The sequence below is a fragment of the Pinus tabuliformis genome, chromosome X (genome assembly GCF_031772625.1).
Source record: "Pinus tabuliformis cultivar Carrire ecotype Pingquan chromosome X, CPIR1, whole genome shotgun sequence".
NCBI lineage: Eukaryota > Viridiplantae > Streptophyta > Pinopsida > Pinales > Pinaceae > Pinus > Pinus tabuliformis.
Genome location: NC_142308.1, coordinates 963,658,991 through 963,731,079, shown reverse-complemented (window position 1 = coordinate 963,731,079; position 72,089 = coordinate 963,658,991).

The window sequence follows — 72,089 nt, the reverse complement described above, 5'->3', positions numbered from 1 at the left end:
TTTATTATAAATTGCATAAACAAAACCATTATTTATTATAAATTGCATAAACAAAACTATACAAAGTACTTCACATTGCATGCTATGGGAAATGGTGTATACACAGTTTAATATGAAGCAATTAAAAATATAGAAAACGGAAAGACTCACACGAAGCACTTAAAATTCACTTATAAGATTCTAAACAAATCTTAACCAGAGTAAAAACAATGTTTCTTGAAAAAAAAAAAAAAAAAAAAACCAAAAATACGATTATTGGGTTGAATCATCTAAATTCAATTAATTTTAACAATTAAATTCTGGCCGACCATATTTGCACAACTGCATTTTTAGCTGTTTCACTTACTAGTTTATATGTTTTCAAAACATTATTACTTTGGAGGACCAAAAGATAATGAAAAAACGGCCATGGATAAGGATAGCAGGATGTGAAATGCAGATAATTCAACTACGCAGTAGGCCAGTATGTCTACAACACCAAAGCAGAGATAAAATAGGCTCTGATACCAAATGAGAGCATAATAACGATTATTCTATAACAATCGAAAATTTTAACAATGTTAAATCTGAACTTTAATGTGAAATAAACTTTTATGCCTAAGAAAACTTAATGTGAAATAAACTTTTATGCCTAAGAAAACTTACCTCCAGCCATCGATGTTACTTTTGCTCACACTCCGATTCTAGGCTTTGATATTGTAAATACCGGTAATAATTCTAGATTCTGGGAGCCTCCACCAGCAGATGAGTTTGCAGGGATCAATTTTTCCGTTGAAGGCAATTGCTCTATACAACAAAAAATGCACATAATCGAATGCTGCGGGAAGACTCAAACACAAATAAGTTGTTGTCGTCAATGGGCCCTCTGTAATAGACGAACCCGTCACCGTAAACGTACAAGCACCAGCGGGATCCCTGAAAATAACTTGTAATTTATAGGCTCATGGCAACATTAAAACGATAGAACGGAAAAGAACGGAATTCTAAAAAATCTGAAGGCATTTCCAAGCTCTGCTCTCTTAATTTGATGGTGTAAAACTAAAGGGGATTGAGATGGTGAGCTTGGGGACCAAACAGAAGTATATATAGCCAAGCTTCCATCAAGCTTCTATTGGCTATGTGTCAAGTGTTCCACAGATCATGGTAGAGAACTCCAGAAGGAGTAATGGACCACTCGAGAAGCTCCCAACAAAAAATTAATTAACTGCAATTGATTTCCGTAATTTTAGAAAATGACTACAATTGGTTTCCCAAAACATAAAAATGATGAGCAATTTGTTTTCCGTAATTGACGACGGCTTTTGGGAACCGTAAAGAGAGCTTAACATCTCTAATTTTAACTAACTCAATATACCGTAATAATAATTACCATTTCTAACAATAATGGTGTGATCACTCGTATTATGTGTTAATTACAATATAATATTAATATATCCAATAATCTAGTAAAGCTAATAATAGATCTACAATTACAATATAACTGCAATTACGGCTCTTTTTCTTGGAACATGACGAGAACGCCAGGTGTTTTCCCGTCAAAGCGGCTTCCTCCTATGTTATCCTGGCCGAGAAGCCATGCAACATCGTGTTATAAACATGAAGCAACAAATTATCTGAAGATTTTAAACTATTAGCGTTATCTTTTATTCCATCCCTAAATGCAATAAGTTTCAAAATACCGGCAATGGATTGTGCGATGAGTTACAAAGTGACCACAGTTTTCGCTTACGACTTATTTCCAACCCTCACCATACTTAGCCAGAAAATCGATAGGCCCCAAACAACACCATGCTGCCAACAATATAAAAATGTAATAATTATTTGTATGTTTATGATGTCTCATTGAAAATATCTTTAAGAACTTTAGATAGGATTTAGTATGTTTTGTATACTTTAATCCTAAAAGCAGGAAGGGGTTTTATTTATAATGTAAAAATAGCGTTACTTTTATGTGTTGTAATTAAGGATAATTTTTGTTCTAAAAAATGATAGATTTATGTTTTAAATTTAATGTTAAAAAACTATTCAAAATATATTTAATTTCTCATTATAAATATTTTTTTATTTAAATACATTTCATTTTGAATTGAGGCTTCTGTGATCCATATCAAGTTTACCATAGATTTTTCGGCATAAATCACATGGTATTCCATTTGTTTACGCGTTTTGAACCAAGCAGTGTGGTTCATCGTCAGGGCAAATTGAGGAGCGGATCAAGCTATGCATGTTAAATAGACAGAGCAAACCTCCAACAGCTATAATTCAAGATCAACTAGGACCAAGGGATAAAAATAAGTTAATTTAATTTATCAAATTAAAAGTTATATTATCATAAAAAGTCAAAGGGGCATATGAATTATATATATATATATATATATATATATATATATATATATATAAAGTGATGATTATTAAGTTATTAGTTAGTTATAAAAGGTATTAAATAAATATATAAAATATAAAAGTCAGGTGTTAGGATCGTATTTTAATAAAAATAATTATTTATCTAATTAACCTAGAGGTTGACCTATTCAATCAATTATCGAGATTTAATCCAATGTTTATATGAATTTACATAAAGGTTTTAACTACTTTACAATGAAATTGTATTCAGATAATAGTTGTTCTAAAAAGAATTGAAAATAATATTTCAAATATCCAGAAATAATTAATGGTATATCTAAATGTTAAATTAACTTATTATTATATAACGGTACAGGTAATAAAAACCATCTATTAGTTAAAATTATTAGGATACGATAAAATAAGAACCAGCCAAAAAATGAGGGAGGGAAGAAAAAAAAAGGACTAAGACAAGAACGCTGACACCAGCAACTACTAATTTTCCATGTCTCAATATGAAACATTTCGTTTTCTTAAAGTTGTCAGGGTAGCTCGATTGGCGGTGATATTAAGTTTTTGTAAAATGTAGGGAGATACCGTGGTGGGGGAAGGCATGGATCCACGTACCGATATAGTGATAGTTATAGGAATTTAACGCTTAATTTTGTGATTTAATTGTATTCGATTTCTGAAAAGATATCTCAAAAGAAATTATTACGAAGTATAATTAATTTTAATTAAAAAAAATTAATAAAATAAATTAAATTTAAAAACAAAAGCAATACTCAAATATATTTATATATGTATGAGATGAATCAACGAATATCTCTAAAAAAGAAAATTATGCATAATATGATATTGTAAAATATTTTATGTAAAAATTTTAATCTAAAATAATTTTTTAAAGGATGGGAAAATTTATTATATTTTAGTTGTCAAACTAGCAGTGAGGACAGTTATTTTTGATTGCTTATTCAGAATACAAGCTGATTCATCATTGATATTTAATAAAGACCACTCTAATGGGTTATCTCTTGGTGGTCCTTAAAGGGCAGGTTTTCACTCTTGCTGGATGCCTTGATGGTCCGTAAAAGAGCAGGTTTTCACTCCTGCCAGATGCCCCTGTTTCTTTAATTCCAAAAAATACCTGCTTTTAACCGAACAAAATTTATTTTTCACCCTATTCTACACCCAACCTAAAATATTATAACCAAAATAAGTTATTTTCCTTTCAATTTCTATGGAGTTAACCACCAAAAAACTAATATTAATGGGACAACTCATGAGAGAGCGAGAGGAATGACAGGTAAAGCAGCCGAACCTCACGTCAGTAGAGTGTACTGGATTCTACTGACCAACATATTCCTTCAAACGCAAACTCCAGGCTCTTTATGAGGCCACGATTCCTCTGGCTTCCTCGACGGCGAACAGCAGACGACACATGCTCCTTTATCGACAGCTAAAGTTCACTTTTTTTGTTCACAAATTGAAGTGTGAAGAACACAGATCAACACACTCCACGGTGTGGAGGGAGAACGAAGGAACGTGGGGCAAATGGGATGCCTCTCTCTCTGTTTTGGTGTGAATTTTGATTGTTCTTACCTTTAGAAGAGTTATTCTCATAGCCGACTGCTTACTTTTGTGTGCTTAAGCTAAGCTGATTGAGTCAGATAGATTAGCAATCTAGAGTCAAGATGCTGAAGTTCAGGAGGAACAGCGGCACCCTAGTGATCATGACTCACAGTTTTTATAATACAATGCGTGGTGATTGGTTGAAAAAGCATGGTGATGACGACGATTCTCCTCCACCTGATTACACCCCCGCTGCTTCTCACGCTCCTTTACAGTCTCATCATTCGACTCCTGATCATAATGACTTCGAGAATGACTTCAAGCTTCGTCTACCTACAGCAGTTACCATGCACTACAAACTCTAGGCGTTTATAGAATTCTTTGGTGTTCAATGTGCAAGTAACTAGTTGATCGAAATAATGGGTTGGTTTATCATCGACATTATCTATTCTAGCATTACAGGGCACAACGCACAATGAGATGTAACGGCAGCTTAGTGTCTCTGATATGAGTAATATGTATTTTATATTAACCTAATGGTATTTATTAGCATTCAGATGATGGCGCATCTATATTTTTTCGAGACACTACTCATCTAGTTTATATTATTCTCTGGAGGACCGCCAATCTGTTCCCCTCATCTTTGCTCGTTTCGGTTCTCTTGCCCTAAAACGACTGACTACTTTCGCTTTGTCGTCTAATTATTAATTAGATCTTCATTTGCGTTGCATCTGCAATAGTTAATGTTACAGTCACGGAAAATTGAAGTTAAGCTAAATCGCTAAGGTCATCTTTAAGTTGATTGCAGATTCCCCTGGAATTTACTCTGGTCAATTTTTTTGACCACTTCTATATTCATCCCATTTCCAAATATTCAAAAAAATCTGCAATTGACTTAAACTCACGAAATAATCATTATGTTTCTTTACTCTTTGGCGAGTTTATTCATTATTAACTCCCTACCATCCATACCAGTCCATAATGGATACAACATACCAGTCCATAATGGATACAAATGTTGCAGAGCAAAGGATAATTTAAAGAATTTAAGATTTAATGGTTTTTCAAAATCAAAGTGTTAATCTCGATCCATTTAATTCTCCATTTATTATGCCCAACAAAAATTAGATTCCTAAAGTCGAATATTTTTCTTTAAAATATTAATTCAAAAATATTAAATCTAATAATATTAATATTAATATTATAATAATAAATTTAATAATAAATATTTATATTTTTAAAAAATTTAATATATTCATATTTAATTAAAAAAATATTAAAAGATTTTGGAACCCGATTTTTAGGATTTTGTGTTGAATTGTTTTGTACCTTTCTTCATCTATTTGGTTATTTTCGTTTTTTTTGGAAGGACATAAATTGCTATTATTATTATTATTTTATTGGAGACCTAACATACTTACACACCCCCTCATACTAGATTGTAGTATGTTAAATATTTATCAATAACAGTGGATTTCCATGATGTTAATTTTATTTATCGCTATTAGTGAAACTAAATTTGTAGATTTAAGCTTGAAAAATGGCTTTAAATAATGACTTAATTTATGAATATTATTAAGATACAATAGTTAAGAAATCTCCCAGGAATTAGAAGATGGGTTTATTTCTTAAAGTATGGATGCCACCTCGGTTTCAATTTAGTGTAGAGGAGGTGACTACCTCAAAGAAACCTAACATGTATATGTCAAGAAACCTGGTGAGGAGGACAACCTTGAAAGGAACTAGATTCATGATATATGACATATGGGGTGTTAGGTGAAATTCCAATGGAATGCATATTAAAAGTTGTATATATTTATTTTGGATTGATGCAGGGCCATTAGGACTAACTAGAAATCCTAAACAGAATATGATAGAGGAGAATATGGTCCTAAAGGTTTCCAAAATAGACTTGGGAAGGAGTATTTGCTCCAAAAAGACTACTAATACTCCAAGAAAAATGGATTTGATTAAGAAACCCTGTGGGGTTGAAGTTTGAGTAGAGGTGACCATCTCAAAGAATCCTAACAAGGCCAAGGTGGGAGGAAGGGATTAGATTTATGATATATCACGTATACGGTGGGAGATCAAATTCAGAAGGAATGCAAATCAAAATTTGTATATGTTTGTTTTGGATTGGTGAGGGCCGAAACAATTAACTAGAAATCCTAAAGAGAATATGGTCAAAGAACTAAGATTTCTCATAAAGGACGTGTCAAGGAGGGCTTGCTCCAAAAAAGACTTGGGAGTGAAGGCATACTCCAAGAAAAGTAGATTTGAGTTAGAGGCCATGTGGAGTAGTGTTAACATGTAATCTCACTTTTTTTACCACGACCAAATGAGTGATTAGGTGACTAGTTAGTTTGGTTTTCTGGCATTAATTGTTAGTAGGGATTTGTTAGAATTTATTTGGAATGTTTGACCACATCAAACCTTTTGTTAGCCTCTATTTTGTCGCTTTACCTCTAAGTCTAGCCCCAAATATTTTGTCTTCTTCACTTGCATACCTATCTCTACCTATAGTTTGACATGGTATAGGAGCATGGCCATAAAATCCTCTTCACAAAGTGGAGAGAAAATAAATTATATTGGTGAAAAAATCTTGAGGTGAAATAGTCAACTACATTTTGATATTAGATATACATTCCATTAGAAGGAAACATCTAATTGTTTGTGAATAAATTGCCAACAACAATAGTGGTCTTAATATTTGTGGGGTTTTGTAGATGAGAATTATGGTTTTTGGTGTATAAAATGAATTTCTTTGACAATATTTGTGGGTTTTGGTGGAGAATGGTTATAGCAAACTCGTTGATAGTCAAGATATTGTAGGTTGGAGCTAATTCCAAAAATAATATTTGAGGTAAATGAGAAAAGGAATTCAAAAACTTTTTTCTTCATCCAACAAGCATCTCAAGGAACATATAAGGAGCTTTTCCTTCCAGTTTATATTCAGTTCATTATTATGGTGTTGGTTATTAGGTATAGTTTCTAATGATTTACTTGCATACCTATGAGTAATATATGTATATATTTATATTCGTGTCGGATTAGTGAGTGGGTTTTGGCCCTTTTTTCGGAACTCCCGACTTCATCCCTTGTGGCAGCTAAAATATATTATCTATAGGAGCTTGGATTGTTCTCGTATGGACCCCGGTTTGTTACAGGGAACCAACCACCTCCACCTGTTCCTCTTCTAACTTTTATTATGGTGATACAATTACTTAATGTGTTTTGTATATCCTGCAACCTTACAATTTCTCTCTCGAGTAATAAAACAAATAGTTAATATTTTTTTTTTATAAGAACCTTTACTACACAATCAGGGTAGTCTTTTCTTTACATGTACAGACCAAAGTCTTAAAATTCTCTACAGAGAATTAATATCAGGGTATTCCACATTTTGGAATCTTAGTTTTAATATTATTTTTTCTATCTTTCCTACAAAAAGGACAGAAGAACAAAGACTCATTGTTTCCACATAAATAAACAATACTTTTGTATCTTTATCATTTTTATTTATGGTTCGTTTCTGTAAAGTAAATGTTCCATATCCAATTGCAAAGACACTACTAGTTTGGGAAAACAAATATACTTATCTGCATATATTCAAACATCCAAGGAATTCGACCAGGAAGAAGATCCTTCCTCCCAACCAACGTGAATGAAAATCACGTCCAATTCTCCCCCTGATCCTTTTCAATTCCAGAACAAAAGAATGGATGATGACCTATCAAGGTTGGTTCTCATGCATCAAGACTACCTAGTCCAGTCTAGAACTCGTAGACTCCCAAGTGGGCTTCCACTGGTTCTCAGTCTAGCTCAAGAATACCCTATTTGTCAGCGTCATATTCAAGGTTTTCAATTTCTTCTCTCTTCCTTCAAGATGCCTCCAGCTTTTCTCTCTTGTCTTCCTTGGCTTCTTTTCCCACTGAGATGTTTTATCTCTAGGGAGAGAGGAAGTAACTATCCTCTAACTATCTTGTAAATGAAAATTTTCATCTAGGGTCTTTTCCCATGAATTCCATGACCTGACATAACCTATTTTATATAAAATTAAAACAAACATTAAATATTAAAGTTTCCCACTAGGCTTTCCACATAGCCCATGATTTATTAAGTCTTTGTGGTAAAAGTAAATTAAATGTTTACTTTCCACAAAGGGGTGTTAAAGTTTTATTCATCCAACTCAAGACAACTTTAAAATCTCCCATATTTTGAAGCATTTGATAACTTGATTCAATGATAAATTATGAAAATTATTTGTTTTATTCATCCAATTCAAGACAACTTTAAATCTCCCACAATTTGAAGCAGTTTACTTTTTGAAGACAACTTTAGAATCTCCCACAATTTGAAGCAGTTTTTACTTATTTTTCAAACCTACATGCAATGAATTCCAAAGGGAAGAGACATTTCTTTCGTATTTGATTCCTAACTGCAACCATACCTCAAAGAGAGAACATTACATGTAATTTTCTAATTATTAATTTTATTATTTTACAATATGATGATTTTAGAGATTGTAAATAAATATGTTTTTAGAGATATCATAACCATATCTACTTTTCTTTTCAATGACTAGATTCTTTTAATAAGTAGAGTTATTAGTAAATTATTAAAATTGCTTGTTCCATTTATTTAATCCAAACAATTTTAAAATTCTCTCACAATTTGGATCCTCGTTATTTGTTGTTCCACCCCTAAATGCAACGAGTTCCAAATAGACCATAATTTTGTCATATTATTTGTTTCCAATCCCAAAAATACCTCAACATGAAAATTGTTTGACAAGAAAAAATACCATTTCCCGATGGGTGTGAGATCAAGCACATAAGTTAAAGCGTGTTGGAATGTGTGTTGGTTTTGGCAAGTGTTTATACGAAGGTGATACATGGAAGCATGGCATAATGAGAATGGAATTTCATTCTTTGGTGGTGTTTCCTCCTCAATATGCGACGATAATGGGAGAGGGATATCACCACTTGTTGGTTTTGCTTATTACATTTGCTCTAGATCATACATGTTTTGGTAGGCTTTCCATAATTGTTTTGACAAGCTCCACCATGGGAGCAAAGGATGCATGTTTTCATCTCATTAATGGCTCCTCAAAGATTAGAAGGAAGGTTTTCCTTAAGGAGTGTGTCACACTAAACACTTGTCTTGTTTTCTTCCTTCACTGGCAGAGTAGCAGAATCTCAGCCTTATGTTATTTTCCCTCCTTTGTTCATTATAAATGGGTCGGATTATGTACACGTTAGAGATTGTATGTAGTATTTTGCAGCAAATTTTGTACGATGGTTTGTTATCTAATTTCAGTCTATCATGACATGTTTGGCACAACGTGTTGCATGCGTTCTGAGTCATTTATTCATACTCACCCAGAGGGAATTGGGGCTATAAGGTCCTTCTATTACAAATGGTTTTGAAGTTAATTTTTTTCATCCTTTTCTTACATAACATGGCCTCAGGGCATGTCTTCAAATTGGTGGTCATGCTTCCCTCGTTGGAACTCGAGTGTAACACCACCTCCCACATTTACTCACTTTCACTAGCCTTTCGAGGTAAACATGAGAGGAGAGTTACCATGACATGACTCAACTCCCTTAGTACAGTTAAGGAAGTAGAATTGACCAACCGAAACTTTATTGGCCTTCCTCTAGAGCTAGAGGACCCACAGGAGCTAAACAACCACTCCAGGTGCCCAAACCTTGAGTTAACTTATTTTTTGAGTGATCTAGACTCCTAGTCACTTACATAACAAAGCAATATAAGGACCGTAACTCTCTAGTCGCATGGATAACCCTACCTCCCAGCGACTGTAGTCTCGAATTCCCAGTTCTGTGCATGCGACCCCGGAATCTGAGCCACTTTTTCAAGGCTAGGATCCAAACCTCTGTCGAGAACTTGTTAGAACTTTCAGAAATTATAAATGACATAAGGAAAAATCATTTAACACAAAATTTAGACAAGGGCTTGACTTATCCAGGTCTAACCATGGCAGTCATTTCATCAAACACATAGTGAACATGCAATCTACATGTCATGAATGCATATTTGAACATAGAGATCTGAAACTTATTTGAGAATCACCAAGAAGGTCTAATGCCCTCTCACATTAGCTACAATAACATCTATTAGGTCATGCATTCAATAATCATTCATTTACCAATCAAACATGATAAGAGCCATAACTTGAGTCTGTCATAAAACCATGCTTATAACCAAAATAATAACAATGATAGAACATCCATTAAAGCCACATCTTAATAAGTACATTTAATCTTAAAATACACAAGGAAATTCGCTCTTATTAACATATGCAAAATCCAACCAAGTCAGAGACTTCCACATACCACCCAACCATAGATTAGGTTGAACCAAATATTTTTTTCAACTAATCACCCATGTTCCATATTCTAAGCATAAATGTGGGATCTCATGGGATAGTCAATCCATAAACAACCAAGGGAATCTAGAGGTTAAACCACCTCCACCTTCACACTATTGTGATCTCACCTAAACTGGTTATGAGATCACAAAACCAAATTGAGTTTGGATTCCTCAGAATTCCTTCACCATCCCTTGAGGAATTTTCGAATCTCCACCCACCTGTTGAGGGCTTCCCAGATAAAACCATCTCCACCCCCAACCCTTGGGATTTTCCTTAGACCACCTCACCCGGATCCAAAACCTTCCAGCAATCCAAAGCTCAACCAAGAATGAATCCCATGATGGCATGGCTATCCAGAAATGGAAAGGCAAGGATGAAACCACTTTCAAACCCGACAAAACCCATGCCAATGACAGCAAATGAACCAAATTCACACATGCATGTATCATGCATGCCAAAACCAACTAAGAAATCATACATGCAACATGTTACCTGCAAGTATTCCTTCTGAAGTCGTTTGATCCAACTCTTCCTTTCTTGATCCTTGATTTCCTTTGCTTTCTTTTCCTTCCTTTACTTTCCTTATCCTTCCTTTGCTTGCTTGCTTGATTTCTCCTCTTGGTGCTCTTCTCCTCTTTGAAACCAATTCCAAAACTAAACTGACAAAATGTGCCAAATTAATGCTATGATACCCTTTTATTATTGATGCCTCTAATTTATTCGTTTTCCTCTATTTTCTTTCAATTTTCTCCTCACATGCAACCTGTGACCTTTCACCTCCCTTTTCTCCTAATTTCCTTTATTTTCATAAATAAAATGCCAACAATTCATTTTTTCCTTTTCAAAGCCTTTTCCAATTTCCCCTTAGCCATAATAAAAAATAAGTGATGCCCAGTAGGATGTTTTTCCCAACATTAAGGTTGGAATATGTGTCCCATGACCATGGTCTTTTGTTGTCTTTATTAACTTTATTACATTAAATTTTAACCTGGGGCTATTACAAATCACTCCCCCTTAGGGGAACACCGTCCTTGGTGTTTTATGACACCTACAACCAGCAAACTGCTAAAAGCAAAACATACTTCCCATGGAGCTTTATAACCCAGCTCGTTGTAGTATTTACAATGAATAACCTACTCAAAATAAAAACCATCATGACAACCATACTACTTATCGGAGCTTTATAACATAGCTCATTGCAGTACTTACAGTAACAACCATACCTAAATATGTATGTATACCAAAATCTCATTTTCCTCCATTGGAAAATATTGAAGGATACATAGTCTGCATTTGATCAGCCATCTCCCATGTAGCTTCTTCGGGCCCAAAGTGCTTCCATTGCACTTTAACTTGCTCGATTGCTTAGTTCTGGAGCATGAGTTGTTTCCACTACAATATGCACTGAGGTTCCAACTAGAATTCTCCTTTTGGCTCCACCTGCAATACAAACCAATCAATAACATGATCAACATATTTCACATATCTTTTAAGCAATGAAACATGGAAAACATCATGGACTTTCACTGTCGGAGGCAATGCAAGTCTATAGGCCACTGGTCCAATCCTCTCAAGGATCTCAAAAGGCCCACAATACCGAAGTTCCAACTTGACAAATGATACAATCCTCAAGGAGCTCTTCTTAGGCTTGATGTGCAAGTACACATTCTCCCCAACCTGGAACTCCTTAAATGCCATGTGTTGATCTGCATAACTCTTCTATCTCTCCTATGTTTCCTTTAGATTATTCTTTATAGCCTACATTTCCTATTCCATGTCTGCCAACATGTTCAGTCCTATAAGTACCATGTTCATTGGATCACTCCAACTAATGGGAGTATTACAACTCCAGCCTTAAATTTCCTAAAATGGACGCATCCTCAATGAATCCTAATAATCATTATGGTAAGAAAACTCAACCAGTGGAAGATAATCGTCTCATCTCCTCTGTTGATGCATGACATACATCCTTAGCATATCATTTAGTATCATATTGACCCTCTTTTTTTCCCATTTGTATGTGATAATAAGTTGTATTGAATACCAACTCCAAGCCCAAACCTGCAAATAACTCCTTCCAATACCTAGAAGTGAACTTGGCATCTATGTCCGAAACAATATTCTTTGGAACACCATGCAACCTCACTATCTCCCTGATGAATACCTATGCTACCTCACTATCTGAATAAGTAATCTTCACTGCAATGAAGTGATCTACCTTGCTCATCTTGTCAACCACAACAATGATGGAATCATGTTGTTTCTATGTCCTCAACAAACCTGTAATGAAATCCATTGAAATGACCTCCCATTTCCACTCCGGAATCGAAATAGGCTATAACAAACCAGCTCGGTGCTTACACTCAAATTTCACCTACTGACAGTACAGGCATATAGCAACAAACTCTACAACTTCCTTCTTCATATTCGGCCAATAGTAGAACTTCTTCATAGCTATCAAAGTCTTTTGATATCCTGAGTGACTTGAATACGGATTGACATGAAATTCCCACAAGATAATCTTATTGAGCTCACTGTCACCCGACACATAGATATTTTCCCCAAATCTCACCAAACCATCTGTCGTGAGATGATAATCCATATCATGTTCACCTGTAACCTGCAGTAACCTATGCATAAACTCCTTGTACCTGTCATCCCGCTATCCTTCTTGTAAAATCTAATCTTGTAAATCTATCCCATAAGATCTCATAGCTACAACATGGTTTATCTACACTCTCCTACTGAGAGCATATGCAACCCTGTTCTCCTTTCCTTTAATGTATCTTATCTCAAAGTCAAACTCACGAAGGGTAGCCAACCATCTAGCTTACCTAGCACTTATATTAGTTTTAAATAAATATCTCAATCTGGTATGATCACTTGTCAATACAAAACTCCTGCCAAGAAGATAATGCTTCCAGTACAACTTCAAGGAATTAATGATCATTTCCAACTCAAGATCATGAGTCGCATAGTTCTACTCATGCTCATTCAATTTCCTCGACTCATAGCACACCACCTATCCCTCTTGCATTAGTACTCCACCAAGTCCTCTCTTGCAAGAATCTGTGCACACCACAAACTCTTTATCTAGACTTTCAATCTTTAACACTAGAGCATTTGTAAGCAACTACTTCAACTGCTCAACTTAGGGGAATTTTGAGGTCTAAAATGGGTCTCCTAAGAAAAATGTACAACCAAAATAAATTTTATAAGAACCAATAGGATTCAAGATGATGATGTCAACTAGTGGGGATGATTCACCATTTTTGGAGTAAAAATGTAAAAAGATCAAAAAATAATAAAATAATACTACTTTTTCAACTCATATTTTCAACTTATCTTCTCAAGGTTTTACTCAAATTTTGAGCGGGAGTACTCGTTGGATGCAAAATTTAATTCCTCCTATAAGGAGTACCCATGTTGCATACTTTCGATGGACCTTGCTACATGAAAAATAAAAAATACATGAAAAAATGTGATTACATTCACGTTTTTCATGTATTTCTTATTTTTTGTGTAGTAGGGTACATCGAAAGTATGCAACATGGGTACTCCTTGTATGAGGAATCAAATTTTGCGTCCAACTAGTGTTTTTCCTCAAAATTTGAGTAAACCCATAGGGAGATAAGTTGAAAAAATAGTTTTTATTCTTTTTTTCCCTCTAAAATTTGATGATGTAATCTAATATTATTTTATTATTTCCACTATTATTTTACAATTTCCTTAGGAGGCCCACTTTATACCTCAAAATTCCCCTAATGAAACTTGCTGCACATTCCTCTTTCCATTCAGATTTATTTCCTTTCCTCTACAATGACATAATAGGATATGCAATCCATGAGAAGTTCTTGATGAACCGCATGTAGTAACCTGCTAGCCCCATGAATGATCTAACCTCATCCACATTCCTAGGAGTTTCCCATTCCATAATAGCTCTTATCTTTTCTGGATCCATAGTTATTCCTTCCTTGGAGACAACATGTCCCAAGTAATGTACCTCTATCTAAAAGAATCTGCACTTACTAAGCTTGGAATACAATTGATGCTCTCTTAGAAATCTCAATATTGTTGCTAAGTGTTCTACCTAATCTTCCTCATTCTTAGAGTATATCAATATATCGTAAATGAATACAATCACAAACTTTTCTATATAAGGACGCAACACAATATTCATCAAGCACATGAAAGTAGCTAGAGCATTAGTCAAACCGAAAGGAACCACAAAAAACTCATAATGCCCATACCTAGTTTGGAAAGCAGTCTTGTAGATATCCTCTTATTTTATGTGTACATGATGGTATCCTAATCTCAAATCAATCTTCGATAACACTAATACTCTCGTCAACTGATCAAACAAATCATCAATCCTTGGCAATAGATACATGTTCTTGATTGTCACCTTGTTCAACTGCCTGTATCAATGCACAACCTGAGAGTACCATCATTCTTCTTTATGAAAATACCAGTGCACCCCAAGGTGATACACTTGGCCTAATGTATCCCTTGTCAAGAATTTCCTTCAACTGTAACTTCAATTCCACTAGCTCTGGAGTGCTCATCTTGTAAGGTGCCTTTGATGCTAGTGTTTCTCCTCGTACTAACTCAATAGAAAATTCCACTTCCCTATGGGGAGGAAACTCTGAAATATCTATTGGAAATGCATCTTGAAAATGTTGTAAGATAGGGTACTTATTGAGGAATTCCACATACTCAACATCATAACCCTTGTCACTGGAAATATGAACTGCAAATAGTACACACCCCTTCCTACGACTGTGCTTAGCCTACATAGTTGTAACCATCCTCACTGATGTAGGATTCTTCTTTCCCTACAAGATTTTCTTTTCCCCATTATCATCCAGGCACTCAATAGCCTTTTCATAAAAATCTACTTTGGTCTTGTGGAGGTACAACCAATCCATACCTAGAAGCATGATATATGATCCCCATCAAAGCACATTCAGATGCACTAATGTAGACATACCATTCAGCTCAAATGCACAAGCTCCTACCTAATGATGAACTCTCTTCTTAGTACCTGTAGCCAACTGCACCAACCAAGACTCTGCATGCACTTCTTTCCTCAAACCACACTTGTCCACCAGATTAGGATTAACATAACTATATTTCGATCTAGGGTCAATCAAAATGGAAATAACTCAATCATAGAGCTTACCTTCCATCTCAATAATGGATTTCTAGTGATCTTCCTGCTTGTTGTCCACAACTGCATAAATCCGAGGAATTTTATGACAACGTCCCCAGCTATTTGTGCCTCTTGAGCACTATAGATCTGAGGCCTTCCATCTTGGTACAATGGAAAATCCTTCTTATAATGATATTTGCCACAAATCTAGCGCTGCAACGGTCCCCTACCATCACCTCTATTATGCTTCTCTTCAGGCTGCGACCCTTGTCCCTTGTCAGTTGTATTAAACTTCTTGTAAGGCACCACATTCTCTTTCTCACCTGCATCCTGAAGTCTTCCTTGCTTTGGTGGCCACTTCCCTTTAACTTTCTCATTCCCCTTCAAATCACGCTTAGGTTCAGCTTTACGCTTTGATTGCTAATAACAATGCTTCAGTTTCCTGATGGATTCCTCCTATGACTGAGGCTTATCAAACTCAATCTGATCTTTATATGTTGCTCGCAACCCACTGATGAACCTATGAATCTTCACTTTCACATCCTTGAGTTAAGGCACATACCTCAACGGCTCCAGGAACCTACTAGTATACTCATCATCTATAATGGAACCCATCTGCAACTTACAAAACTCAGCTTTTTCATCATAGTATCTTTCAAATAGGTACTTCTTCTGGAAGAGTCTCTTGAAGTCATCCCAAATCAACTCTTAATATGCAATGCCTCTGACATTCTTCACATCTTCCCACTAGATATCTCCTTTCCCTTTAAGACTGAAGGTGGTTATTTTGGCTTTCATGTTCTCTGAATAGTTATGCAATCTGAGAATTTCTTCATCCCAATAAACCATGCCTCTGCATATTCTGACTTCTTCATCTCTCCATCAAATGTAGGAGCTTTGAATTTCTTGAACTGCTCTAGCAAGTACTCATTCCTCCTATAAGGATGATGGTGGTGATGATGATGATGATGTATCATGGATGAGGAACTAGAATGAAACCCATACATACTGGTCCTCCTATCAGGTGTACCCAATGATTTGCCACCAAGACTGTATGCCCTCTATCCAACTTGTATCATAACCGAGACCTGCTACCATATGCCCCATTAGCATTCTCTTCATGTTCTTGACTAAGCCTAAGTTGTCCCTGTCTCTACAAGTCTGACAAACTCTGAAGGATGACTGCATTGACCTCTGCCTACTTTTCTTGAGCCCTTACAAGTCTTTCTTGAGCCCCAACTACCCTATTATTGTCTTCCTTGCAACTTTTGATCTCTACCCTCAAGCTCCTCAATGTGTCTACTATATCAAGAGAATACTCATCTCCTTGTTGCCCAATTGATCTGTAGGGAGAGTCACATGAACTATAGTCCACCATTTTGCTTGTCATCTTTGATTATCTTCTTCTTGCAAGTATACCATGTCAGATAAACCAAATAGATACCATAACCAAAATCATACCTCAATGACGTTCAGGGGAGGCTTATCTCATCTGCAAAATCAATCCACATTAGCACGATACATGTATAATCATAATCACATCAATATGCCAACATCATGCATGAAAATACCAACTACATACCATGACCTCATGCATGACAACCATAACCATGACAATGCATGCATAACCACATGCATCTAGCCCATCTGGTCCAAGTGTTTGAACCATGCTATAATACTACTCTATAACACGACCTCCCACATTTACCCACTTTCACTGGCCTACAGAGGTAAACAAGAGTGGGAGGCTACTTGACATGACTCAACTTTCTAAGTATAGTTAAGGAAGTGGAATTGACCAACCAAAACTTTATTGACCTTCCTCGGGAGCTACAAGAGCCAAACAACCACTCCAAGTGCCCAAACCCTGAGCCAACTTATTTTTTGTGCATGCAACCCTAGAATTTGAACCACTTTTCCAGGGCTAGGATCCATACCTCTACCCAGGACTTGATAAAACTTCCAGAAATGATAAATGACACGAGGACAAATCCTTTAGCACAAAACTTAGACAAGGACTTAACCTATCTAGGTCTAATTCATTCCGTCAAACACATAGTGAACATGCAATATATAGGTCATGAATGCATATCTGAACATAGAGATTTGAAACTTATCTGATAATCATCAAGAAGGTCTAATGCCCTCTCATAGTAGTTGCAATAAAATTTATTAGTTCATGCATTCAATAACCATTCATTTACCAGTCAAACATGAAGAGAGCCATAACTAGAATTTGTCATAAAATCATGGTTATAATCGGCATATAACCATAATAATAAAAATGATAGAATAATCATTAAAGCCACATATTAACAAGTACATTTACTCTTAAAATACAAGGGGAAATTAGCTCTTATTAACATATGAAAAATGCAACCAAGTCAGGGAATTCCACGTACCACCCGACCATAGATTGGGCTGAACCAAATATTTCTTTCAGCCAATCACCCACGTGCCATATTCCAAGCAAGAATGTGGGATTTCATAGGATAACCAATCCATAAAAACCCAAGGGAGTCCAGAGGTTAAACCACCTCCACCCTCACACTACAATGATCTCACCAAAACCAGTCCCAAGATCAAAAACCAAACCGAGCTTGGATGCCTCTGAATTCCTTCACCATCCCTTGAGGAATTTTCTTGTCTCCACCCACTTGTTGAGGTCTTCCCAGATAAAACCATCTCCACACCCAATCTTTGGGATTTTCCTGAGACCACCTCACCTGGATCCAAAACTTTCTGGCAATCGAAAAATCAACCAAGAATGAAGCCCATCACACCATGGCTATCTAGAAATCATAAGCCAAGGATGAAACCATTGTCAAACCCATAAAAACCCATGCCAATGGCAGAAAACGAACTAAATACACACATGCATGTACCATGCATGCCAAAACTAGATAGGAAATCATACATGCAACTTGTTACCTGCAATTATTCTCATTGAAGTCACTTGATCCAACTCTTCCTTGCTTGATCCTTACTTTCCTTTGCTTTCTTGTCCTTCTTTTGCTTGCTTGTTTGCTTTCTCCTTTTGGTTCTCTTTTCCTCTCTCAAACCAATTCCAAAATTGAACTAACAAAAGGCACCAAATTGATGCTCTGATGCCTTTTTATTATTGATGTCTCTAATTTCTTCATTTTTCCTCTATTTTTCCTTCAATTTTCTACTCACATGCAACCTGTGACCTTTCACCTCCCTTTTCTCCTAATTTCTTTTATTTTCGTAAATAAAACGTTGGCAATGCCTTTTTTCCTTTTCAAAGTATTTGCCAATTTCCCCTTAGTCATAATAAACAACAAGTGATTCCCACAAGGATGTTTTTCCCAACATTCAGCTTGTAATATGTGTCCCATGACCTTGGAATTTTAACTCGGGGTTGTTACATCCAAGGGCTGGATTTTCCAAGTATCTCCTTCAACTGCCCACTTTTGGTATGTGGGGTTTGGTACCCAGGTAATTTTTTGATTTGGTTCTAATAACTTACTCTACTATGGCTCTCTGATGTTACTATGGGGAATTTTTTAGCTCATGGTGTTTAATTTTGGGTTGTATTGTCTCATTTTCATGTCTTGTAGGGAGTTTTGATTTACGTAGGATAATCCTTTGCCTTGTTATAATGTGGGTTGTGTTTTTCTATGAAATTGTCCCCACCCATTTTCTCTCTTTCAATATGATCACAAAATATGGTCTGTAGGCAATGCTACTCGGTTAGTGTCTTTTGTGCCAACTCTTCTTGTCTTTAAAGGTTGTTACAGGGTTAAAGCATATTGGTTTCATAACATCCTTAATTTGTATACTCTGAATTCCATTGTTGTTTCTCCCATTCCCTTCATGTCACAAGCACTTGTCACCTATCAAGGGTCACTACAATCCCAAGTCATTCTAGTTTTATATTTGGCGGAAATATTTACTCCATTTGATTTTATGTATCGAGAGTTTTTTAGTTGGGTTGGGTATTGTCCAGTACTATGCTCTGTGGGTTTTGGGGATGACATAGTTCTCTGTGGGAGTTCTTCACCTTTTCTCTGTATGAGTCTAGGTTTAGGTCCTCAAGGTAGTCTTGGAGTCAGTCTGCTATATGTTAGTCGTGCATTTCTTTGAGCGATTATGCCACCTCGATAGAGAATATAAAGTTGTAGGGGAGGTACAAGCCGTAGTTCTATCTCTCAGCAAAGGCGACTATTTGGATGGAATTCGATGGCAAGCTTGTTTGAATCAATCTCTCTAGAAATCAGAAAGGAGATATGATAACCTGCATCTCATAAATTTGGTGATAAAGCCTACTTATCAGGTTCCAAAGTGGGTAATCAGGAATTCAAATGGATTCCTGACCCTGGAAAATTCAGAAAAAAGGAAGTTGCATTTTTTACATTCAGTTGCAGGTCACCAAAAGTTGGAGACCTTATTTCGTTTGGTGATCCAGGAAAAACAAGTGGATGATTACAAAGTGTTTACATGTCAATAGGATATAAAACGCCTCCTTAGGGGCATTCAACAATGTTTGGATGATATTCTCACATGTTTGTAAAGGGTGGACAAGTATGTTCTGTCGGATTTTGATTCTGACTCTGAGAACATCACTGACATTCCTACAGTGATAGACATTCAAACAGTCAACATTGCTTCACCTCCTAACATCGCTCCACTAGCTAATGGAGCTCCCCTTTCTCTGATGGTCATCTCCAACTAAAGGTATTATCTTGGCAGCAGATGTCATTTTTTGGCAGCCCTTTTTAGTTCTGATTGCGCACTAGCAGTTTGGCAGATAACAAAACACCAACACTGTGAACTCATGGTTGGCTTTCCTTGGGATCTCGTCTTTATAGTTGGGATGGAACTTCCTTTGTAATTTTGTTACCCTTTGTAATTTTATCTTTTGTACTCAAAATTTCATCTTCTTCTTTGGAAACAATTTTAGTAACTATTTAGGCAATGTCTTATAAGCTAGTGGCAAAGGATGATTAAGGTAGAATTTTTTTTTTTTATATATATCTAAGGAGCCTTCATGATATTTACATGTATATTTGGTTAAAGGATTTTTGCACTCCCAAATCAATCCTTGTGATAACCGTGCACTCATTGTAAGATCTTTTGATTACTGAAAATTTTATACCAATTTCAAAAAAAAAAAAAAAAGAAGAAGAAAAAACAAGAAACAATACCATATTGTCAATCATAATAAAAATATTATTTTTATATATATTATGTCTCATTGAAAATATGTATAAAACTATGAATAGAATTTTAAAAATGTTTTGTATACCTTATTCTTAAAAATGTATTATAAGTAAGCAGAATTTGTATATTGATGTAACAGTTATACTACTTTTATATGGGTTGTAATTAAAAACAACTCTAGTTATACAGAAGAAAATGAATTAATATTTTAAACCTATGCCAATCAATATATATATAATATTTCATTATAAAATATTATTATAATTTTTTTACTTAAAATGTGTTTTATTTTTCAATAATAAAATATTTTATGAATTAAAAAATTAAAATCAAACACTTTCATTTTTCAATGTTTGTTTTCTTCATTCACTGAATTCTCAATATAAAATGTTGATATATAAAAATAAATTTCCTTAACTCTAAAATCAAAAACAACTTTGTTGTTTAATATAAAAGAATTTTTTTATGAAATGTGTCTGATTTCTCGCACATCATTTACTAATGTAAAAGATTATGTTGATTTAAATATATTTATTAAATATATCTAGAAAATATAGATATAGAATTTTTTTAAGTTTACAAATTAAAAGACCTAAAACAAACACTAGTTGGTTTCACAATATAAAAGAGAGATTTTGAATTTCCCAATACAAACTACTACTACAAAGAATTGTGTTTTCCCTCTACGAAGTACAACCAAAAACTAATTCTAATAGGATAACTGATGAAAAAGTTAAAGCAGCACAACCAGGGGTTAAATTTGACGGGTGACCTTACTCGTCAAGGAATTCTTTTATGACGTTTTTATTTTTAAACTGCCCATCATATGATTTTTAAAATTTATTTGTACAAGTTTCATCTAATTTCAAATTGTACTCATAATTGTTCAAATTTTACCTTCTTTGTTGTACCATTCAGTTCAAGTCTCATTGCTACACTTTGTTTTGAGACCTGTTGATCAAACTTTTCTACAAATTTTCCAATTACCCGAGATTTTCTGCAGAACAGGTTGTTCTGCTCGCAGTGAAGAATAGATTTCTCACTGCAACACCTCACGGACAGCTCAAAGGGGGGTGCAGAATACAAAGGCGCCGGTTCTATTCCCAACATTCATTTACTGTCTCGTCCCGTCTGACTATTTCAAGATGCCCTTTTAAAGCCATCATGCAAAGGATATACAAGGAGGATATGTTGACCAGAAAGGTCTTTGGCCTTTTCCTGAATCACTCGTCCCTCTGAATCTCTGATATAATTACCCATCCATGCAATCAGATGCCTCTACAAATTATTTAATTAAACTGAGAATGCAATAAATGCCACTCGGTGCCTTCGGGGGAATTGGGAATAATCCCTGTGTTGGTTTTGACAATTAATTCTGAATTTGCTAACTGAATACGGTTAATGATAATACATGATAACAAACACGTTGTGCTTCAATTATCATCAGTTAAGACTCGCATTCTTCCTAAAAAGCAGGGATTGTGGCTTCCAGTGGCGTGGAAGAATTGAATTTCCATATCTCGTTAGTTCTCATCGTTTTTAGTTGACAGATGGATAAATTCTACCCACCCAAACAATCCACCTCCTCGCATTAGTTATAAGATATTGCTTCAGCTATGTCGCATACCTACGCTATCAGTATATAATCTTTTAAAAGAAACATTGAGTCTTTGGAAACCACTTGGACTTCTGCCATTTAAGTGCCACTTACCTTCTTTAAACTATGAATGTAACTCAACTTTGTCTGCCGAGTCCATTAATTCCATCAAACTTATCATATCTTTTAGATTTTAACCAGAATCAGAACATATATACGTCATTGTGACTTTGGACGCTGGCCTCCTCAGGCAACCAATTGGCTCACGGACTTTTCCTTTTGTCATGTTTTTCACACTTTTCCTTTTATCATGAAATGGGCAGTACTGGTTTACTAGTAGAAAATGTTTTGCATAGTCTTCAAGTTTAATTCTTAGCAGTTTGACTGTTTTTAACTCTTGATGTTCCTCATGGGTAGACTAAGTGACAGTTTTGTGTTTAGATTTTGTGTTATATAATATTGTGTGTAATATGTGTGATTTTTATTTATTGTAAGTCCCATAGATTATGGCTATGTGTCAAAACTTTGCAGTGTAGGTGATCGGGCATGTATGAAGCTCAGAGCTTTGTGGTCTACGTGGTCGGGCTTGTATGAAGCTCAGGGCTGTCTGCCCTAGATGGCTAGACTTGTATGAATACAGGAATCTAGGTGGTAAACCTCCTTTGGTGAAAGTTGGTAAGTCTGGGCTTGTATTATTACAGAAATCCGCGTTCGGAACTCTTTGAAGAAGGCTGATGATGCCAAGTGCAAGTCATTTTGATGCCATAAAAAGACCCTGATTAAGCAGCAGTAGTTGACCTACTCCTTGGGATTTTATGAAAATTGATACAACCATGGGGAGAACAAGTAACCTCGCTTGCATCACCATGAGCACGATGTTATGTTTATTTGTTGTTAATGTCGTTGCCCAACCAGGTACTATCCAACATTTTAAAACAACTTAGGATAGTTTTACTAGCGATTTTTTTGTGTTTTCGGCAACTTTTAAGTGTTTTGAATGGTCATTGAAGCTTGTTTCCTGACTGCATATTGGGTATTTAGTGCTCATATTCTTTGATTGAAGAACTATTCTTTCATTAATCATTTGAATTTTCCTGATAGCAGGATTTCTGAGTATCGATTGTGGCGGGAAAATGAGTCACACTGATGAAAACTATATAACATGGGTCACTGATACTAACTATATAGACAACGGTCAAACAGACACTGGGAATGCAACATATCCGTCTTACTTGAGAAGACTACGCTTCTTCCCAAAGCCTCTCAACAGGTCATGTTATGGGTTGCCTGTAGCTCCCAATAAGACTTACCTTTTAACGCTATGGTTTGCCGTTGGAAATTACGATGAATTTGAAAACTCCTTTGCTTTCACTGTTGAGACACTTGGTATATTGGTTACGACTAACCTGACAATAAAAAACCAAGGTCCAGTTTATTATGACCAAATTTTGGTTAGTTCTGGCAAAATGCTGTATATTTGCTTGATCAGAACTCGGGAGACTGATGATCCCTTTATCAATGCTATTGGGTTGAGGACCCTTCGAGATGGAATGTATGGACAAGTTATGCCGACAACAATGTTGAATGGAGTATGGAGGGTTGATATTGGTGGAAATTCGACAGTCAGGTGAACATTTTCAAGTTCGTACATGTTTTATATGCGGAAATTATCACCTGTAAATTTAAATTATTTGAATATTTTTAAGAGTATATTCAATACGAGTGAAATGTGTATTTCTTCTGTGACTTCTTAGAAAAGTGGAAAAGGGCATGAGATTTAAGACATCCTTTCATATTGATACTAGATGTAAAGAATTTTGATGCGTAAAGGTCAATTCTGATGTACCAAAGTTACTCTGTTGCGCTATTTTTTCTTTCCATTAAGGACCGACTGCACTGAATAGCTTTGGATGGTGATTTGAGCAGGTATCTGCAAGACAAATTCGACTGCATCTGGGTAACAGGGCACATAAATCCTAATTATTCAAATGTTGTACGGTATGCAAGTTCTCAAGAGTCCGTTTCAACGAAAAACACCAAAAATATTCCTCCAACTAAGGTCATGCAAATGGCATGGGTTATGAACCTAGACTCCTATGGATTCACTCTAGGATCAGGCATTGGGTTCCGAAAAACCTTACTGGTGTTATATTTTGCTGAGATCGAGATGTTAAATGCGTCTAAATCGAGATCTTTTTATGTCGAGATAAAAGGGGAAAACGGTCTGAAATCATTACTATGGTATCAGATTACTCTGCGGCCGGCTTGACTCTGGTTTAGATTACTATTGTAAGTCCCATATATTATGGCTGTGTGTCCCCGCCACGTGGAAAATTCCATGAACAATAAGGTTTTACACACGACAATCGCTGCTCAAATAAAGACTCCAGCTGTCTATATATCAAAGCCGCGTGTCTAATGTATTGGGCTAGCAATGTTTTGTATATGAATGAAACTAAAAGCAATTTCTCTTTTTCGCGTTGTGTAAAACTTCATGTCGAAGGTGTACCCTAGAAGCGTGAGTGCTACAGGCTTGTTTCCTGTTGTTAACACCTTCCTCTGTCCTCAATTTATTTCGGGCATCCCTCATTACTTTTCCCGGAGAAAAAAGTTGTGGAAGAGGCTGAAATTTTCTCTCAAAAGTATTTAAATGATGCCCTACAAAAGATTGTGTCCTCTAGTCTTCCAGAAGAGGTGAGACAGTGATATGAATTTCACATCCGCTAATAAACATCATATATCATTATTGGTTGGCATCTGTGTTTTATAGTTTCAATTTTATCGATGGCAGATAGAGTATGTTCTGGAGTGTTGCTCTCTCTACTGCTACTTCTGGGCAGCCTTACATTTCTTGTCAATAAGAGAGAAAACATTACAGGAACGAAGAACCAACTTTGCGGGGCAATGGAGAGAACAGAATCCTATAATTCCCTTTGACAGTGCAAAGGAATGGATCAGTGCAGACAAGGGTTGGGAAGCCTGGCATTTCGAATTCCATAGACTTCCCAATGAATTCAATGGACTCAGCATGGAAACCTTCCAGTCCCCAGAGCCTTTCATTGCATTAAATTCGTGTGATCTGCAGGAAATCAATTTCAATCCCTTGATTGGCTCCAAGAGAAAACCACAGTCAGTTCAGTGCATTCTTCCTCTGATGCATGGGAATGAGAGTATGGGCTTTAGGGTTGCTTGTAACTATTTTGAGGTCTCCATAGTTGCCTACAGACCCAATGCGAAGAAGAAGACAAAGAGTGCTGGGATTGTTGATGGCAATCTGGCTATTGGGTTGGCTTGCAGGCCGGCCCCTCCTTTTAGATTTCCTGGTCTAGATGATGTTTCAATTGGATTTCATTCCAAGAAGGGGGAGATCTTCATTGCAGGGGCAAAAGAACTATGTTTCTTTGGCAATCCCTGGAATAGAATCAGAGCCACCATCGGTTGTGGATATGATATTAAACAAGGACTTTGTTACTTTACTCAAAACAATAGTCCTCCTGTGTTCACTACATTTGGAGTTGCAAATTGTATTGAGAACAATATGTTCCCAACCATTGGAGCTGACTGCGATGTGACTGTGGTTGTCAATATGGGTCAGATTCCAAAATAGCTTTCAATGCATGCTTGTTATGATTGCAAATCCAGTATCATTCTACAACCCAGGTAAGGGATCCATAATCCATTAGCCTTGATGTTTTGGATATTGCTTATTGTTAGCGTTCACGTGTTCACTGTATTGATCTAAGATTGTCCTAAATGAACTTTGGATTGTTAATAAACACAGCCTACAGGATATATAGTCTTCCTCCAAGTGGGCATCTCCCCATGTCCCCTACACATGCTGTAAAACACCTCACTTCCCTCTGTGAAACATGCAATCCAAGAATAGATCCATGTTAAGGGGACACTAGCAAATTAGTAGTCCAGGGCCTGGAGTATGGTTGGCACACAAATCTGCCGAGACTGGAAGCAAGAATGTACATGGAAGTATTTCCACAAGACACTATATATGAGTATGTTCATTATTTCATTATGTAACATTCAATTTTACTTCCATATCCTAAAGATTTGGTAATATTACTTAAACGTTTAGTTGAATGCAAAAATGCTCCTCTCATAGATAAAGCATATATGTTGAGATAAATCCTACCCTCTATCAAAAAATGTGTCTTTTAATTGATGCATGTTGCCATTTTTAAATCAATCCTGTTATCATATGGATTTTACTTGATTATGGGCCGGAATAGTTACAATACATAGCCAAGTATACACAGCAACATCCAAATGTATGTTTAATGAATATACAGCCAGGCTGAAGTGTGTATATATATAAATAAATTGGGTATAGCAGCTAGTTGATTATGGTTTGGGATCTAACTTGATAGCTTTTTGCACAATGAGATCATCAGGATTCAGGGGGATTGAAGAAGGCATTTATCCAGTGTCGTCCTCCTGCTACTCTGACTGAAACCCATGATTGTGGATATGCTGGTTTTGATATCCCTCTCAAATGTCTATTTGACCCATTTACACCAATTCTCTGCACAAACTCGGCTGAATTCGAAGTTCCAGCAGATTTTTCTTATGCCTTGCTCCTGAGTCCTCACAAAAGTCACTGAATCACCACATTGTTGAATAACTTACAAATTGCGAACCGCGGTGGATTGGAATTTGAAAATTGAGACGAATTGGAACTTGGAACTGGAAGACTAGAAGTTACAACTTGCAAAAATCACCATAAATTCGTAACCTAACTCTATAGCTACCTGCAGTGGGTAGCTGGGAATTAATTACCATTAGTACCATACCATTTACGGTTTTACCTGTTGAAAACTAGAAACTGATATAACATCAGTGATATTTATAATTATGACTTAGAAACTAATACAGGTAACGGGTTATGGGTGGATACCTATTAGTAATTACCGTGGATTATTAAATTAAATGTTAATAAATGTTAATAAATCCTCCATTCAGCGCAACTTGCAAGGTTAAATATATATATATATATATATATATATATATATATATATATTATAAAAAAAATTAAAACTTTTATATATATATATATAAATTAAAAAAAAAAAAAATTAAAACTTTTCATTTTTAAACATGCCCGTCATATTGACGTTCTTAAAAATTATTGGCAAGTTACACATGACGTGGAGATTTGAAACTAGAACGTATTTTACGTGTAAAAAAGCTAAATATGGGTATACGGGCGTCAAATTTAACCCCTGAGTGCAACCTCATCTCAATGGGCCACCCTAGATTTGTAGTTACCGACATATTCCTTCAGACAACATGTGTTCTTTCATTCACAGCTAAAGTTCAGTTATTTTATTCACAAATTTGAGTGTGAAGGACACAAATTGACACACTCCACAGGGTGGAGGGAGAATGAGGGAACGTGGGGCAAATGGGATGCCTCTCTCTCTCCTTTCCTTTAGCTACTACACCTACAAATAGGTGTGTAGAGTAGTAGCATAACATGTTACTCAAACGTCTCTGTTTTGGTGTGAGATGAGTTTTTCTCATAGCGAGTCTGCTTTCATTTGTCTTTAAGCTAGGCTCATGGGTCGGACAAGTACATAAGAGTCAGATTGCGACTAGAAACATATATAAATCTATAACCATCTCTTCCATTTTTGCTAAGGAATACTCTTGGTATCACAAATCTTGGAAATGGGACTTTTTTCTGAAGCTCAAATGCTTTGGATGGCTATTCTTGCATGATAAAATTTTCATTTGGAATAATTTATCTCGCAAAAAAATTATTGGACTAAGTATCAACATTTTGTGCATGCAACATTCAGAGGATATTGATCATATTTTTTTGAGCTATCCTGTGGCCACTAAAATTTGGAGTTCGGTACTTCTAGTTCTACAGATTGATGGGGATTGGAATCATCTTTCCCTGATGGTATGTTTCAAACATTGGTTTGTGTCTCAACAAGAATATGGCACGTTTCCCTTCTTCATCATTTAGGGCATTTGGCGTTGTACGAACCTCAAGATTTTTTAGCACAAGCAAGTTGACATAAGGTACTCTGTCCTAGGGATTGTGTCATATTTTTCTGAAACAGGACCCATGAAATATGTTAAAAATCTGTAGCAGATCATTTTGTAGGACGTCTGACATAAGTTCCTAGTTGGTTTCTTTGATGGGGCTTGTAATAATGGACAATACGGATGTGGTGTCCTCATTGTTACTGAACCAAGTAATTATCATCATTTCTGGTGGGAGGGTGGTAGAGGTACCAATAACAGGGTGGAAATCATCGCATTATGGGGGCTACTATTTACAACTAGTTGGCTTAACATCAATACACTACAGGTTTTCAGGGATTCTAAAGGTTGCATAGACTGGATCAAGGGTCTCTCGTGCTTTCAACCTCCTCTACTAGCATATTGGATGAAGCGCGTTGACTTCAAGCATGTCTAATAGGGAGTAGAATAACATCATTGATTTTCTCTCGAAAAGAGGCGCTTCATCAACACCTAGGGTTATTCACTATGCTAAATATAACCAAGACTATAGAACTGCTACTAGCACCATTCCTACTTCTTAGATATTCATATTTTACGATATTTTGTTATGAAAACATTTGGTTTTTTGAATCTGTATATATGCTAACCAATAGACGAAGGATCAAAGGATGATAGTATTTCAGCTGCAGATCTTAGACAATTTCTGTAGAATTTTGTTTTGGTTTTTTGTAGAGACTGGATGAATATATTGTGAAAGAACTATGTAAATGTACTTTCTTTTATATATATAAAAGAAGGCATTTTTTTCGATTGAAAAATAAAATTATATAAATAAATAAATATTAGCAATCTAGTGTCAAAATGCTATCAAAGTTCAGGAGGAACAACGACACCCTAATGATCAGTGACAAAATGTATAATACAATGCTTGGCGATTAGTTAAAAAAGCATGGTGATGACGATGATGATGACGACAAAATAAATAAATAAATATATATATATATATATATATATATATATATATATATATTAGCAATCTAGTTTCAGAATACTATCAAAGTTTAGGAGGAACAGTGGCACACTAATGATCAGTGACAAAATTTATAATACAATGCTTGGCGATTGGTTAAAAAAGCATGGTGATGACGATGATGATGATTCTCCTCCTCCTGATTATGCCCCCGCTGCTTCTCATACTCCTCTATAGTCTCCACCACATTATCATTCGACTTCTTCTGATCATAATGCCTTTGAGAACGACTCCAAGCTTCTTTTGCCCATAGTTGTTACTATGCACTACAAATTCTAGACATCTATAGGATTTTTTGGTGTTGAATGTGCATGTAACTATTTGATCAAACTAATTTGTTATCATAATGTATTTGGTATATAGTCGACATTATCTATTCTGGCATTAGAGGGTACAACGTGTAATGAGATGTAGATAACCAATATTTACCAGTTTATCCAACAATAAATATGTGGTGGCAATATATGCCCAAAGTAAGATTGAAGCAAGTACATTATCCAAAAGTAAGCATATATTGCCCCACCTATCAATGACTGGATAGACAGGTAAATATGCCTTGCCTTGGATGTAACAATGACTTAGCGTCCCTAATATGAATAATATTTATTTATACGCATCGAGATGATTGCGCATCAATATCAGTAATTTTAATTTTTCAGGACACTACTCATCTATTTTATATTAATTTGTGGAGTGGTAATATGTTCCCCTCATCTTTTCCGATTTCGGTTCCCTGGCTCTGAAACGACGGACTACCTTCGCTTTGTCGTCTAACTATTAGATCTTCATTTGTGTTACATCTACTACTATTAATGTTACAATATCGAAAAATTGAAGTCAAGCTAAATAGTCATTCGGATATGAATATTGCAGAACAAAGGAATAATTTAGACAATTTAAGATTTCATGATTTTTCAAAATTAAAATGTTTTCATTAGTTTTGCACACAAAGAAAAATTAATTAAGCTAATGTTATCTACTTATATTCTATAAAGTGGGTAAAGCACCTTTCTCTCAGCCAATGAGCTTCGTTCTATTTTTTCAACCAATATTATTTTTAGAAGTCTTATTTGGCCTCAAATCTAGGCAAGATGTTGGAAAAGTTTGGTTAAATCTAAAGTGGTACGTAGAGTTTGAGATTAGCTTAACTAATGCTAACATTAATGGTAAACTTTTTTTGGTTTAAAATTAAAAACATATCATTTCATTGCCTTCCCAAAAAAAAAATCTCATTTCATGGCGAGACACTTGTTTTCTCCACCAAAAACATGTGGCCTGTGACACCTTCTCCATGAAAGAGGAATTCACGGCTTGACTTATGGGTCCTTTCCTCCCATGTCCTCCCTATGGGGCTCTAAAGAACAGGGGCAGGTGAACAGTTGTAGGAATGTAATCGGGTCCAAAATGAGAAAACAACAACAACACCTGGTGGGCACCTGCTCAAGACCCAACAGCAAATGTATAGCCTTCAAAGAGCCAACGACAAATGTAGAGATTGTAGCAGCTTACCTTGAATTTGTTGAATCACCACCTTGAAGTTGTTGAATCACCACCTGGAACACACATCATAACAAAATAATTGAGCCAACAGCAAATGTAGAGACTATAGCAGCTTACCTTGAAGTTTCCAAATCACCACTTGGGGTACACAACATAACAAAATAATTGAGCCAACAACAAATGTGGATACTGTAGCAGCTTACCTTGAAGTTGTTGAATCACCACATGGAGCACACAACATAATAAAAGAATTGAGCCAAAAACATTTGTAGAGATTGTAGCAGCTTACCTTGAAGTTGTTGAATCACCACCTAGAGCACACAGCATAACGAAAGAATTGAGCCAGCAACAAATGTAGAGACTATAGAAGATTACCTTGAAGTTGTTGAATCACCACCTTGATCATGCAACATAACAAGAGCACGCATCATAACAAAAGAATTGATTTTAGGTATATTCATTTTAATCATTTAAATTAGCATGTGAAATCTCGTATGAAATCTAGTACACTGATTGAGGTCATGAAAGTATTGTATTAAATTACTAGGTTGAACAAATCCGCCAAATTCTTCACGTAATCCCCTTGGGATATATCTATCAAATTCTTCACGTAATCCCCTTGGGGTATATCAACCAAACCAAATTCTTCATGCAATCCCCTTAGGATATATCTACCAAATTCTTCACATAATCCCCTCAGCCATACGCTAGGAGAAGTTCTTGATTCTAATCCCCTAGAAGGACAGAGCCTACCCCTTAAGAATTGTATTGCACTGTCAATTTTTCCCTAGTTCCTCCTCAAAGGCACCCACCCAATATTCAACCCCTTCAACTTCACATCTGCCACTGTGTTGTATTCGTCAATGTTTGCAAGGGAGGATAAGCTACCCAGTGTTCAACCCCTTCACCTTCACAATGCCATCGCACCGTCTTCGCTGATGTTTGTAAGGAGGATGAGGTAGAAGTAGTAGTTCCTATTAATGGTGAACCTCATTCCTCCTTCCTTCACACATGCCACTTCGCAAACAATCATCATCATAATGTTACACTATAGTTATTTAACCTTTAAAAACCTACCAGTATATTCTTTTTGTGATCTTAAAGCAGAGAATGAATACCGTTTGTATTGGACTAACACGATTTCATCCCTCCAAATGGTGATATGTTGGAATTTAGGCATTTTCATGTCAAAGTGCTCTTAGGGAGGGTTTCACCATCCGTCATTGTCACTAGGGAGGGCATAATTGGGTCGGCAGAAATTGGTAGCAGTGGGCACAATAGGAGGGCTACCTAGCGCACACCATAAGGGATCATCCACGCATTTTATCTCAAATCACGTGTCAGAGGACGCCCCATTGTTGAAGAGAGCGGTGCTTAGAGAAACGATGGCGGTACCATACCCTTTGACTGTCTATGATTCTAAGTCTCTTCAAGCTTTTCGTCATAGAAAAATGGCAGTTCGTAACGGAAATATGGAAGATAGGACAAGAGCGTTAGCATATTACAATGTTTATAAAATGTATAGAAATTGTCTTAATGTGGTCTCGCTTGGATGCCAACATTTATAAAAATATAAAGAAATGGTTTCCACGTGGGGGCACGTGGATTGCATGCGAGACCATGGGCCCACCCAAACTTTCACTTATTTTTTATTTCTTCTTATTTGAACAAAGGCCAGTTCATGGTAATGCAAGAGTTTGGCAATATGTGATGGTACCACTGAAAGAATCAACAACAATTTCATTTGGAGGTACTGAGTATGTAGAGATAGATTTCATATTTTAATTCTTGTAACACTTATCCATTCAGTAGAGTACTCACTAGGACAAAATACCATTATAGGGATATGCCATTGTAGTTGAAAATGTTGTACATTCTAGTGCAGTTATGATTTCGTATTTCTATGCATTTTTCTTTAAAACAATGAACTCATAGTAGAAGAGTTGGGAAAGGCTCTGTGTCCTATTATCATAATAGTATTAAACACTTCATTAATTCCTATCAGAAAGGGAAAATAAAACTTATTAATTCCCTTTTAAATATTAATTATAATAAGAGCTCCACTACTAATAATATTAGTAATAATAATTATTATAATTGTAAATATTTTATTAAAATAAATAATAATAATTAATGTTTAAATGAAAATATTTCATTTAATAACAATAATTAATGTTTAAATGTAAATATTTCATTTAATAACATTAATGGAAAAGGTCATTTATTGTTTTTTTTGTTGAAAAATGCAACAAGAAAATCTTAATTTAATTTTGTCGTTGAATTAAATTAGGAATTAAATTGTAATTATAATTATCATAGCAACTTGTAATAGTTAACTAAGTTAATTTGACTTAGTTGGCTAAGTTAATTCGAGTTGGGAGTTTATCTAGATTCATATAGAGTGGTTCCTAAATTTTAGGGGCCCAGTTTGAGTTTATTTTGAGTTGTAATTATTTAATTCAATTAAACTAGTTCCAACTAATGGAGGAATTAGTGGGAGATCCAGTAGTGGGGTGTAAGTTGCAGTAGTGGGGTGTAAATAGCACTATTCAACTAGTAAACTAAAGATTCACTCATAATTAACTCATGCATGTCAGATTAGAAAAAGACCCAGTTGAGATTGGAGTTCAGGGATAGTGTACTATCAATTGTATAATCATCTGAATTGTATAGGTGGTGCATGCAATCAGAAGAAGGCCTGTGAGGATTGTGCAATTCATTTTGTGGAATTTCCCAATTAAATATGGGCTAATTCCCTAAGAAACTGCGCAAGGAAATAGGAGCTTGGCAGGCAGCAGATTTGGCTAAGTATTGGCTGGAGCTTGTTTGTGAAGCAGTGAGATAGATTGAGATAGTGCAGAGGTTGCTCGGGCTTGAGAAAAACATTGTAATATTCTCATATTTTCTTATTAATGAAATATACAGATAGCAGGGGTTTTTAGCTGTGGCTTTCCCCATAAAATTATTGTGTTATGTGTGATTGAATTCTTTCTCTTTTATGCTTCATGATTTCATCGATCAATTATTGTTTCCGCTGATGAGTATATTAGATTCAAGTTAATTGTTTTATCATATTACAATCTGTAGTTTGAATTTAAAAGGAATTTCTACATGGTATCGGAGCTGAAATCACTATAGAAGAGGAGAATACGAGTTTGTATTTTGCAGGAAAAATCGAATTTGTAGTGTCATACATTAAAGCCAACAAGATGTCGCTCTACGGATTAAGACTCGAATGTGCCCTTAAGGGTATTTCAAATTTTATTGCTTAGAAGGACAAGATGGAGGCAGTGTTGGAAAACAATGGGCTTATGGAATTCATAGACAACGATATTCCTAAGCTAGTTGGTGCTCAAGATCTAGGAGAGTGGAGAAAGTGTGTGGCAAAGGGGAGAAGGATTTTTGAGATCATATTGTCTTGAACCTCCACGGTAAGGAAACTCCATTTGCAATGTGGAAGGCCTTCAGGTACCTGTTTCAAAAAAATAGTGACCATAGGAAGCTCACACTGAAGGACAATCTCAGAAAGATTAAGATGAAGAAGGGTGACACAATACCGAAGCACTTGACCAAGTTCACCCAATGTCGGGATGAGCTTGGAATTTTCGGTGTTATAGTTGCTGAAGAGGATCTAGTGAGCCTAGCACTTTTAGGACTTCGCAAGAACTGAAACAGCTACCATGACTCAGTTAATGAGAGGGAGAAGCTACCAGAGTGAGAGTGATTGTGGTCTGACCTGGTACAAGAAGAGATTCAGCGGAACACCAGAGATGGATCCTCATCCAAGAATGATGATGAGGAGAATTGTGCCTTATCTGGGAAGGCGAAGAAAGGGAAGGGGAAGTCATCCCATTCCCAATCAGATTCGAGTCAAGGCGGTATGAAGAAGGACATGTTGAATATTAAATGTTTTCATTGTCACGAGCTGGGACACTATGCCACAAAGTGTTCACACAAGAAGGTTGGTAAGAAGCCCTCAGGAGGAGCAGTAGGTGAATCCCTTACTTCACAATTCGAGCTAGATTTCACCCTCATTGCTTGGATGGTGACATCAGTGATGGGTATTGTGTGGAACCTGGATAGTGAAGCCTCATTCCATATGACCGACAACAAAGATTTCTTCAGTGACTTGGAGGAGAAGGACCTCCAGATGCACATCAAGATGGGCGATGATGGGAGGTATAGCGCGGTTGACATCAATATTGTTACCTTTCACAGGGAGTCTGGTTCTCCTCTCACATTAAAAGATGTCATGTATGTTCCGAGTTTGAAGAGGAATTTGGTTTCAGTTTCCATTTTGGAGGACCATGGCTACGATGTGATATTTAGCAAGGGAAAGGCTTTCCTTTGTCACATAGCCTCGGGATAGGTGAAGCAAATCGGGGTTCGGGTGAGGAACCTCTACAAATTGGATGTAGAATACTGCATTGCATTGATCACTAAAGAAGAGAAGGTGCAGAGCTGAGACATCGGTGAGTTGTGGCAGAGAACATTGGATCACTTGCACCACGGAGCTTTGAAGATCATGCAGCAAATTTCTACATGACTTCCCAAGGGTACGCTAGAGCAGAGAGACACATGCAAAGGGTGTACATTGGGGAAGTACACCAAAGCTTCCTTTCATGATAAAGGCAGTCAAGTGCAAGCGATTCTTGATAGAGTTCACTCAGATGTGTATGTACCGTTCTCGACAACATCCATGGCCAAGCACAGGTATTATGTAATCTTTGTTGATGATTTTTCTCATAAGTGTTGGAATTTAGTCATACAAAAGAAATGTGAGACGTTCGCTAAATTTTGTGAATTTAAATAACTTATCGAGAAACATACTGGCAAGAAAGTTAAAGCTCTCAGAAGTGATAATAGTGGGGAATATATGTCGAATGAATTCAAGAACTTTTGTGCATCAAAAGGCATTTGATGGGACTTAATAGCACCTCATAACCCACAGTAGAATAGAGTGGTTGAAAGGAAGAACTTAAGTATTGTGGGAGTGGCACAGGCAATGTTACATGATCAGGGCCTACTGTTGCACTTATGGGTTGAAGCATTCAACACAACTATTTATTTGCAGAACAAAAGCCCTCATCGAATTATCAGGATGAGTATGCTAGAAGAATTTTTTTCATGTAAGAAACCAGATGTGGCACACTTTAAGATATTTGGTTCATCAGTCTACTGTCATGTTACCAAGGATGCATGAAAAAATCTACAGCCAACAACTGAGTTGGGTATATTTGTGGGGTACACTGATACACCTTACAACTATCGAGTGTACCTTCCATCCAACAGGATGACAGTGGTTTGTAGAGATGTGAAGTTCGATGAAGAGAAGGCCATGAGATGTTCCCTTGAGAGGGACCTTCATTTACATGAAGATGAGGAGCATTTAGCTCCAAAGGAGGAACCTCAGGATGATGTGGAGCATCCACATGCAGAGGAGCACAGAGTGGAAGCACTCATTCATGCAGAGACTTCTAGAGATGGAAGGAAGCACACCAGAGAGGCTGACAGATTGATGAATGATACTAGAGAGAATGTGGGAGCACCCACATCATAGTGCAGGCAGAGGAGGTCACCAAATAGGTACACTGACTACATGGATCTGATGAGTGAGAGTGTAGAGGTTGAGCCATCCTCATTTGAGGAAGCAGTGTAGCAAACAGTATGGATTGATTCCATGTTTGAGAAGTATGACTCCATTATCAGGAACAGTGTGGGAAGTGGTCCCAAGACTAGCAGACAAGTTCGTGTTGAGTAGGTAAAGAAAGTAGAAAATGGGAGTGTGGAGAAACACAAGGCCAGATTTGTGGCCATAGGGTTCTCTTAGGTGGAGGGAATTGATTACGATGAGACCTTTTCTCCAGTAGAAAGGTACTCCTCAATCATATCTATTCTAGCATTGTCAGTGTAGATGGGATGGAAGATACATTAGATGGATGTGAAGACAACATTCCTCAATGGTATGATTAAGGAAGAGTTTTATATTAAGAAGACGGAAGGATTTGATACCTTCAACAGAGAGTCACGTGTGTGCATACTCAAGCGAGCATTGTATGGGCTAAAACAAGCACCTCGTGCTCGGTACACCAGAATTGATATCTATTTCATCGGGTTGGACTTCACTAAAAGTGAAGCAGATGCGAACCTTTACCATATTGTGGTTGAACTTAATTTTTTTATTATAGTATTATAAGTCGATGATTATTCTAAGAGGTGATGAGAAGCTGATAAAATCTTGCAAAGAGGATCTTGCAAGAGAATTCGAGATGAAGGACCTGGGGCTTATGCATTACTTTCTTAGTATGGAAGTTTGGCAAGGAGATGGGGAACTATTTGTCTCTCAAGGAAAGTATGCCAATGAGATACTGAAGAAGTTCCACATGGAGAGTAGCAAACCCATGGAGATTCCTCTAGTAGGTAATTGGAGGAAGGAAGATGCTACTTTAGGTAAAATAGCGGAGGCTACTATTTATAGACAAATTGTGGATTCACTTATGTATTTAATGAACACACGATTAGACATGTATTTTGCAGTTAACAAGCCCAGTCAAGCCATGGTTAAGCCAACCAAACTCTATTGGAAGGAAGCTAAACATGCGTTGAGATACCTCAGAGGCATCACCCAGTTTGGTGTTTGGTACAGACAAACAGAGGGAGTGAAACTTCAAGGCTTCATAAATGGAGATTAGGTAGGGATTCCATACGACAGGAAGAGCACATCAAGGGGAATATTCAGTATTGGGTCAGCAACAGTTTCTTGGTACAATAGGAAGCAGAGATCAGTTTCACTCAGTTCAGTAGAAGCAGAGTACATGATTTCTAGTCAAGCAGCTTGTGAGGCTATCTGGATGAGGAAGATCCTTGTTGGGTTATTTGATCAGTAGATGGATCCTACAGTTATTTACTATGATAATCAGAGTTGTATCAAACTCTCTAGGAATCCGGTTTTTCATTATCGGTCCAAGCATATCGACATCCGGTATCATCATCTATGAGATTGTGTGCAGACTCAGAGAATCATGTTGTTGGAATACATTCCTACAAAGGAGCAGGATACAGATATTTTGACAAAGGCATTGTCAAGATGAAAATTCGAGTTTCACAGAGGCAAGGTCAAGGTAGTAGATAATCCCTTTCTTTTTGAGAAGGAGTCTTGAAAAATGCAACAAGAAAATCCTAGTTTAATTTTGTCCTTGAATTAAATTAGGAATTAAATTGTAATTTTAATTCTCATAGCAACTTGTAATAGTTAACTAAGTTAATTTGACTTAGTTGGCTCAGTTAATTTGAGATGGGACTCTATCTAGAGTCATGTAGAGAAGTTCTTAATTTTTAGGGGCATAGGTTGAGTTTGTTTTGAGTTGTAATTATTTAATTCAGTTAAATTAGTTCCAGCTAATGGAAGAATTAGTGGGAGATACAGTAGTGGGGTGTAATCTGCAGTAGTGGGGTGTAACCAACACTGCTCAACCAATAAAATGAAAGTTCACTCATAATTAACTCATGCATGTCAGATCAGAGAAATACCCAATTGAGATTGGAGTTCAGGGGCAGTGTACTATCAATTGTATAATCATCTGAATTGTAAAGATGGTGCATGCAATCAGAGGAAGGCCTATGAGGATTACGAAATTCATATAAGTGGAATTTCCCAATTAAATATGGGCTAATTCCCTAGGAAAATACACAAGGAAATAGGAGCTTGGCAGGCAGCAAATTTGGCTAAGTATTTGCTTGGGCTTGTTTGTGAAGCATTGAAATAGATTGAGATAGTACCAAGGTTGCTTGGGCTTGAGAAAAGCATTGTAATCTTCTCATATTTTCCGATTAATGCAATATACAGATAACAGGAGTTTTTAGTTGTGGTTTTCCCCATAAAATTATTGTGTTATGTGTGATTGACTTCTTTCTCTTTTATGCTTTGTGATTTCATCAATCAATTATTGTTTTCGTTGATGAGTAGAGTAAATTCAAGTCAATTGTTTTAGCATATTACAATTTGTAGTTTGAATCTAAAAGGAAATTCTACAGTTTTAATGATAAATATAATCTAGACTTTCTTAATAATAATTATAATAATAATATTAATCACTTTAATAACAATAATATTAATAATAGTCTAATGTCCCCCTCTTCTAAAAATAAGAGGGTGATTAATCCTTCTAGGTTCTCTTTTGATTTCTCTATTTTTTCTCTTTCAATTAAATTTCGCTCTTGCTCCAAAATGAATCCTTGTTGAGGATATTATTTGTAGCATAGAATATGGAATTAAGGATGTTTCTGATAATTTCAAGATGTCATTGGGAAAGATTGTGATGTGGTTCTTAGGAAGGCTAACCTCCTAAGAGTAACTTGTGTAAAGCGGAGTTTGAATCCCTTAAGTCCCTTAACAATAACCTCGACATTGTGGTTTTTAAATTTTATAAAGGTGGTGAGGTGGTTATCATGGATAGGGATGACTACAAAAGAAATATGTTAGGTCATTTGTGTAGTAGCGGTAGTTACAAGAAGCTTCAGAAAAACCCTATAAAAAAAGTCTCAAAAGTTGTGGCTTCCACTATAAAATCTAATAGCACCATGAGCTCCATAAGCCATAATCTCATTGAGAGTGGCCCTCTCACTCCTAGTATCTATGTGCTTCCTAAGATCCACAAAGAGGGGTCCCCCCTTGGACCCATTGGTGGACCTACTTATCTCCTTGCTAAATATTTAGCTCATAAACTTAAACCTCTTGTTGGTTGGTTTGAATCCTTTGTCAAGGATTCTTCCTCTTTTTTTAATGAGTTAAAGGGTTTAAGATTTGAACCAAATGAAATTCTTGTTAGTTTTGATGTGGCCTCAGTTTACACCAATATCCCCATGAATGAGGTTGTTGAAGTGATCAATCACATCACTGATCTTGATACAACCAAATTAGATATTTTCCTTACCTCGACCTTTTTTGGCTTTGAAAGTGAGTTCTATGAGCAAACTTGTCGTGTTGTCATGGGTTCCCCACTCTCCCCCATCATTGCCAACCTTTTCATGGAATATTTTGAATCCAAAGCCTTGGTTTTGCTCCTTTCTAGCCTAAGTTTCTTAAGAGGTTTGTGGATGATACCTTCATCAACTGGTCTCATGGTCGTGAAAAGTTAGATGTCTTCCTCCAACACCTAAACACTCTGTCAAGCTACATTAAGTTCATGATGGAGGCATAAATTAATGGTAGCCTCCCTTTCCTTGATGTTCTTATCTCCAAGAAAGAAGATGGTTCTTTCTCTCACCTAGTATATTGGAAGAAAACCCACATGGAACAATACCTACATGCTAGCTTCCATCATCTTCTAGCTCAACAAGTTGGTGTTCTCAACACATTCACCACTCGTGCTCTTATGGTTTCTGATATTGAAAACTTAGAAAATGAGAAAATCCATCTTCTTAAAGTGTTTGAGAATAATGGTTATAGTAAGTTCCAAGGTCTAAGAGCTTTCTTAGATGCGAATAAAGGTCCAAAATTAAGGAAAGAAACTAAAGAATTTGTTACCAGTGTTCAACTTCCCTTTATCCAAAGTAGCACTGATAAGATTGCTCGTATTTTAAGGAAGCACAAGATCTCTTCTACCTTTAGACCCTTGAACACCATTCGGAGCTCTCTCAAATCCATTAAAGACCCGTTGGACCCAAAAAACATGAAAGGTGTTTATTTAATCCCTTGTTCCTATGGGACCCCCTACATTGGAGAAACATGTCACTCTATAAATCAAAGGATTCAAGAGCATGTTGTTGATATCAGGCACTATAGGATGCACTCCTCAGCTTTGGTTGAACATGCAGGGAAGACAAAACACCACATTTGTTTGGAAGAGTCCCAGGTCATCGCAAGAATTGACCATTTCCATCACAAAAAGTTACGGAGGCCATCAAAATCGAAAAAATTTCTAATACGCTAGATAGTGATGATGGGTAGGAAATTAGCAATTGTTGGATCCCATCTCTTTTTCTCTAGTTTTGTTCGTTCCCTTTCTCCTTCCTTTCTTTGTTATGTTCCCCTTTTTCCTTATTTTTATTATTATTATTTTTGACTTGTATTTTTCCTTTATTATAGATGAATGATTAATATATTATTATTATTACATATTTATTTATTTTGTTTTATTTATCTATTTTTATATATATTGACTTACTTATTTATTTTATTTTCCTATTTATTTCTATTTATATATTTCTTTTAATTTGTGATTAACATTTTATTTCAATTTTTCATTTCAATTTTTTTTAATTAATTAAATTAATTTTTTTATTATTATTATTTATTCTTGTGATATATATATATATATATATATTCTTTAATAACTTTTTTTAAATTGCTATTAATAAAAAAATATAAAGTATTTTGATTAATAACATTTTTATTATTATTATTTCTTTATGACTTTTTATAATTAAATTAGATATGAGAACCGTTAGTGGAAGGTCTTAGTCTTTATTTTAAATTATTATTTTATTAAACTTAAGGTTCCAACTCAATTTTCTTTTTCATAAAAATTAATTTATGGTTTATTTAAGGTTTATATTAAATATTTTATTATATTTATTTTGATATTCATTTTGCATCTCTACAGTGTATATTAACTAGATTGGATTAAGACATTCATTTTAGCTTTGATGATGAACCACACTTAATGATTTGAAATACGTCAACCAAAAAACTTGAATGTAATTTATCAAAAAAATTCTCTTTAAAAAACAATATGAATCACGAAAATTTATATTCTGAAGTATAGGAAAGAAAACAGCATTAAAATGTAACTGCTTTCCTTTCTATTATTTACACGAAGCGTGATAATTTTTCCTTATATTGTGTTACTGTACGATACGAATTCAGCAGCATTCATCAAGCAAGGTGAGTTGTACAGACTGGATAAGCTGAGCTGGGAGATGGGATAACATTTACTGCTTCCCTAAAATACTAAAAATGAAAAGAAATATGACAACCATAATATGCAGATTACCAAAAGGATTTATCTTCTCCTCCCAATAAATTGAGACCATCCCTTGCACTTCAAGGCAATCAGAAAAGAAGAAAAACATATATCCAATGGGTTTACAAATTGAGTCCATCCTCTGCAGTGAAACTCAATCAGAAAAGAAGAAGATAAGCAGATATCCAGCAGGTTTTTGGCTTATTATTGCATGTGGCTGAATATATACATATATTATAATTATTAATCACGTGTGTGTATAACACATCTGGGTGTTAACAGTTCCCATGGCTTCTGCAATTAAGTTGTTCGTGTTATATTTTGTGATATGATATTTGTTGTTCTTCCTGTATTCCCATTTGAATTTACATATTTATTCACATAAACATTTTATTCTTTCATGGACTTAGTTTTCTTCTGTGATTCCAAAGTCCTATATAGCTCATTGTTGGTTGATTAAACAGATACATGTGGAAATTGAGGTTGGAACTTCAACAATAGCTGGGATGAGTATATATTTATCATTGAGTTAAGTATAAATAATCATATGCGTGTAATTTATTGACATAAAGGAGTAGCATTCATGAAGAGAATTTGGTGGCCAAATTTACATATAGTGAGGGTTTGAAATAATGACATTTGGTTTTACCTTTCCCTAATTCTAGTTGCAAACAAATGGGATGAACAGAAATCTTCTGCGAACAAATGAGATGAACAGAAATCACCTGCAGACCATAGGTATATATGCTCTTAAACTCATAGTGTATGGCATTATATATAATTATTATCATTATTTGATATTGTTGTCCCTTGTTTTAAATTTTCTCTGTGAAATTGATTTCTTAAGTTTAACTTATAAATTCAGGATTGTTATTTGATTATTTTATATTATTTCTCTCAACTTTCTCTTGTAATATTTAGTGTTCATCTAAGGCATTACTGGTTCTTGTTCTAAGACATTACTGATTCTTGTTTTAGCTTTCATGTAAATACAACCTTGTTTGTTGTTGTTTTAAAATTTTCTTGACTTTTCCTTGCTAAAACATTCTTGTTCTCTGTTGCTTTAATATTTTCATAAGTTTTCGTTGCGAATACATTCTCATTTATTTTGTTTCATTTTCTTGTAAGTTCAATGTTCATCCATGTCACTTGCACAATCATATTTATTTTGTTTAACATTTTATTAGGAGTTCAAGGTTCATCCATATCACTTGTTCTTTGGATTGGTTGATGCAGATTGCTATGCAACTTGTGGCTAAAGATGCATGGAAGCATTCCACCATAAAATATGGTTAAGAGATTGTGGTACATGTTGTGCCAAATGCAATTATATTCCTCTTGGTACATTCGGAAATAACGATCTCTGCCCCTGCGCTGCTATGTTATGTTACTTTGAAAACACGTATCAATAAACCCAAGTGTCATTGATTATATATATATGGAAATAAACCCAAGTGTCCTTGATTATATATATAGTTAACATGATATCTATAAATCTATCACTATGCTTATCATGACAACAGACCTAAATGCCCTTGAATGCAGGTGGAATACAGTGGTGATTATTGCTTTGTTTGCTTGCGTACTCTGGTGTTATTATAATATCTGCATTAAATTATTTTTCTATGTAATGTAACTATATTCATATAAATCTTCAGGTTGAATATGCAGACTGTAGTTGTGGAGGCAAGAAAAGGAGATGCAGTTCTTTTCTAGAGTGTGGTAAGTTTTGTCCTTGCGCAGTGTGATAGCAATAATAATACATTGATTTTTTGATAATTTAATTATGTTGGATTTGTTGGCTTCGTGAATCTCACCCATTTGTATTTCCTGTGCGTTTCCAGAATTTATAGTATTTTATCTTTGACTCAATACTATTTTATTTTGTACTGGTCTAAAATTTGGTTTGCAAAAAAGCTCTCGGTAATTATGAATTTTGTATCCAAAAGCTTTGGATTTACACATTTCATGGGGAATATGGCTCATCTAAAATGGCATTTTTTCATGCTTTATAAAGCAATCAGAGAAAAAAAATTTAGAGAATACCCTTCTTTAGGTGATGGCTCTGGGCATTTTTTTGTTGTTGGTGCTTGTGTATGCTTTAATGGATGTGTTTGGTGCATTCATTTTTTTAGTATGAACTAATCTGACTGAGTTTTGATTTCTCATATATTATCACATTTTTCTCGTATTACACAGTTTGAACTTTGTACAGCTTTGATAGGTTGACATGAGGAGATCAGCCTAGGGGTTCTCAGGGAAGTTTTTCAAGTGATGAAAGTGAAGTTGGTAGCTATCCTGGCAAGATTTTCTTTCAATAATTTGAACGGGAAACTCCCAATTAGTCGATAACCATTAGCTAACAAGGAAAGTTTCTCTTGTTCGAATCAATATTTTCCTTTTCTTAAATTAGTTTCATTTTCAGGTTCTCTGGTATTTGTTTCTGATCAAATCTCACATTTTCTTCTTGTGAATCTATAAGAAAATTAGTTTCATTTTCAGGTTCTCTGGTATTGGTTTCTGATCAAATCTCACATTTTCTTCTTGTGAATCTATACATAGGTTTTTGATCTGGCATGTAACTGTCCTGAACTAAAAACTCTTAGAAGCATTGATTTGTTGCCAGCAAGATAGATGTCTGTGTCATGGTATATCTGTGATTTAAATTTGAACATTGTTTTTATTTTTATTTTACAGTAATATCAATTTTAAGCAAGACAGAATTTTTGATTGGGAAATTAACAAGGAGGATGAATCTAAATATGGGTTTCAGCAAGTTCGATACTCTGTTTTTTGGCCCAAAATTGCAGCTTCAATTTTTTCTTCAAGCCCCGCTCAAAGCAGGGACTTGTTGCCCTGCAACTTCCCTTGTTTTCTCTTATATTGTCTTTTGTTTATCCAGATCAGTTTACCATTAACAAGATCATTGGAAAGTTGAGTTCGATTGACATAGGTAATAATGTGGATATATGATCTAAAATCAAAATTATTAAACTTTAAACATCTAGAAAGAATGTTTCCTTCTGTCTATCCATCAAATTGGTATCAGAGATAGTGAAAAGTAAAGGTTTCAAAGATTCGAGAATCTCCAACCGTAGATTGTCAAAGTCGCCCTTTGTCAGTAATAAGAAAGTTGAACTGTTTTCCTATAGCTTTTTGAATGAGCACTAGGAGACGCCCACCATATTGAGATCGTGCCATAGAGAAAAGCGTCATAGTCGAGTCGTAGTCTGCATCGTTTGTAGGAAGATATCACTTAAGGGTTTGAAACAGAGTATATAGAAGCCATCGTAAGACTGAGGAGCAGTCACAGCTATAGTGAACAACCCTCGCCATGTCGTTGAAGAATTTAGCGTGGCGGTGAGAAGTCTCATTTCAAAAGGGATAACAAAAATTAGTTAAAAGTCAAACGTGCAAAGGTCACATGCATAATTTTTTCTTAGAGTTATAAGAGCCTTTAGAATATATTGAAAACAACATGGTTTACATTATGAAGTTAGTTTTTGAAAAGTGATTCTTTATGTTGTATGAAAAAAAAAACAGAAAAGTTTATTAAGGGAGTGTAAAGGTTTTAAAAAGGATATTAAAACTTTTTTGAAGTTGGCTATATATATAAGTGGCTTGGTAAGAAAAAATTTGAGAAAGATGTTAGGAAGGATCTTAAAAGTTTATGAAGAGAAAAAGGAGATTTTTTAAAGTGAGATGTGAATTGGTGAATCCAGTTGTAACTAATGAATTTGGTGAAGCTGAAATTTTTAATGAGCACATGCATGCTCAGATATCCCGCAATAGAGTGTATGAAAATTATCTTGATTTTAACTTTGATGAAGATAATTTAACTGGTGATCATTAGTTGCACATGATGCAATAGAAAGATCCAATTGATACATTGTTATTAGGTAAGAGAAGCTCACTTATGTTTTGAAGCCAAGTGGAAGACAACATGTTTGGAGTGGAAGAGAAGGAAGAGAAGAAAGAGGAAGAGAAGAAATCTCTCATTGCAAAGCAAAATGAAGATTTTTTAACATTAATGTTAAGTGTGCAGGTAAATAGGATAGCAATCCAGCTGAAAGGGAATGAAGTAAAATATGAAAGAAAGGGAATGGATGTTTCTGAAGATAAGAAGAAAGAATTGAAACAATCTTTCAACAATGGAGTCAAGAAGAGATCATATTCTGCTATCAAGAAATATGGTAGAAAGAAGATCAATAATATGCAAGAAGTAGAGCAAAGAAGACAGTTTGAAGATAAAGAGTTGTGGTAGCATTCCATGGTTGAAACAATATTTGAAGAGGAAGTTATATAAGACAGATTCAAAACAAATACAAGAGAAGTCAAAGAAAAATTGCAGCAGCAGTAAGTGAAAAAATATGGATCTTACAGCAGGAAAGCGCAACAGAGAATGAAGTAGTTTCGAGGATATATAATTTGGAAGAAACACAAAATAAAATCCAAAATTGTAAAATTTTGAGTCAGTGTAAGCCTAGATGAGACTTAGACAAAGGGGCATGTTTGAATGATGATTGATTCAATTTCTATTGTAAACCTAGAAGGCATAGTTGAGTCATGCTTGACTTACGTTAAGTCATACAACTATAATTAAAGGGGAGTATTGGAAATTGTAATTACTCCTGTGTGCATGTGACGCATGAAGTGAGTGGTTGAGTTGAGTTTATTTAAGTCGAGTCCAATATTAAAAGTTTGAATTCATTCTATATTTGGAAAGGTTAAATTTAGTGTGTTTACATGTTGATGTTAGCATCAGTTGAGTCATGAGTTAAAAAGTATAAATACCCCATGATGAGTTCATTGTAATAAAATCAAGCTTTGTCTGATCAATAGAAGAGCAGTAGCTCATATTGTTTGTGGGTGTGAAATTTTGTGTCTTTCCCCTCTACTTTTCTCTACTTTTCCATCAAAAGATAGTGTATGATTCAAATAAATATTTGGATCTCTCATGTTAGTATTTGAGTGTTGTTCCAAGAATCTCCGCGATTTCTAGTGGATTTCTCTTTATCAACATTAATGAAACTAAATTTGTAGATTTAAGCATGGAGATTGGTTTCAAAAAATGACTTAGTTTATCAATATTATTGTGATACATATTTAAGTTTAGACATTGGTTAAGAAAAATTCAACAAAACAAAAGATGAGTTTATTGTTGAAAGTATGGATGCCACTTGGGTTTGAAGTTACAATAGAGGTGACCACTTCAAACAAAACCCAACAAGTATGTGTGATTCCTATATAGGAAAATTTCCTCTTTGGACCATGCTTTGAAAAAAAAATCATTGAAAGCTATATCTCCCACCTACATATGGTTTCTTTGTGTTTTTAATCCCTCATTCCAAAATTGGGTTGGCTTCCTTCCTAAATTCTATTTTTTTCCTAACTAGCAGGAATCCAGAAAGTGAAGGTGAAATCTAGAATCCAAAGATCTCGATATTTACACTAGAAATTATTTTATCATGTGTCCTAGAAACCCACATAGTTTTTACACTTGTGCCAGATCCATAGATTGGGATGGTGTCATTGATCTAGATAATTTTCACTTTAACACAAAATACAGATACCTTCTAATCCTTATATGAACTTCTATGGAGAATATAGGGAATTGCTTAGTTGTTAGAACTTTGCAAGTTGCATACTTTTCCAAATAGATACCTCTTCACCTAATAAACCTTGTTTCCAAAATGTGAACCTGAGACCTCTAAGATTTGAAATTAGGACTAGTTAACCTACTAAAAATCAATTCTTTCAAAAAAAAACAAGAAATCAATCTTGTGGGTAACCAATTTAACATACAACCTCAAACATAACATAAAAATACATAGATAATATATATTAATCCAATCTGAATGGGAAGATCACAAATTGGACAATATGTGCACACTCTTACTACTTTAAAATTTCTCTCTCCAAACTCATAATATTTCTACATACACATTCAACTCTCTCTCCAACTCAATTAGATTGAAAAGTCTACTACATGGAGGTCTAACACCCAAGTCGAAAAATTCAATTTGTTTTGTTGAATCGTGTGACAAATTCTCGATTGGGCTAAGTTTATCCCTATACATAGCAGCTAAATGATACTCATATTACTTCCTAACAACATAGATACCTTCTATATTATATTTAGGAAAAATATTACAAATTGAATAAAACTAAGTAAACCAAATTTCTTTGGTAAAAGGGTTTTTGACGTAAGAAGGACAAATATGACTTTGAGTAGTTGATGCTCCATCACACTCTCGGGTAATAAAATAAGTGTTCATCATCTTTTCAATCGTTTTGCCATACTTGGAAATTTTATGTCATTGTTGTCATCCAAGTCATATTTTGTTGGCTCATTATTCCATTTAACCAAATACATAAAATATTATTTATCTTTGGTTCATATGGCTACCCTTTGATCCAACACTGCTTCAATCTCTTTCTGAATTCTTTTGGTAATGGTTTATTCCATCCATTCGTCTAATCTTCATCAATTACAGGTTTATCTAATCTAATACATTTTGTCTCCTTAAATGGATACAAATCTACAACATTAAAAATTGGAGAAATCCCAATATCACTTTAAGTTCTAACTTGTTAGCATTAGAAGAAAAATTTCGTAAAATCTTATATGGAACAATTTTCTTAATTTTTAATGTATTCTATGTCCTTGTAAGAAAATTTTCCTTCATGAGATATGTCATCACTAAGTCACCAACTTCAAATTCTAGTTGTCTTATACATGTTGCTTAACTCTTTCTTTCAACTCTTGCATGCTTGCTACAAAGTCTTCACCAGCAACACTTCTTAATTCTTGATTTCCCAATATTCTCAATTCATAAATTCCTCTCAGATGCATTCCATATACTATTTGAAATGGACTCTTCCATGTGTTTTTATTAGGTGAATCATTATATACAAACTCTATGTGAACAAGTACTTGATCTCATTGTTTGGAATTCTCATTCACCAAACTTCTTAAGATATTTACTAAGCTTCTATTAAAACCTTTGTTTTCCCATATATATGCAGGTGGTATGCTAAACTAAAATATAAGTTAGTGCCTAGTTTCTCCTACAATTTTCTCTGAAAATTGCCTATAGATCTTGCATATCTATTTTAGATTATGCTTCTAGGAAACCCATGCAACATTATAGTCTCTCTAAATAATAAATTAACAACGTTTATTGCATCATCAGTCTTTTCACAAGCTATGAATGTGCCATATTTGAAAATCTATCCATAACAACATAAATAGAATCCTTACCTCTTTGAGTTTGAGGAAACCACAAAATGAAATCCATACTTACAGAGTCTCATGGCCTGCTTGGAATGGGAAATTGTTAATATAAACCTTCATTTTGACTCCTTCCTTTAGCATGTTAACATACTTTGAACAAATTTCTTCACATTAGACTGCATACCTAGCCAAAAATAAAAAGCATTCAACAAGGCAAATGTTTCTTCATTGTTATTTTTATTTATCAAATTGCCCCTCATTAAGAATTCTAGTATGCAAGGTTTGTTTTCCTTAAACATAATCCTTCTTGAATCATGTAACTCAACCATTGATTTATATCCATACTAACTGGATTCTCACATTTCCTAAAATTTGCATCATCTTTATACATCTCTTATAGTTCATCAAATCCCAACATAATAACTTGAAATTCATTTAGAATTGAATTAATTTTATTCAATGTGTCAACTACCTTGTTTGATGTATCATTAGTATGTCTAATTACAAATGTAAAAATTTGTAAAAAATCTACCCACTTAACATTTCTTTGGTTCAATTTTGGTTGGTTATTGATAAACTACAAACCATGATTGTCATTATACAACAACAACAACAAAAAACTCTTTTGGCATGATATAATGTCTCTATTTCTTAAGGCTTGAACCATGCATAACATTATTTATCATAAGAGGAATATTATTTTTTTCTTCATTCAATTTCTCACTTAAATAGGCAATAGGTCTTCCCTCTTGGCTTAAGATAACTCCTCTAGCAGCTCCACTTGAATCTGTCTCAACTTGAAAAAATTATTAAAATTTGGTATTGCCAAGATAGGTTGTTTTGTTATCATTTGCTTTAGAAATTTGAAATTTCTATCAGCTGCCACTTTCCATTTGAATGTGTGTTTATTTTCTTTCATTGTATCTACAACAAGTTCACAAATGCTACTAAAGTTCTTAATAAAATTTCTATAAAATCTTCCTAAGCCATGAAAGCTTCCCACCTCAAATATAGTCCTTGGAACAGGCCAGTTAATGATAGTTTTAACTTTCTCCTAATCCATCTTCAGAAATCCCAAAACCAAAGTATACTAATTCCTTCTTCATAAAACTATATTTATTCAAATTAATCAATAATTTCTCTCTATATAAATTTCTTAATACTAACCTAAGATGTCTTAAATTATCCACATTTGCTTAAATATATACCAAGATATCATCTAGATATACTTGCTAGTAAATTCCTTTAAAACCTCATTCATCATCCTCATAAAAATGCTAGGGGAATCAGTGAGACCAAAAGGCATCACTGACCATTCATATAATCCATGATTTGTTTTGAAGGATGTTTTCCATTCATGTCCTTCCCTAATCCAAATCTGATGGTATCCACTCTTCATATCAATCTTAGAAAAATACTTATCATTACTCAAATAGTCTATTAAGTCATTAATTCCTGGAAGTGGAAATCTAGGGTATGATTGTCATTTTATTGATGGCTCTATAATCAATACATGTTATGGGTCCTCTGTCCTTATTTGGGCTAATTATTTTTAGGAAAAGAACATGGACTCAAACTCTCCTTGATGAGACCCTTATCTAACATATCTTGTACTTATCTCTTTACTTCTCCATTCTCTTGTTGATTTATTTTGTGTGTTGCTTTATTTGGAAGAATTGATCTAGGAACTAAGTCTATATGATAAATAATGCTTCTAATAGGAGGTAAATTTCTTGGAAAACCATCAACAATTATATCAACAAATTTATCCAACATAACTTTTACTTCTTCAAGAAAATCATCCAAGTTTGTGCTAGTAAGAATTACCTTAGGCTTTCCAACCCAAGAAAAATGTACCTCTTCATTCTTGACTTCTTGCAATATCTCCTTTTTACTCATCAGCAACACATTAGGACCAAATTTCTCCCTTGCTCCTTCATCTTGCAAATGTAACAATGTGTGTCTCTAATCATTCTTCTCAATTGGATAGGTGTTCCTTCTACCACCATGAATAAATTTTCTATCATACTGACATTAGCTTTCCAACACAATATGAAAAACATCCATGGGAATTATGTTGTATAATATGTCATCCTTATAGTTGTTAATCTAAAATTCCACCTGCACTATTCATTCACCAAAATTTGATGTTATTTTCTCAGTCATGACACTTTATAAGGAGTATGGTGTGTTATTCTCTTCAAATATATTTTTTCTACCATCTTAGTAGAAAAAATTATATGTGCTACCACTATCAATCACATCTTTGCAACACTTACCCTTTGACTTGCATAAAGTTCAAAATAATCTTTTCCTCTCAGTTGGCTCCTTATCTTGCTCTCTAATTTTATCAAAGCTCTCTTCATCAATATTGAGTATCATGTTTCAGGGGTTTCTTCAGTTGCTATCACATTCACACTTTTTCTTTTGCTTTGGTCACATGTGCACTTCTTTGACTTGCTGGATTATTTTATGGACATTCCCATGACATATGCCCCAGTTTTCCACACTTGTAACATTTGGGTTGGTAGTCTCTACCTCTGCCTCCTCTTGAGAAATATATTCTTATTCTAGATTCACCTCTTCTAGGTGATTAACTGCTTGAACTTTTTCCTTCCAACATCAGACCCAAAAATATGTTTTTTAAGGCCCCAATAATGTGTCAAAAGTTGTTGACGACCCAAATTGGACAAAAAAGGTAGTCACTAAGATGTCATGAATTCTAATCTCCTCTATTTGGAGCATCAATAACTTCATATGGTACTTGCATAGGTTCATTTTGGATCTCATTCACTCACTCTAGTACTAACATTTCCATTTACTTACTCTAATGGAAACATTGTTGACATGTCATTTATGTACTACCATCCGATGTTATTCAATCACCTATTGGCCCACTAATAGCTCCATAATTTTTAATAAATTCCCCTTTATATTTGGCACTTTGGTGGTTGACGATTCCCCATATCTTTATTTGATTGGCTCAATCATGTCTTGGCACTTCATTCTCAATTGCCTTACCAGCCTTGGCTTATCTTAAAGCTCTCTCATAATTTCCTTGGTTTTGACGACTTGTTTCAAAAAGAATCCTATCCCTTTTACATTGCTCTCTTTATCTTGGGAATATGATTCACCTCCAAACAAATTTATGTACCTATTATTATAAGAAAATTGTTATAGATTAATTTTAACATGTATATATTTACTATATAGATTTACTTTTAATTGTATAGATTTACATGTATAGATTTACATGTATAGATTTATAATATGTACATTTTGTAATTATATATTAACTTGAAGTAAAATATATTAACCATATAAAATTACAATTAATATACAAATTTAATAACATTATATATGTATAGTTTATAAGAAAAGAATATATATATAATTTCATGTATTATTTTATGGAAAATATTGTAGTATATGTAAATTATATTTCATGCATATTTTAATATCATGTTAATAGCATAAGTGAGTGTGATAAGGGTTTCGTAAGCATAAAAAGAAAAACAAAAAAAATAAAACCTACTAGATACATATTGCGTATGAGGAACACGTGTTGGTGAATAAATCCACACAACAATATAACATTGCATGACTCCTCCTAATATGGTACGTTGACATTACTCACCAGTAACATGTAAACAAATTATGTGTTTGAGAGCTACTTTGGAATTTTTTTGAAAAGTTGCCTCTTTCATAATAAAAGTTATAATTAAAATGGAAAACACAAAGAACAATTATAGGGGAATTTTGAAGCCTAAAACGATTTCGTAAGGAAATTATAAAATAATAGTGGAAATAATAAAATAAGATTAGATTACATCATCAAATTTTAGAGGAAAAAAAAAAACAACAATAACAAAAAAAAACAATTATTTTTTCAACTCGTATTTTTAACTTATCTCCCTATGTGTTTACTCAAATTTCGAGCAGGAACACTCGTTGGATGTAGAATTTGATTCCTCATCCAATGAGTACCCATGTTGCATACTTTCGATGGACCCTTTTACACGAAAAATGAGAAATACATGAAAAATGTTATTACAATCATGTTTTTTCATGTATTTCTCATTTTTCATGTAAGAGGGTCCATCGAAAGTATGCAACATGGGTACTCCTTGGATGAGGAATAAATTTTGCTTCCAATGAGTACTACCGCTCGAAATTTGAGTAAAACCTTAAGGATATTAGTTGAAAAAGTATTTTATTATTTTATTATTTTTAATCTTTTTGTTTTTTTACCCCAAAAATGGTGAATCATCCCCCACGGTTGACATCATCATCTTGAATCCTGTTGTTTCTTATAAATTTTATTTTGGTTGTACATTTTTCTTAGGAGGCCCATTTTAGACCTCAAAAGTTCTCTAATGGAAGTTACTTGTTTAGTTGTTTATCTTTTTTGGAATCATGCAAGCACTAAAAAATTCTTGTGATGATTTATTTTAGAGATGGTTATGCTTCTATGCTTTGACTTAGAAATTTTGACGTGCAGATTTTGATAATTGAAAATGGCTTATTTTGTTATACAGGTTTGGTTAAACAAAGCATGCTCTTGATTTTAGGGACAACAATGTACATCAAAAGGAAGAAAAAACCAAGACAATGTTGGATATCTCATGGCTGAAGACAATGATCTCTTTGCTATTGAATAAGCGAACTAATCCAATTACGAAGCCTTTCGAATTAACTTCTCTAGAGATCAACAAAACCATTGATTGGATTTTAAAAACCTAATTTTGCTCAAACGAATCAGAAGGGGATTTGACTTTTTTTTTTTTTTTTTTGGAAGAAGTCGTCGAATTTAGAAATCATATTTAGGTATTTTTATCTTTATAAAAATTATGATGGAAGAGTTCTTCAGAAATTAGTTTTTTCATATCCATACATCATCAAGGAAATAGAAAAAGCTTCTGAGGATATTGAAAACTTAGAAATGTATTTAGAGGTGGGGGGATCCTTTTTATTGTAGGGGATACTTTGGAGAAGAAATATTTTGAACTTATACATGAATGTGGATATTTTTGAATTATACTTTGAGTATAAAACTTGGTTTTATCTAGTTGATGTCTCATAGTGATTTTAATGGTTTTGTGGTCATTCTTATTTATGGTCTATTGTTATTTTGTGTAATTTGATTCTTTAGAATCCAGTAGATAATAATTATTGTTTGTATGGTTTTATTTTACAGGAAACTAATAATTATTCAATTTCTTCTCTATTTTTGGTTAAGTTCATATTTTCTTTTATTCAATTAATATAGTCTCCAATGACTTCTGTCTCGAGGTTAATTGTTAATCAAGACATGTATTTATTATGAATTTTTACGGTTTTATCTCAGTGATTTGGAACTTTAAACATATTAGATTCATATGAATTGGATTGTTGTGGTAATTTATGTGTTTATAAAAATTAATTCTCATTAATTGTTTATTGGTTTTATCCATAAACAATTGGTTAGATGGATTTCCTTTTAAAAAGAGATTACTACAACAATCCTCTACATTTTGGCATCAAATAGTTTATCTTCCATTGATTCTTAATGTTAATCATCAGAATAGGTACAACTCAATCTGCATCTATTCAAAAGATGAGAAGAGCGCATTATAGCATCCATTTTTCTTTTTTTGTACATTAAGGATTATTTTCCATTAGTTCAATTCATGGTCGCACTTAATTAAAGATTACTTTACATATTTCATTTCTTTATATTCTACCAAAAAATACATTTACATTTCACTCATGAGTTACATGAGTTTCTAGTATTCATTTTATTTGTAAATATGTACATTTGTATAGATCTAATAAAAGTTTATTATATGTATTATAGTATTCATTTTCTAATTCTCTAACTTGATTCTGTAGCAAGATTTTGTACTAGAATTATGGCAATATATTTTGTGGTTTTAATTCTAATTTCTAAATGAAATGTACAAATGTAACATATCATAGTTTCTTTAAAATGAAACATATAGTCCTTTGCTTTGACTAGTCATATCAAGTTATCTTGTTTGAATTTCATCATTTCATTTATAGCTGAACTAATTATTAACTTGTAGTTTATTTTAACCATAAAGTAGTATATATTAGTTTAGATTAGTATAGAGTAACCTTAGTTTAGATTAGGATTAGTTTTTTCGGATTCACTCATTCGTAAGAAGAAAAGATCCAAGGCTAACAACGCCTATAAACTCGTTAAGGATAGCTATACCAAACAACTTGGGCTATTAAAAAGCCTCGGTCTGGGCTATTCCTCCCTTGTTGACTAGGGTGTATAAAACCCGCGTCGACATCAACCTAATACTGACATTTTGAAACCCAATGCTAACATTGCATATCATTGAATAACTCTCATTACATTTCATTCATGTACTATCATCATTCTAATGTTATCATAGCATGTCATCCACAATGGTACTAACACTAGTACTATTATAGCATGTTATTCACTTTAATACTAATGTCTAACATCACATATCATTCACTCTAGTACTAATTTCTAACACCACGTTCCATTTTCTATGGTTTAACAGGGTGGATACCACATACATAATATTTGTCATTGATATCAAAGAATCATTTGTAATTTTAATACTAACATCGCCCTTAACATCCATGACAAGCTAAATGCATAACAGTTGGCATTACCCAAATAAAATCGAAGCCTGATGTTATAATGTTCCTTGTGATTGGTATTAAGATATTGAGTAATGGATAGTATTTAGATTATGTTTATAATCCTCCACCTATTTATTACGCCAAGTTCTTTGCAACTGAAAATGAAATAAAGGTTATTGATCCGGATTTAAACAGGAACGCAACAAATTACAGAGATAACCATATACACAAAGATGCAGCGGAAATAATACTTCATTTCATTAATGGAAAATACTGAAATATGCTTACAAACAGAAATGGAAATAAACTAGCTAGGGCGATGGTAGCTTATCTCTGAGAAGAGACGTGATGGCTACATGCCTCTGAACTGTGTTACAATGAGGCTCGAAGGCCTATTTATTGTTGAGAAACAATGGAAAAAACCCTTATCATTCCAAAACCTAACCCTAGGAGATGAAACGCCAAACTGTGGGCCCCGTTTGGGGGTAAGTTGGTACATCAACTTCCCGGGGTCGTAACTTTGGCATATGATCTCCGTTTGACGCGTACAATAGCTCATTAGAAAGATCTATCCGAGCACTATCATTGTTGGAACGGGCGAGCACATCAGTTCCATTCATTAGAAAGATCTATGAGCACTATCATTGTTGGAACGGGCAACACCCATTCCATGGACTCGTGTTGCCCCGGATTCCCAAAAAACGTCGTTTAGGGCCTCAAAACGGCTCCGGAAGTTCAGGACCCGAAAAACTGCTAAAAATAGTAAGTTGTGCTACAATTAAGGAAACTGAAAATGCTGAGAAAGACAATGGTGGGGGTCCAGGTGGACTTGGCAGGTGGCCACCAATATCCACCTGGATCATTCCTCCCCCCTTAGGAAGCAATGGTCCCCATTGCGTTGAGCTCCTCCATGAGATGAGGAAACTTCTGCTGAACTTGTTCCCTGGTGAGCCACTTGCCCTGCTGAAGGAGTTGGCCCGCTTTGACAACTCGATACAGTTGGATATTCTGTTGGCGAGTGTTCTTGATCTGTGTGTCCATGATCCGATCAGTTGCAGCTTGTTCCATGCAATCTGGATTTAATTCTGTGGGTTTGAGCTGTTCTGCAATGTCGGATGTGTCTAGCAATGGTGGAAAGTATGGCCGAAGGCGGTCCACATTGAATACTGGGTGCAGGCCAAGGAATGGGGGAATGCTGAGCTCAAATGCATTGTCTCCCATAGCCTTAGTAATGGTGTAAGGACCATATCGGAGTGGTCTCAATTTCCGATAGGCTCCAGTAAGGCGTTCCTTTTGCAAATGCAACCAGACTTTGTCGCCCACCTGAAACTTGTGTGGCACCCGATGTTGGTCATGTCGCTGCTTGTACTTGGCATTTGATTTCTCAAGAATGTCATGGACCTGCTGGCGAATATGTTGGATGCGCTCAATGAAGCTGGTGGCCTTATCTGTTTCGGACTGGACATGAGCTGAATTCATGTGAGTAGCTGCAAGTGGCATGGCCACATCAATGGGGCATAGTGGCTGGAATCCCAAACCCACCTAAAAAGGGCTATGGCCAATGGAGCTGTGAAGAGCTCGGTTGTAGCTGTGTTGAACGTAGGGGAGGCTCTCGTCCCATGTGCGTGGATGCTTTGAGTTATACATGCGCAGAATGTGCACAATCATCCTATTGACAACCTCTGTCTGGCCATCAGTTTGAGGATGGAAGGCTGTGGACTTCGTGAGTTTGGTGTCCAGCATTGACCAGAGACTGGACCAAAAGGTGCTGAGAAACCGACTGTCCCGATCTGAGATGATAGACTGTGGGATCCCAAAGTGCACCCACACTCGTTCAAAGAAGAGTTTAGCAGTGGCTTCTGCTGTGATATTCTTCTTGCAGGCCATCATAATGGCCATCTTTGAGAACCTGTCGACGACCACAAAAACACAGTCATTTCCATGCTTAGTGGAAGGAAGGCCTGACATGTAATCCATGGAGATGGATTCCCAAGGTCGACTAGGGGTAGGCAACGGGGTATAGAGGCCTTGCTTCTTAATGGTCGGTTTGGCAATGGCACAGGCAGTACATGATCGGATGTACTTCCCAACATCCTGTCGAAGATTCGGCCAATAGAAATAGTTTTGCAGTACTGCCACTGTTTTCTCGACCCCGAAATGCCCAGCAGCCCGACTGTAGTGTGCTTCCCAAATCATCTTGGCACGCTCGCTTGAAGGAACACAAAGGTGACCGAGGTGGCATAACAGGGCATCCTGGAGGTGAAAATCTGCAACCTGCCGACCCTCCAAGAGTGTCTGGTATGTGTGGCTGAATTCTGGGTCGCTTTTGTAGAGAAGTGGCCAATCAGAAGTCTCGTGCCCGCAAGAGTTGAGCACGGTGGTTAGCGCCATGATCGGTGGTCGACTGAGGCAATCTGCAACATTATTGGTGCTGCCCTTTTTATACTTGATATTCAAGTGAAACTGTTGTAGGTATGTAGACCACTTCTGATGGCGATCATTCTGCAATTTCCCTTGGGTCTGTATGAACTGCAGAGGTCGGTGGTCTGTGTGGATGACCGTTTCCTTCCCCAAAATGTAATGCTTCCATTGTCGGCAGGCCTGTACAATGGAATACATCTCTTTATCATAAGTGGGGTACTTCCGGACTGTGTCTGAAAGTGTTTCACTGTGATATGCCACTGGATGTCCATGTTGAGTAAGGACTGCCCCAATAGCATAGTCAGAGGCATCTGTCTCGACCTCAAATGGTTGTTGTAAATCTGGTAACGCGAGCACTGGTGCCGTGCAGAGGCGATCCTTCAACTCCCTGAATGCCTTCTGTTGAGATTCAGACCAAAAGAATTTTGCTTTCGCCCCGCCCTTGGTGACTTGACTCAAGGGCCAAGAAATATGAGAAAATCCCAACACAAACCTGCGGTAGAAGTTGGCAAGACCTAGAAAGCTGCGGAGCTCTGTTAGAGTGGTTGGAGAGGGCCAATCCCGAATGACTTGGACCTTGGCTGGATCAACATGCACCCCCTGTTCATCAATGATGTATCCCAGATACTGAACCTCGGTCATGCCAAAAGTGCATTTCTCCAAATTGGCACATAGCTTGTGTTGCCGCAGTGTTTGGAGAACCTGTCGGATGTGGTGGAGGTGCTCTTCCCAACTCTGGCTGAAGATCAGAATGTCATCCAAGTATACTACTACAAAGGAGTTGGTGAATGGCCGCAAGATGTCATCCATTAGCCTCATAAAGGTTGCAGGAGCATTCGTCAATCCGAAAGGCATGACCAACCATTCGAAGAGGCCCTCCTTGGATTTGAAGGCAGTCTTCCACACATCTGAGGGTTCAATTGGTACCTGATGATATCCTGACTTCAGATCGATCTTGCTGAAATATTTCGCCCCCTTTAGTTGGTCTAGGAGGTCATCAATCCGCGGGATCGGGTACCTATTACGGACAGTGATCTTGTTCAGTGCCCGATAGTCAATACAGAGTCTCCACGTCCCATCCTTCTTCTGTACCAACACTATCGGGCTCCCACAGGGCGAAGAACTCGGACGGATGTGACCTTTCTGCAGGAGCTCCTGAATCTGCCTCTTGATTTCATTGTTCTCCAGAACGGAGCGCCGATAAATTGGTCCATTGGGTAGCGGCGCACCTGGGGTCAGATCGATGGAGTGCTTGACTTGACAGTGCAGAGGAACCCCTGCCGGGGAGGTGAAGATGTCTTCGTACTCCTCCACAATCTTGTCCATCTGTAGCTGCCGTGCAGAGGGACCCCGTTTGGAGGCCGCGGCCACTGTCTTCTTCTTCCCTTGAGGGCGTATCATCAGGAAAACAAATTTCCTGGTTTTGGAAATGATCTTACTGCATTGTTTTGCAGTAATCAAAGAGATGGCGGCAGGTGGTGCTACCTCTGGTATCCTGAACAACTTATTTCCCAATGTAATAATAACAGCACGGGGCCTTGATTCATACACAGCATGTCGCTTCCACAAGTATGGTTGTCCTAGTAATACATCACAAACTTCAAGGGGAGCAATGTCACACAATACCTCATCCGTGAAGGGCTTGATGTTGTATGGAAGGTGACACTGCTGGCTCACGCGAAGATCTCGCCCTTGGTGAAGCCACCCAATGGTGTATGGTTGTGGATGTGCTGTGGTCGGTAAGCCTAACCGCTTCACGACCTCTGCCGAAATGAGGTTCTTTTGACTCCCGCTATCAACAATGAACTGTATCGGGGAGCCCTTTACCCACATCTGGGAGTGGAAGAGACGCTCCTCCTCCTCTGGATCTTCGGGTTCATTTTTCTGGATCTTTGCGGTAGCAACAGTGGCGCTGGGATCCGCATCAATGATCTGCTTCCCTTTTTCATACCCCTTATCGAGTTCTGACTCAGAGTCGGAACATGCATCTGATTCTGAAACCTTTAGCTCAGCCACCAGTGACTGCTTGGCCCGACACTCACTTGTGTTGTGAGTGGAGCTCTTATGGAACTCGCACCATTTTCCAGTGTCCTTTCTCGGCTTCGCGGCGTTGCTCTTTGCTTGCAGCTTCGGCTGGTTGTCTTGGGCTGTCCCGCCTTGGCTTTGTCCTTTGTTCTGTGGTTTAGGGGCACCTTTCCCCTGCTTTGGATTCGCAGATCCAAAGTCTCGCTTCTTTTGTTTAAACTTCTGCTCGACCTTGACGGCATACCGGTATGCTGCGCCGAGTGAGGGGATGTTTAGGACCTGTATTTCTTCCTGGATGTACTTGTGCAGGCAGCCACGGTATTTGAGTATCAAATGTTGCTCCGAATCCTTGATACCCAACTTTGTGCGAAGGGTATGGAAAAGATTGGTGAACTCCGGCACGTCTTGGTCCCTTCCCTGCCGCAGCGTGGTCCACTTTATGTATTCATCCTCATAGCTTCCGACAGGGTAGTACTGCTCCTTGATGGCATCCCGGAACGAATCCCAGGTGGGTGCGGCTGAAAATAGTGAGCCAGTACTTTCATCCTTCTGCTCGCAGTAGGTTTCCCACCAGTCCTTGACGTGGGGGGCTGCTTTGAGAAGAGCAAAAACAATCTTTTCCCGACTCGAAAATTCATGAACAGAAAAGTAACCCTCTAGCAGATTTAACCATTTATCTACGGCATCGGCGTCTATCTGACCCTCGAATATGGGGATTTCAAAATTAACTTGTACCTTAAAGGGTGTGGCGTTTCCAGAGGAGCTGCTGGAAGCCGATGCGCCGCTTCTGGGTAGCCGCTGAAGGATCTGCGCAAAGCTGTCCATCATCGCGTTCCGTTGTCGCTCGAGCGCTTCTTCGAGCAAGATTTTGATGGGATCTCCTGCCCCCTCGTCTTTCTTCTCGTCCGCCATGGGAGGCCGTCGGGATTTGCGAGGCTGGTCTTGCAAAGGTTCAACCAGTTCAAGCCCTAACTCCTTATATCCCGACCTTGTTGGGGACATGCAAAGAAAAAGCAGACCGCTCTGATACCACTGATCCGGATTTAAACAGGAACGCAACAAATTACAGAGATAACCATATACACAAAGATGCAGCGGAAATAATACTTCATTTCATTAATGGAAAATACTGAAATATGCTTACAAACAGAAATGGAAATAAACTAGCTAGGGCGATGGTAGCTTATCTCTGAGAAGAGACGTGATGGCTACATGCCTCTGAACTGTGTTACAATGAGGCTCGAAGGCCTATTTATTGTTGAGAAACAATGGAAAAAACCCTTATCATTCCAAAACCTAACCCTAGGAGATGAAACGCCAAACTGTGGGCCCCGTTTGGGGGTAAGTTGGTACATCAACTTCCCGGGGTCGTAACTTTGGCATATGATCTCCGTTTGACGCGTACAATAGCTCATTAGAAAGATCTATCCGAGCACTATCATTGTTGGAACGGGCAACACCAGTCCATTCCATGGACTCGTGTTGCCCCCGGATTCCCCAAAAAACGTCGTTTAGGGCCTCAAAACGGCTCCGGAAGTTCAGGACCCGAAAAACTGCTAAAAATAGTAAGTTGTGCTACAATTAAGGAAACTGAAAATGCTGAGAAAGACAATGGTGGGGGTCCAGGTGGATTTGGCAGGTGGCCACCAATATCCACCTGGATCAGTTATATATATATATATATATATATATATATATATATATATATATATTCACACACACACATTAGCAATATAAATTGGTAAGAGTATAAAATTAATTTTAAGACAAAAGGTTTGTATTGATAAATTGTGTTGCGATACATTAAGCAATTAAAAATAAAACCTAAGCCATGGCCAAAATAATATAAGTGTGTCTTACATTATCAAAAGGTGGTTAATTATGGATTCATCCAAATATGTTTATCAATAGATAAGACATTATTAACAATGGGTTAATTATTTAAACTATGCATGAAGTTCAACCTTGAAGTGGACAAAAGCAAATTGAAAGAACCAGAGACCTTCTCATGTAGCACATGAAACCCATTTCTTGAAAAAAGAGATGGGATGTGACCATGGGACAATACCCTCCTATGACAACAACACCCATTGCACCAAGCACAAGGGAAAGTTACTTATCCCAAGGAGTCAAGAGATCAATACTTGGGGAACATGGGAAATATCAAGAAGGGAATTCCTTGACACTTCCTTGAAACTATCCCTCCTTCAAATCACATCCACACATAAAATAGATCTGTGTATCCCTTTATATCCTCAAAATTATTCTTGGTTGATCATGATTGGATCATTATGTTTTCAATCCATATCAACGCTTTTAGATTGGAAAAAGTGGAGGAAATAGCTCACATGGCCATTTTTACTGACATGACCCAGTTTGGCAGACTGAATTTGAAACCTTATAAAAGAATTTAAAGGCATGAAATGGCATTTTGGGGGGTAAAAAAATATTTTTTTATTGCATCATTTTTTTTTCCTATTATACACAAAAAGACCTTTCCAATGGTACAAGAATCACCTGAATGGGAGTCCTTATGCAAAAGTTGCACCACTCAAAAGTTGACCTTCTTATTTGACCACCATGATTCGAGAAAATTGCATATATTCCCCCACTACTCATGAAAAGGGGCTAGACATGTTATCATAATGAATAATACTTTATAATAGTCAATATTGCAACTTCAGTTAAGAGTTGGAGTCAAACTTAACCACTAGTAGGTTATTAGGTTATGTTTTAACCAAGCTAGTAGGAGGAAAATGGGTTTCATTCTTTTCAAGTGCATTTTGTTGTATAGAAGAGCAGAGTAGTTGAGAGGGATATTTTGTGCTATTATAGTAGCCCATAGGCCACAGTCCTTTCTTATTTGTACTTGCATCAGTTTTTTATTCATAGAAAGAGAGTAGAGAAGACTCACCTTCCAATTAGATTTTCTCCCGAAAGAGTTTCTCAAGATATATGTGTCAACTGTGGTTTGTGATTTTTATTTCATTTTTCTCTATTTTCTGCATAATTATAATTTTCATACATGGTGGGCTCCAGTATTGCAGCAATAATGTTGCAACTCCTGGGACTCCCTTCTTTACTTTTATCAACCAGGTAGTTCGTAACAAACTTGGAGCGACGGTGCTATATCCACAAGTACTAGCTCTTGCCGCAGTTGGCATTGGATCAGCTGGCACAAGTCCGCTAGGAGCTTAATCCAACTTTTATGAGCTCTCAGAAGAAGCTTTTAATGGTGATGGATGAAAGCTAACTCAAAGGAAGCTAGTCTACTTGCAGAAAGAAGCTGAAAGTGAAAAAGGAATGCAAACCTAGTTCTACAGACTAACCCTACCGGTGCAAGGAAAAAGATGAAAGCAGCGAGAATGGATGCCATTGACTTCTAGAAATGTAGAATGCATGTGACTAAGCTACTCTTGCAGTGAAACCTGAAAATGAATGTCTTTTTGTATTTTTGAGTAATCTTGTAGAATTATTATTATGCATGTGCTTAATTGTTTGACTGTGTAGAGGTTGATTGATGGAAGGAAATGGTGAGGGTGCTTGCAGGAGGTTGAGAATGTGAGAAGAGGGCCTAAGGGGTCCCTAACACCCTTCCAGAGAGTTTCACAGTGATCGGATCTCAAAAAACTGCTCTCATGATTTTCTACAGGAAGTCTGCAGGGGTTCTACAGGATGTTCCAAAAGGAGATTTTGGAGGGTTGATGGTGGAAGAAAGGTGGAGAAGTGGAAATGGAGGTTGGATGAGGGTGTGAAGAGGTTTAGAACCTAGCAGATGAAGCTAAGAAGTGATGAGGATGGTTGGATTTGTTCAAGGAGGGGTAGAGAAATGTTGCACAAAAATATGGAAATTAGGTCAAAGTGAGGAAGTGTGGAAAACGAAAGGCAAGAATCTGAGTTAGAGGATGGAATAGGTTGCACTGATGGAGGAAGGGTAGGCAGGGAGGTTTCTCAGGTGTTTTGCATACTACTTCTTGATACTGACCAAACAAAGATCATGCAAACCAAGTATCTAGCTATTCTAACCTAATTTGATCTAGGAACTAGCAACCATGATGAACAGAAATCCCTTGGTAGAAAATCATGTGAAATAACTTATGAAAACCACGCAAGAATGAATTTAAGCATGTAATCACATCTGGTATCAACTTTTTCAAATGAGAAACTAACACTAGCAATTGCATGAAGAAGCAAGAACAGTGTTTTTGTGGCAGCAAGGACACCGTGGTCTCAGCTCATGGTCCTGAGGAGGGAGAGGTGAGATCCAAGGTTGCTTGATGGCCTTTTTCGAAGATATTTTCTGCTGTCAACCTATCAAATCACTCTGAAACATGAAAGCTTTTTCAATCATCAACACTGACCTAGATAGCCAAGCAAGATTCTAATCTACCAGCAGAAACTATTTTATGAAGACAGTAAAGAAAAACATATAACAGTACATGGAGGAGGTCCTGGCACTTGGGTTGGGCCCAACCCCAAGAGCTACTAAGAGGAGGACTGTTGGAGGTCCTCGTAGTGCGAAATACAAATGTTCAACAAGTAACCTACGAAGGCTGGAAGCCTTCCTACTTATGCACTACGAGGACCTCCAACAATCCTCATTAATTCAAGGGTCTTGGCTGCTCAAAACTGCAGTACTCAGCCACTCCATAAAGGTTGCTCGGCTGCCTTTGGAAATCAACTTTGGTGGGTTGCTGAACTCCGAGCTGATGGTGGAGAACTCAAGGAAGGGTTCATTTAGTGCAGGAGACACCCTTCCTACGAATCCTCAGCCTTGTCCCCTCGTGTTTGGCTGTCAAATGGTCCATAAATGCTTGACCTTGGTCCAAAAGTTGTCCAAAAATCTGCAACAAACACGTATTAGCCTTCATGGTCAAGTGACTATTCTCATTCATTCAATTAACATAAACATACTTCAAAAGCATACATAAACTATGAAGAATGGTGGATAAATGGAGAACAATAGGCAAAATGAGCCCAATAAGTTACCCATTTTTGGGGCTCATCATCACCCCCCTGCTAAATGGGTTGCTCATCCTCTAAGCAACTAATCTAGCTCATCATCCTTGATAGCTTTGACTGCCTCCCTCACGTCCCAGGCCTCCGAGGTGATGTCTTCTTCCTGGTCATGAAATCCTGCTTTTCTTTCCATTGCCTCCCACTACCTGTTTTCTTCTTCTTCCTTAACTCCTTCCAGCAATCCCAAAAGCAAGGGAGGACTGAACTTCAGGCCGATCCAATTGGCTTGCAGATTTTACATTAACTGTTTATAGAGGGGTACCCTTGCCAAGGCCTCCCTCATCCTGGTTGGAGAGTGGTATTCTCTTATTTTCAAACTGTGGGACAGTGTGTTCCACCTCCTTGTGCAAGCATGAATGCATTCATCCCCCAACAGTCTTTCCATGTCCTCAAAGTGGGCAATGGCTTGAGCTTGTCGTTCAATGTAATCTGGTAAAACCTGAGGGTTGTTGGCCAGGTGCTGATGGGCATATATTAGAGCTGATGTATCCTTTGGTTCTACCCTGATCATGAGTGGTTCACTCAGCTCCCTGTTCATAATGTCCCAAATCTCTGTTGCCCTCTTTTCCTCATGATTTAACCAAGAGGCCATGGCCATAAGTTGCACATCTCCCAATGTAGCATTGGGGTCCCAAAGAGTCATGTTTGGAAGGGCCAAGTTGTGTAAATAGAATTCGAATAACTTAGCCTTATCTTCTGCTGAGTTGTTGTCACACAAGGTCATGAATTGATGGTAGCTTTGAAATGGAATGGTGCCCCTCTGGGCCAAGGTGTTAATCTGGAACTGCAACCATTGATCTTTAAGATATAGGGCATATGACTTGGCAGGTTGCCTACACTGCAAGGCCTCCACTGCCCAGCTGGCCATGTAGGCCAGTTGGGCTTCCTTTTCTTGTACCTGTTGCTTTAGAGACTGTATTTCCTCAGCTGCCTGTGACTCCTTCTCCTGTAGCTGTTTTGTTAGCGCCTCAACCTTTGCCTGCAGCCCATCCACTTTCTACTGTTCATCAGAGGTTTCTTTGCCTACTGGAGGCTTTTCCTGTTGCTACTATTCTCCTAGAATGGAGGGCCTGTCTTCCTTATGAATTCCCTGTAGCCATAACTGTTGTTTCAGCAACTCGTTCTCTTCCTGTAGTTTGGCCCTCTGACTGCTTTCCACATGCTTCACCATGGCCAATTCTCTCTTTGACTCCTTGAGTTGTTCTTCTAGGGGGCCTATGTCTACCACACCCTTGGACTTGGCAATCCTCATCCAAGTGTGAGTCCTAATTCTTTCTTCTGCCAGTGCAAAGAATAGTGGCACCGCAAATTTTTGGGGAATTATTTTCCCGGCTTCTAACAGGTTATAGTATGAGCCCAAGCTGGGCTGAGGGCTTGGTTCCAATATTTCCTCTGTCCTTTCTTCTTCCTGTGATTTTTTGGTTGCCTTTTCCTCCAATTTCTCGGTATCTTTTAGCTTAGCCCGAGTTTCCTGTAGATATTTCTCAACTTCCTGCAGAGCTGTCTTTGAGTCCATTGTCTTTATTCTCTCTCTCTAGGTGGAAGTTTTTGGGCTTCCTCGTTCATAGGTGACAGAAGTCTTTGAAGGAGACCCTTCTTTTGGTTTAGGTGTTGTGTCCTCAATGATAATTGGCTCCTTTGACTGCAGCTGGGGTCTGCCTACTTTGATCCGTGTGCTCCTTCTTGCTTTAAAGTACATGGAGGTTTGCCTCTTTCGCTTCCCTTTTTGTTTTGGAGGTGTTTTTAAGGCGGCAAGCACAACTGCTGCCTCTCTTGCCAATATTTTAGGTGATTTCCCCCTTTGCTGTTCTTTTTCCATGCTTCCTGTAGAAGTCCCTGTGTCAACTGTTTCTACCTGTATTGCGGCCATTTCAGGATCTGTCTTTCCCTTTTGTTTTGGTGTGACTGCTTTGGCTATGACAGCCTTCACTTGGGATGTTTTTGCCTTCTCTGCTCTCCTCTGCAGTCTCTTTTCCCTTGGGGTTTGTGCTGTTGTTTCTTGCTCTGTTTTAGGCTCAGCAATCTGGCCCTCTCCCCCTTTTTCTTTCTGTCCTTGTTGTGCTTGAATGTCTTGTGTTCCTTCACCATTGGTTTTCTTACCTTCTTCAGTGTGTTCTCCCTCCTCACTGTTGGATGAGGTGATGTCTTCGGCCAGGATTCCAATATCGTCATCCCGGGACATGTTTCGGAAGATTTCCCAAGATATGGGGACAGTGTAGGTATGCAGGGCATCTTCCACTAATAGCTTAATGAGCCCATGATGGGCCAGCTGATCTGGGGTCCCTTCATTCAATTTTGTACCACATTCAATTAGTGACTGAAGAAGAAAATAGGGAATGCTCAGCTTCTAGGCTGGAGGTGAATCAATCCCATGCCTTAGGTCACACAACAACCTGAAATGGTATCCATAGACAATGCTAAACCTTCCCTCACATGTAATGTACTTCATAATTTGGAAACTGACCTCACTCCAGAGAGGAGGCAAGCTGGTTCTCCTAACCCCGTTTTTGTCTTCTACAGGATGTTCCTCTGGTAGGAAGAATGTTTTCTTGGCAACCTGGCCCAATGACCTCTCTTCTTTGCTCCAAGGGAGCCCTAATGGCAGACCAGTAACATGACTGATGAGCTCAGGGGTAAGTTCTAGGGTCAAACCCCTAAAACTTACTATGGCCTGTGTCTTTGATTGAGGTCTCAGGGACATCAAAAATTCCTCTGTTATCTCCTCGTCATGACCCCGAATTTTGTCAAAAAATGTCATCCAATTGGCCCGGGTGAAAAGGTCCACCACCTCAGGATGCTCGTGCAGTTTGCTGGTGTCCGAGGGTTATTTCCTTATGAATCCCCCTGGCATGGTGAGAGTGTTTTTCTTTTTGCTTTGATCAGAAAAAGGAATGTTGCTTATGGTTTCCCCCTTAAGTCAAGAAGGGATTTCTCAGGTATCAATATTAATTAACAATTATTCCCTAGTTTTCAAGACTGTTGTTACCCAGAACTCGGTTGCCTGTTTATGACAAGAAGAGTTTCATTTTTACAGACAGAGTATAGAGCTCAATTTTTCTCCCCAGCACATATACAGATATACAAATTCAAATTTTTCATACACAGGCTGACCTCCACAGTTGCATATCTTCCTACAGAAGAATTTTAAAAAAATAGGAACGTGGAGGAGAGTTTTGATGCAAAAAAAAACAACTGAGAAACCCAGTGCAACTCACAGGCAAGTGTTTTACTTCCAATCCCCAGGCAGATTTTTCTCTAGTTCCCCACTCTGATATCATTCAATTCACCACCTTTTCAAATCACACCATGCATAAAGAGTTTTTCGAGCCTACCTCCCTTGGAGCTCCAAATTCGATGAAGAAAAATCCCAGGTTTCCTTGCTCCGGAAGGCTGTGCAGGGTTTCCTGTAGAACCCTTCCTGTAGAAGACTCCCCGGTTCCTGTAGAATATCTTTGTGCCTCTGAGCAAGCCCAATACGCGGGAGATTCTCGGAAACAGGTAGAAAAACTGGTGGTGGACGACTGGTTAACAGTTTCTGGAGCGGAGGACGCGTACTTCAGTCGAGGACGTTGCAAGTGCAAATGAACAGAGGGTGGTGTGAGTTTCAGCCGAGCATCTTTTAACTGCGGCATAATTCGTGGCGAGGGGATGAGGTGGCCAGACCAAACCGTTGATCCAACATCACAGCCATAATTTCTCTGTGTGTCTCTGGCCGCCATCACCTCCCCTCTGTCGTTAACCGCCGCCACCACTGCCAGTCCCGACGATTTCTCCCTGAGTGGACACTCCACACGTGTTGGCTGCGTGTCTCGTTGGAAATTTGAATGTAACTGAGCTTGTTCGGATCCCACGAGGCTATGTTAACTGGCCGAGGGTGGCCAGTTGACTGGCCACCAATCCCATTCTATCCAACCATTTCCATAGGCATGCGGCTTTTTAAAATATAGTTTATGCAATTGACGAATGTGTTTAGACACTTACCTGCGTGGTCACAGCTGCGTTATGCAGATTTCGGGTCTCTGACCCATTTCTTTATTTGTTGTTGCTTCCTGCATGGGTTTTGGAACCCAATCCTTCAGTCATTGACACTGCATGCACGTGTTTCGGAATTCATTCCATTGGTTGATGTCACTGCATGCTCAGGTGTTATTTGGTTTAGGCTGCTGATGATGTTTCCGCGTTCAAGACGAGCTCTTTGCATGTCTCCTTTGTTGTTTTTTGGCTGTCCTCATCTCCGGAGTGTGTCTTCCAGAGGGATCAGCTGCTACAGGATTCCTATAGGATGTCCTGTAGTTGCTTCTCCTCCTGGGATGCAGGCTAAACGAACAGGGCTATACTACTGACAAGGGATTCGGCTGTTGAGGGGTCCAGATGGAGATTGACAGGTAGGGAGAGCGAAACACCACTACTAGATATGTCATTCAAAGTTTTTTTTTTTTTTTTTTTACTGTGCAGACTTAAATAACAGAATGGGTGCAATAGAGGTGTGAGGAGATGAAACAGGGTGATATATGGCAATGGACGTAAACAGGGGTAGTTGCAGGCTTAGCAGGCAGATTCCAACCTTCTGATTCCCTTCCACGATCAATTTTTGCCTGTTTGGAGGTTCTACAGGATCTTCCTGTAGAAGATATAGGACTTCTTGTAGAAGGTGAAATCTTAGCCTGAATGTGATCAAATCCTTGGAAAGGGGAGTGGTCATAGAGGAGGTGTGTGTGAGGGATGGTTGCAATCTGGTGTTGACCTCTATCCTTGTCTTGCGCGCCCCCCCGGAACCTGCAATGTCTTCCTTACAACCTGCAATTATTCAACAGAAATTAGGCCAATTTCCCTTTTTTCTTTTTTCTTTCTTTTTTTGGTGAGATAGCTGGGGCGCCTCCAGGAGGTTTTCACCCTCACTGTCTGCCCCGGGTGCCTCTAAGAGGTTTTCACCCAAGGATCTTTTTATTCTTTTCTGTTTTTTTTTCTTTTTTCTCTTTTTTTTTTTTTTGATGATCAAGGTGTAGATGGAGTAGAGACAAGGCCCTGCTCCACTACCAGCACTGACTTATCCAGAGTTTCAATGAACTCTTGCTTGGAAAGGGGCTTCCTGTATATTTTCAATCGGTTCCCGTTGACGAGCATGGGGATGGCTTCTTCATCAATGGTCCTGATAAGGACTGAACCATTGTCGTTGCATTTATCCACTGCATATGGTCCCAGCCACCTTGTCCTCAGCTTCCCTTTGAAATCCTTGTATCTTGAGTCATATAACAGCACCCAATCTCCTGGCTGAAATTTCTTTTCGTTAAGGTGTCGGTCATGCCATATCTTTCTCTGGAGTTGAACTACTTCTGATTAGAGGAGGTCCTGCATTCTCTATTCATCTAATCCATTCAGCTATAGTAACCTTTCCTGTTGCACATGGCTGAGATCCAGGTCCAGCTGAGCTGCCAACCTTAATGTGTTGTATTCAAACTCTATGGACAATAGAGCCTTCTTCCCGTAGACCAACTCATAAGGTGTGAAAGTTGTTGTGGTTTTCCAAGTGGTGTTGTAGGCCCAGGTGGCCTCAACCAAGCAATCTGCCCAATCCTTTCTGCTGTTGCTCACCACCTTAGTCAAAATTTCTTTTAGAGCCCTATTAGTGACTTCCACTTGCCCATTGGCTTGCGAATGATAAGGGGTGGAAGTTCTATGCTTGATCTCGTGATGAGAAAGTAGGTCTTCAATCAGGTTAGAGGTGAACTGACTTCCTTGATCAGTGACTAATTCTTTTGGGTAGCCAAATTTGTAGAAGATATTTTCCCTTAAAAACTCAGCCACTTTTTCTTCTGTCGCTGCCTTGATTTCCTTTGTTTCTACCCACTTTTTCAGGTAGTTTGTGCACACAATGATGTAAGACTTTTGCTTTGAAGGAGGGTTGATAGGACTCACAAAATCCATGCCCCACTTCTCAAATGGCTCGAAAGTCACTTGAGGTTGGAGGGGCATTTCATCCCTCGGAGTCGGTTTCCCCATCCTTTGACATCGGTCACATTGGCTGATGTATCTTCTGACATCTTGATGAAGAGTGGGCCAATAGTAGCCTGCCTATAGAATTTTGAAGGCAGTCCTTTTTGCTACAAAGTGGCCTCCATAGGGTCCATCGTGACAGGTGAGGAGAATGTCAAAACCTTCCTCCTCCCTAACACAATCCCTTAGGATCTGATCTGGGCCGAGTTTGAACAAGTTGCCCCCAATCCAAGTAAAGGGGACGCTTTTCCTCACAGTTATGCTCTTTTCTTTCGAGGATAGGTGTGGAGGGAACTGTGCTGAGACCAAGTAGTTTGCTATATCATCAAACCATGGAGAGAGTACTGAAATAGCAAACAGGTGTTCATCTGGCATCTGGTCATCCACCGTCCCTTCTTTATCTGCAGGCAAATCTAATCTAGACAGAAAATCAGCAACGACATTTTCCTTTCTTGGCTTGTCAACAATGGTTAAGTCAAATTGTTGCAATAAAAGTAACCATATAATAATACGAGCATTCACATCAGGTTTATTCATCAAATACCTTATCGCATCATGATCAGTGTGTACAAATGTTTGATAACCAGTGATGTAGTGTCTGAACTTATTTAGGGAATGGACTACAGCTAGGAGCTCTTTCTCAGTAATAGTATAATTTAATTTCGCCTTGGACAGGTTTTTGCTGACAAAGTGTATGGCATATGGTAGCTTCTCCTCAATTTGTCCTAAAGCTGCCCCTATGGCTTTGTTCGGGGCATCAGTGTGGATGTGAAAAGGTTGGGCCCAGTTTGGACCTCTCAGGATTGGGTCAGTTACCAGTTTATCTTTTAACTCATCCAGAGCCTTTTGGCAGTTGTCAGTCCATTTAAATTCAACATCTTTCCCCAAAAGACCAAACAATGGCGAGGCTAGCTTACTAAAGTCTTTGATGAATCTTCTATAGTATCCTGCTAAGCCTAGAAAACTCCGAACATCTCTTACCTTCTGAGGAGGTGGAACCTTTTGGATAATAGCAATTTTGTTAGGATCCACCTGTAATCCTTGC